Raw genomic sequence first — 72089 nt, 5'->3', positions numbered from 1 at the left:
ACGACAGGTCAAAGAGCCTCTGGCTAACAATCATTTAGTACTGAGCAAACATATACAAAACTATTATCGTTATTCCATATTTCGTCCATAACCTTAAGATTTTGACAAAAGTCAATTACACAGATATCCATAACCAACTAACTAGTCACAATAGTTTTCGCTTTCACGAATAGCAAAAATGTATTGTGGTTCATCAAAAACGGTTATTTAACAAAATAGAACATCAATTACACCTACTAAGTATAGTGAAACTACAATAAATTACTTTCTTGGTTTTCTTACCTGCCCCCTCTTTTTCTTCTTGTTGATCCCGCCCTTGACCTCATCGTCACTCACGACACCAAGTTGTTGTTTGTTCAATCTATATTGCCACAACTAGGATCCAATTCTTGTGCGATATGTATCGATGTCAAAATTCTTCTTGTCTATTTTTCCCCATGATGAAATACTCAGCAAAAGCAGTACTAAAAACACTGCAATCCCTGTAAGCATCAAATTTCCCATAAGCTACCGTAGGTACACATATTAAAATATTGTGATTAAAACTGAATTAAAAAAAGAACAAAAAGAACTTAATTACGCATAAAACTGATGTGGTAGATCAGGGACCAAATTGACCAACAGCGGTTCAGATAGTGCTCTATCTGCATATGCATCCTTTTTCAAATCAGTGTCGTTCCTCTTGCCATAGAGTCTGATACTTGTCAAGAATTGAGGTATCATGTATGCAAAAGGAAACAATGCTTTTATAACCATAGAATCATTCAAAGCACCACACTTAGAGTCATATACGTAGATAAACCAATCACTGAACGTAAGCACACCTAAGACTAATTGACCTGTCTTTTCTTACACGCTTGACATGAATTGGAATTAACACATGGTCAACTATGTCCCATTGTACATTTGCGTCACAATAAAAGCCTTGAATATTATACTGAGATATCGCATTAACTTCAGGAATAACAACAGCGTCATAGTTATTCTTACATACTTTTCATAGAATTCAATACTCTTGCCAACAAAACACGAGTCAGTTGTTGTGAACCGTACAACAACATTAGGATCATATTTAGCCTTTTTCCTCAAATAGTAAAATATGACATCAATGTGTTGAGACCGAAAAATAGAAGTAAAATAACAATCATTAGTGAATCAATACAATAGAAGTAACTATACATTGGTTATACTTGTTTAGAAACAACAGTCAACCAACAATTAAAGCAACTACAAGGAAAATTCGTAAACTGGCAACTATCAAAAAGAGCCATAAATCTAGTGCATCCTCAAGTAGTCCATTATCCTAATCATAAGTTCTAGGCTCATATACCCTCTCGAATAACAACATTTAAGTACCATTAATTCCACAATCCTAACTACCTTGATGATATTAATTAGATATTAATGAATTTCGTTTATAAATTCAATATCTTAAGCCCTCTTAAGGTCACACTCAACATATTCGTCATTACTCCGGGAAATAAATAGAAACATTGAAAATTGTAAGAAAATCACATACCTCGTCTGACAAAAGTTGTCCATTGTATGAATTCGTGTAGAACTAATCCCTCTTCGTCACATAAATTGATCTAATAATAAAAGGCATGGTCAGATTATTTTTTTCCTTTGGGATAAAGTTCTTAGTGCTTTTAAATCATGAAAATGAAAAATAATCAACACATATAGATCATTGTAAGAGAATAAATAAATACTAAAACAATGAAGCTACCTTTGTGATGAATCAATCTCATCATCAACAAACTCAGAAAATGCTCTACCCCCAAGTGAATAGGTTTCAAACTCATCAATGTTGTTCACAAAAGGATACTTCTCCTCAAAAATGCACTTGGGCTCTGACTTAGATGTGCTAGGTATATTAGAGACAAAATTTACAACAAATGCAGATGAAACACATTTCGCTGGAAACTTTTTTTGAGTCAATTCTTCGGGTGTCATGTCTTCTTCTTTTTTTGGCATGTTTCCTATGAATCACAATTTAGGAAATGTTTGACTTCGCCAAAACTTCATCAGTGAGTTCATTGTCATACAATTTGAATCATTTACAACATGTGTTTTCGCTTCCCCTAAGACAGAGAAAAACATATTACACGTTATATAAACAAAAGATAATTCTGTTGTCCAGAAGGTGAGGGAATACTGTACCAGAAACACCATCAGTAACTCCCTCATGTGCCTTGACACTTGACTTAGTTTGCTCAGCAGCCATATTTCCTTCAGGAACATCAGTGGCAAAGTCATTATCATTGAAATACTGATACCCGTTATGGTTATATCTATCATCATCATCATCAACAACACTTTGATTATAACAAAACAACAGAATAAAGTTTACATATTATTTTTTAAAATATAAATCTGTTAAAAACGTAAATCAAAAACAGGAACGCCATCCCCCTTTTCCTTTGTTGCCTTGGAATCAAACAAATTGAAGAGTTTTTCAAAGGAAGAAACCACGTAATTATTGAGTACCGTAACATTTTCAGAGTAAGCTAGAGAAAAAAAAGACAAAATCTAAACCAACAAAGCATATGTGTTAATACAACTCCTTTCTGAGGTCAAGCCTTAACATATTAATTTCTGCCTTCAAATCATCAGGGCTCGCAAAAGTATTGCATCTCAGACAAGGTTATTACTCCATATTTTGTGGATGAACTGGGGGGTGCAACGTCGAATGATCATTGTCAAATGTAGGCAACTCTTCTAATGGAACATCAACGTTGACATCTTCAGAAAATGCCGCAATGTTCAGCCTTGATTTTTCTTCACTGGTAGGGGTAATGTTATAGTACTTCAGCTACAACAATTAAAAAGAATGGCTATAATACGCAAATTAAACTAAGCAAAAATGTAACATAGACATGATTATACATGAATTATACAAAGAAAATGAGATCTGACTTTGATGTACACATGATTACATATGACATATACAAATTATACATGTCACTTAAATAACAACAAGCTAGCACATTCAAAAATACTTTTCTCAAACCACAATTATAAACATATATCAATAGCAACACAAGAACTTTACCTGGTAAATACTAGTCATGAGTTTCCCACTAGTCAGGTCCACAAATGTCGGACCTTTTTTGACTTTCCAGTTAAGGATGTGTTGCACACAATTTCCAACACGAGAAGCAAAATTTTTGTCAACTGTGGAGCAACACTCATAAAACCATACTTGGAATGCAAGTAGAAAACCTCCGAGCATGTACATCATCAACTTGACACTCAATTTATCCCTCATTGTTTTGAACATGTCTTCAAATGGTTTTGTGCCCCATGCATACCTCTGATATTGTCATATTGACCACTCTCAACTATATCATAATCCTTTTTAATATGCTATGCCTAGTAACATCAGAGAAGAGGAAATGGTGGACGAATACTAGTATGACCATTTTGAACGCATCCTCATTTGACTTCTAACCCTTTTGCTTGAAGCGATCAAGCAAACTCTCCCTCGTTACTGATTTTTCTCCATCTCCGAAAATATACTCTTTCAGTAACCTATTGACTTCTAGCTCATCATACACAGTGTTATCATCTTCATAACACTTCAACCCAGTAGCCAAGCAAATTCTCTGATGCCGGACTGCAAGGTATTACCATTGAGTTTAATCCATATCTCTTTTTCACTACCAGGGGAAATTTCCTGCAGTAACAAAGCATATATCAGTTGATTCTGATTTCTGAATTGAGGCAAGTCGAGGAAGTAGCCAAAAAAACTATCCCGAAACATTTGTTGCTGCGTTTCAGTCAAGTATTGCTTCAGAATGCTGACAATCTTTGTGTTTGTATGCTAACTAATCCTAGTGTGGAAATGTTCATTTGCTTCTGGATAGTACTTACCAACCTCAACATGAAAAAATAGTTAAAAATAAATGAAAGAAAGAATGATATACCAAATAGACATGTTAAACACTAGAAAATTTCAGTTTAGATATACATATTTTATACAAGTATAAAGTCCCCACTAGAAAAGAAGAAACTCATTCAAATAGCACCAAGTTCATATATACATATTTATATTAGTTTATACAAGTATAAGTCCCCACTATAATAGATGAAACTCATTCAAATAGCATCAAGATCTACATAGTTATATCGGCGACTATGAAGGCTAAAACCCGTGATGGAGCTTTGGACGTGCATTTCCATGCCACACGCCCTTGGATGAGGAAGATGGGGACTTCGGAGGCCATTAAAGGGCAAGACATAAGGGTGTTGATAATTTCTTAAAAGAGACATGGAGATGAAGGCCCATTGATTGAAGCCACATAAAGTGGCTAGAAGTGCAATTTGTGACTAGGCGTGCAAACTCGAGGCTAGGATTGCAATTCAAGTGAAGAAGGGCCCATGTGGGGTTATTTATGCAAAGATCACTTTTGGATCTTTGTTGTAATAGGGCTTAGTAGTTAATTGCCAAATGTGGCTAGTAGTTAATAATTGTGGCTATGCATGTAAAGACAAAACTATATAAGCTTGCCTTAGCCTATTTTCATTCCTTAGCTTGAGATTTGTGATGAAACTTTTTTGAGTGTAGTTTCTCCCTTATTGGGTGGATTCCCTTAACTCTTTGATTTGAGCCTCTCTTGGATAATCTTGGATTAGATTTCCATGTATGAGTTCAAGTTTCTCTTCTTCCTTGGAATGAATTCATCTTAGATTGTCGATTAATCTAGGTGTAGGTTTCCTTTCTTATGTTGATTAGTCATAATTGTAGTTGATTAATTCCGTTCTTTCTTCTAAATCTCATCTCCCTTTCTTATATTCTCATCTCTAAATTTCTACCTATCTTAATTTTTCGCGTTTCGTTGTTGATTCAGTGTATCCCAATCCAAATCTTATCAATAAATCCCCACTAGAACAGAGAACACTCATTCAAAATAGCACCAAGTTCATATACATATTTACACCAATTTATACAAGTATAAGCCCCCACTAGAGTAGAGAAAACACATTCAAATAACACAAAGTTTAGATATACGTAGTCATACTAGTTTATACAAAGCTAAATATGTGAACAAAGATAAAGCTAAAATAAAATCTGTGAATCAAAAGCTCATCACACAACAACAGGAATACCTTCTTTTTGGCTAGAGTGGAAACCTTCTTCTTTTTCTTTTTACTGTTTTCATTATCGTTTTTGGTCTTTCTATTGCCGGCCTTAACAAGTTTTACAGTTTGCTTTGCATGTGAGCGGGTTCTTCTAATGCTTTCCTGTTTAGGAGGAGCAACAGGAGTCTCACTATGATCATCGTCCTCATCAATATTTCCATGACGATTAGTGGAACACATTTTCGCGCACACCGACTGAAAGACGAATTAAACTAAGGGAAAGGGTTAATAATGGAGAAAAAAGATAACCAACTTTGAGAACTTGTACCAAATTTCTCAAACATCAGGTATGATACACACTAACACCAGGGAAACATATTTTAGTACAGATAAAAAATGAAGACGAGGATCATAAAGAAGGATGCACAAAAATCTCACTGAAACAGCCTGAAATAGACTAATTAATTAGTAAGGAACTAGAGTAATCCCACAAAGACACCATCACCATCTGAGATCAACACAAAAAAAAACAACTAAAACAGTGCATGCAAGTATGGTATTCTCCTATCAGCTTAGCAAAACAAAACCAACATACCTTAAATAACACCAAAATTAAACCTTAAACTAAACTAAAAATACTTTAAAATCAAAATCAGATGTCTTAACTCAAAATCGAATACAAAATCGCTACTATGAAGAACCTAATAAAAGGGAAGAAGAAGCTTATTCAATTCTCAAAAACGAAAATAATATGCTACTGTGAAGACACTTAGGGATGGCAATAGGGCGGGTTAGGGCAGGTTAGGGCGGGGCAAGCCTTGACCTGCTAAGATTTCTAACGTTTAGCTTTTTCTAAGGAAATTGCCCCGCCCGCCCGCCCCGCCCCGCTAAGCCCCGCCCGCCCCGCCCCGTTTATATTATCTTTCATTTTTCCTCTTTATTTTTCACTTACATTTACATATTTTTTTTTAAAAACAATTAGATGAATGATTAGTTCCTAAAATTGGATTTTTTTCTTTTGATCGTTCAAATTTCAAAATAGAACTAGAATTTACATATTTTACTATATTTAGCATGAGAATACACAAAACCATCTTTAGTATAATTAAATAAGCTTCTCAAGGAATGTCGAGTTAAAAAAAGATGATTTGTCTTAATTACTAAAGACAAACTTGTGATGTAAGTATAACAAGTAATCTTTTTGTAGATGTCTTTTTAGTGATTTCTTCTATGAATATTGATCGTAAGATTAGTTAATTACTATCACTTTTGTGATAAATTGGAAAGGTTTTGTACAAGCTTAAACAAATAGAATAACGGGTTTCTTGTTTTATAATAAAAATATTGGAGTCACATTTGAACAAATAAGAATTTAATAATGCTAAGAAATCTTACAAACTTCCAAGCAATCATGCTTATACTTTTAGTAGTAAAGAACGATGCTTCAAAATGTGGATTCAAACTAAGGAACAAGAATAAAAAGTCATTTTTTACCCAACCCACTTATAACCCATTTCTTGCCCTAAAAGCCCTATTAAAAAATTTTAAAAATTAAATTTTGCCCCCGCCCCGACCTCGCCCGCCCCGTTTATATGTTTCCCCGCCCTCGCCCTATTATGACTTTACGCCCCGCCCGCCCTATTATGACTTCGCCCCGCCCCGCCTGCCCTACCCTAATTGCCATCCCTAAAGACACTGATAAAAAAGAACAAGAAACTTACTTCAAACGGAAAATGGCGCACGAAACTAGAACAGTAACGTCGGAGAAAATTGAGAAGAAGAAAGAAAACTTACTTGAAAGGAGAGAAATTAAGAAATGGCGTGACGGAAGCAGTTAAAAGAAAAGATAAGCTAAAAGTTTCAAAGGGTACAAATATGGGTCATTTCAGGTAAGACTAAAATATGGGTCATTTTGGGTTAATATTTGGCCCAAAGAGTCAAAGAATGTTATTTTTCTTTTTCTTTTTTAATTTTTTTTTTTTAAAATCAAGTGAACCACAAATCAATAATAAGAAGGTAATGCGTCTTTTTTGTTTTAATAAGCGAAAAACATAAGTTATTCAGCCAAAGAAGAGTTCTTTCAAAGAAAAACAAACTAAAGGGAGGCCAGAGGATTATAAATGTTAGATGTGCAATGTCCACTCTAAATCAAACAAAAGATATTACACACTTTAAATGAAGTTCATAAGAATGCAAACATATGAAAGTATAGATCATCTCAAAGTTTCAAACATGAACATGATTATAAAATATAGCCATTTGTTTTTTTGTATAATATCTTGGTTCTTGTTGTCAAAATTTTTATAGATAACTATGAAGATTTAAGTAGTTTAATTCAAAACGCTCTAAAATATTATACAAAGCTCATGACCATATAAGAAAATAATAAACTTTATGTATTTACCTCTAATTTATAGATTATAGTAATAAATTAACATGATTTGATGCATTTATTCGTTTGAATAATTTGTTTCGTGGTTCCAGATATTGATTTAGATAGATAAAAAGAGGTTGCTTAAATGTTAAGCACCCTCCACCTTCAATTCGAAGATCATGGATTCGAGTCAGTAAGGAAGCAAAAAGGGAACCTGGGAAAAAAAAAATTGAATTAGATAGCAACTTGAATTATCCAATAAGACTTCAATTACTATTTTGGAGAAGCCTATCCAGTGCCCAGGGGCAGTGCTTCCTTGGGTGTTATGTTTAACAATTGAAAGGTGTTGATATACTACGTGTACATGTATTAAAGCAATACACTTGGAACATTACATTACATGCTATGCATGCACCAACTACTTCCACCGCTTTCTTTCTACAATAGGATAAAATATCACTCCTTTTTTCCGTCACTATTCATAGACTATAAAGACATCCTTAAAAACTGCTGGTATGAAACCTTAGTAAAGTCTAAATTTCTTGTTATATATAGTTGGGTCATTTCATCCATTATATTGTTTTGGCAATTGTTTTTATTTTCAGAAAGTAAGAAGAATTGTGGAAGTAATTAAGATGTATGCACCAGCACCACCAAATGTTCCGAGCATGGCTGGATCGGAGTGGACTCACACAGCTCAGCGACCTTATCATAGTAACGTTGGTTTTGGTTTTTTTGGTCGATACTTTTCTAACTTGTGCATTGCCCTCTCTTCTTGGTTAGTATTGCTATCAACTTCTTGTTATTATTATTATTATTGTACTGAGAAAATAAGATTTCTTAGCCTCGTACAATCTGAATTGAAAAAATGACTTTTTCAAATCTCCTATGTGTTTTTTCCAAATCCTTTATCTTTAAAAATAAAGATCTCTTGTAAAAAGGGATTATAAAACTAAACAAAAAGATTTGTAAAGGGCCAAATAATCATTTCTCCCGTATTGTATTCCCTCCTTCTCAATTTATATGGCACACTTTTCTTTTTAATTTGTCAAAAAAGAATATCACCTCTCTGTGTTTAGAAACAATTTAATTTTATGAGATAGATTTACAGCTACATAAATATCTAAGATTCGATTTGAATCACAAATTTCAAAATCTTCATTTATCTCTTAAACTCCATACCTAGTCAATGGCCCCACATAAATTTATTGGGACTGAGGGAGTAACACAGGTTCTATCATTTATTTTTTTTTATTTTTTTTTTCAGGATAGATAATTTGTCACGGTAGAAAAAGATAAATAAATAAACGACTATAAGGAACCATGAACTCTCTTTTGTTACTCCCTCTCTCCCATCAATTTATATTGTACTGCTTGCATCTTGAGAGTCAAACTTTTTTATTTTGATGAATTCAGACATACAATTCTTAGTTTTTTTTAAAAATAATTCATATATTTAGAAACTACATAAATGAAAAGTACTATAAGTCATAATTAACAATTTAAAATATCTAAAGGGCATAGAAATAAATCACGGTCTAGATTTTTGTTTAATCCTTGAAAACCGAACTGTATCAAATAATTTGGCACGGGGAGTAATAACTTTTAACCTCCACACGCCTGTCCATGAGTATAGTAATCTAAGTGATGCAAAGGTAAGAACTTCCGATCTCACTTTTGAACTTGTTAACTTTTTTATGCTATTTCAAAATATAGGGGGTTTTAAAATTCAATTATGCTCCTTAATTGTAATGGGTGTTTCATTATTCATTAAAATCATTTTTCTAGGTAATACCCTAGATTAAGTTCCTTGGTTGTATTTGGTGTTTGATTATCAATGAAATTAATACTTATTTCTCTAAACCCCCTCCCTCTCCTTGTCTAATTTTAAAATTAGGGATGTCACTGATACCATGCGTCTATTATTGATCATATATTTAGATGTATTATTCAATGATCAATTATTCAGACAATTATAATTAACCAAAAGGGCCCTTGAAGCATTTAATCTATGATTGATCATAAGATAAATAGTTTGATGATGTTGGTATCATATGGAACATACTACATTATACATGTTTTATCGTCTTACAAGACACAAATTTCAACTAATACTAACTTTTTCTGTTTTTATTTTTATTTTTTTATTGTGGCAGCTTCTACTTCCTATGCTGCTGTTGGGCCCTGGAAGATTGTATTGGCAGACCACGTTGGGAAAGAGGCCATAGTGATCCTCGTCTAGGCCCATCACCAGGCCCAATTTCAGGCCCATTTGGACCCAATCCACCAGATATTCCGGTTACACTTCCTGGCCCACCAGGTCAGCCCGCGCCAGCCGAGGCTCTAATTGGGTGATCTACAACAACAATATACCTAGTATATTCCATATGAGGTCTCAAGGATAGAGTATATGCAGGTTGTAATTCAACCTTTTACCGCCTAGCTGTTTACTCTAAGATGGACCAAAGTCAGATACTTGTAATAGGCGTTCAGCTATTTCGATAATGCAAGAAAAAAATGGGACATGTGAATGATAATATGTATTATTATAGCATATGTTGAATATTTGTATGTACTATAATGTGGTTCTATGTTTGTTGGATAATCTTACTTCGTACAAATTTCAATTCTTAACTAGCAGAAAATCGTATGTGTTGATTGAAACATGTTTTAACAGTATTTGTCGAATGTATTGGCTGTAACAAAGAGATATAAGAGTACTTGTTAAGTAAATTATTGTTCTTGATTAAGGAAAACACTTTTTGTTGTAATATATAGGTAAGTTCATTAAGAAGCATCATTGGGTGAAATATTTTAGGGCATATCGAGCATGGAAATTCAAAGAACATATATTAATTCTTGGTTAAAATGTACTATGGATTAAAGTGATGACATCTAGTGCATTCATTGGTTGGTGTTAGCATCTATTTTGGTTATATATATATATGTGTGTGTGTGTGTGTGTGTGTTAAAAACTGCTGTGCGACTTAATTTAATTATGTACGAGATACATCTTAACAGCTTTTCCAATTATGTACGAGACACGTCTTAACAGCTTTTCCAATTTTTGTTGCATGCATTATGACTATCATTATTTGATAAATGTCTTTTTTCTAATGTACTAGTTAGGGGCAACAAATGTTTGGTAAAATAAAGGCCGTGGATCAATGAGATAGCATAACAACTACGCTTAGAAATATCGTTGCATATTTTAATGGTGTAGATATCATTCTATAGTACTATTTCTTTGGCTTATCCGCGGAGTGATGGTGTTTTCAAACTTCACATAGATGCATGCACCACCCCTTTTCATCAATTTCTCTGATTCCGATGCAATCTTCTTCGACATGGATTTGACTCATTCATGACTCACCTCACTTGCATCTATATTTGGGTCCCTATTGGCTACAAATATCTAACTCTGACAGTCCATGTTGATGTACACGAGTTTCCACGTATTCTCTATATTGTAGTACTCCCTCCCGTCCAAAACTAAATTCCTTAAAAAAAAAACTAATCTATTACCAAAATTGAATGACTTCGTTTAGTGCATTTATAAATTTTTGGGATTATTTGGTCAATCACAAGTTTCAAATTTTTTAAATGTCTTATATTTGATAGAAGGTATAATTATTTTTTTCAGTTATAATATCATCCAACTTTGATTATTTTTCTCAGAATATACTAAATATACAAAAAATTTCTTCTTTTCTAGTTGGTATGTCATGTCATATCATTATTTTCTAGTTGGCATGCCATGTCAAATTCTTTTTTTTAGTTGGCATGCCATGTCATATCCTAATTAGCATGTCCGATCATATAAAATTTTAATTTTTTAATACTATTAAATTTATTTAACTCAATCCAAACCCATTTTACCCAACCAACCCATATCTTAACCCATTTAACCGATCAAACAAGTCCGTAACTTGTACTCCATCGTTCATATTCCAAATAAACTCTAGATTGAGGCACGGTTGACTGATTGATTCATCGAAAATAGTTTTAAATGGAACAAGGGTTTTGTATAAAGAAAAAAATTCTAAATGGAACAAAGGGGGACTGCAAAACTGAAAGAGTTTGGTGGATATAATTTTTATCAGTTGTTGATATTAAGAACTATCATATTACGACTCTTGTCCATTTTGCAAATTCCACGTGCTTTGTGTTTCTCTAGTTTTGTGTGTGAATTCTTATGCACTACTCAGGCATTGGTAATCCCGTTTTGAAACACCTATCCTCCGAAGGTAGAGGGATAGGAATATTGTTTAAATGGCAAGTAGGGTAGCGTAAAATGAAATTTATCCTCTTTTTTTTTCGCTTAGTTGGTATGCTACTTAAGAAAATTATATCATTCTTTTAAGAAAGTTACGGACCTGTTCAAGATATGGGTTGGTTTGGTAAATTGATTTTGGGTTGAGTTAAATGGATTGGATGAGTTAAATAAATAAATGTAAAACTTACACAAATGTCATTTCCCTAACAAGTTTAGCATAAGTTGATCATTTAAAATTTTAATTTTTTAATACTTGAAATATATTAAATATTATGAATTAAAAAACTATAATCAATAAAACCCATATATATGGTAATTTGAATTAATGGTTCCAACCAACCCTAAGCGAGGTTCCATTATAACATCTCTATAATCCCATTCAAAATTTTTTCCGGTTTTGTTGTCCGATTGTATTTCGCGTTTTTGAAATACGAAAATACAAAATTTGTGAGTAAAAATATTCCAAATAATACTCTTCATTTTGAGGTAAATCAAATTAAATCTGATTGATTCATCGAAAATATTATTCCATTCCAAACTCTTTTAGAAATACTTCCAAATATAATGAATACAATGAAATATGGTTGATTGTTTAAGAAATATAAAAAAAAGTTATAAATGGAATACAATGAAATGTATCGGACTGCAAAATTAGAAATAAGATATTTGGTGGAAATATATAGAAATAATTTGAAATTATCACCGAAAATTGTTACCGATATTAAGCGGAAAACTATCATATTACGACTCTTGTCCATTTTGCGAAATTCGAGAAAACGTAAACATAATTGTGTTTCTCTAGTTTTGTGTGTGAATAATCTTATGCACTACTCAGTTCAAATGATTGGTATCGTATCTTTTTGAAACACCAAACCTCGTTTCTTGGGAAAATGAGGGATAAATATTGAAAGTGGGTTTTAAATCGGATCTAAGTAGGGTAATGAAAATGACCCACAATTATCTCCAACTTAATCCAATCGGGGGTTTTAAGTTCAAATAATTCTGGGCGAGTATTGTTTTTCTTTCAAAGGGACAATTAACTCGTTCTGGTAAAATGGGGGAAGGATGGAAAAGGGCTACTTAAGACTAATGATATGGTGGATGATTATTTAGAGAGTTAAAGAAGAAGAAGAAGTTAAGAGACCATTGTTCAAGATATGGGTTGGTTTGGTAAATTGGTGAGTTGTGAGGAGAGAGGATTTTTTTTGAGTTGACAAATCTTAAATAAAGCAGAGAGATTGAGATGTATATGTATTTTAAATAATAAATAAATATTATTAAAAAAAATACAAAAATTAAATAAAATAAGATAGTTATTATTAAATAAGTCTTAGAGGTAGTTATGACAAGTAAATTTTACTAAATAAATATTATTAAAAAAATAGAATTTTATATGACATGGCGTAGGAAAGAAGCAGAAGACAACTAGGAAAGAAGGTTTTGGATTTTTGTGTGTTTAGATATTACGAGGAAAATAGTTAATGTTGAGTGATATTATAGTCCTAAAAGAAACAAAAGTGATATTTGTAGGGAATTCTCAATACATGGGTGACCTTTTAGGGAATTTACTCCCCATCCAAAATAATTGAGGTTTTAGCCTCAAAAAATTGTTTCAAAATAATTGAAGTTTCACAAAATAAAAAAAGCATTTAGTTTTCTTTCTCAAATTTATCCTTGACACATTTCCATAATAATTATGCTAACCTAAAAAGAAGAGTAAAATTATAACTAAGGGTATTTTGGTCAAAACCCCTCTTAATTTTTAGAAGTTAGTGAATTTCGTAATCCATGTGCCCAAGTTTAAAACCTCAATTATTTTGGATCGGAGGGAGTAGGATTTAAAAAATAAAAAAATAAGCAGATAAAGTGAACCTCTAATCCTTTGTTAACTTGGGTTGATAATAAATATCGCCCTAGTCCATCTTAATTGTCATGATTACTAGAAATATTAACTAATCCAAAATGTTAGTTGACATTTTAGAAAACAAAAATATATTAATGAAGTATTTTTTTTGATCCTAGTACTAATGTTTCTAAAAGGTAGTAAACATTACTTATTTAGCCTAGAGAACCTAAAAGAGAAGAGTACATATATATAATATTATGATTAGCTTAATCTCATTTTTATAAATATTTACTACTATTTAAAGATTTAACTAAGAGTATAATATAATAGTTAAAAAAAAACACTTCTTACTAAAAGTTTCTTGAAGAACCTGTAAATAAAAATACGGCAATTAAAATGGACCGGACAATTAATTATACGATAACAATAAATATATACTTTCATCCAGAAACAGATGGATATCTTTCGCCTTCCAGTTAAATGAATCAATCCCCTAATTCTTCTAGTCGCTTAATCACCACAGGATCCCCACTTCTTTTTATCTACACTCCATTGGCTTCAATATCAATCCCGCATGTACAGAATGTGGACACCCTGAGGAGTTCATTAATCACATCTTTTTTTAGTGTGGTATTAGCAAACAATTTTGGCACAATATTTCTCAACACAATACCACTAATACAGCTATCACAACGTTGTAGTATTTCCATTCTGATCAATAGCTGGAGCAAACTTAGACAACATGATTTTGGCCATTTGATCAGCTCCCTTTCTTATTCTGGGGTATTTGGCTAAATAGAAATAGCAACCTTATCCATAACAAGCATAATCAACCCTCCTTTAATCACCTCTACAGTCAAGCCATTGAATTCTCCTTAGCATGCACTCCCAACCTCATAGTCAGAACCAGAACTAGAATATACATCAAATGGGAACCACCCGAGCCAAATCATTATAATCTCAACAGTGATGACTCATGCTTTGGTAACCCTGGGAGGGGTGGAATTGGAGGAGTGATACGAGATTACCATGGACAATGGGTACTAATGGGTAATGGGGTACATGAAGGGCTTACCCACACTACAAATAATTTTGCTGAACTAACCAGTCCTATGCAGGGACTTCGATCGATTAGTTGTGGAACATAATTTAAATTCAATTGAGATCAGCACTGACTCGACAGAAGTAATAGCTATGATAAACCATGGACATCTACTTTATAACCATATTATCTCTAAATGCAGGTCATTAATCATGGCACTACGTCATCCGGTACTAAAGCATGAATATTGGGAGCAGAACAAGCTAAGGTGGCAGACCTGCCGGCAAAAGAAGGAGTAATAAGGCAACAACTTTTTGAGGAACCCAGACTCTACTCAACCCCCCACCCCCCTCCCGCCTCTCTCCGTTTTCGTTTATAATACTTATTTAGCTGATCTAATGGGCACTATTTTGACAGACTTGTACCTTTTTGTAATGATCCGTTAATGGGTTAACCCAAGACAAGTAACTGGCGTTGTTGCCTCAACTAGTATGTAATATGCGTATATACATTATATATGTAAGAAGCCTTTTTGTAATGATCCGTTAATGGGTTAACCCAAGACAAGTAACTGGCGTTGTTGCCTCAACTAGTATGTAATATGCGTATATACATTATATATGTAAGAAGTATCCGATTAACCAAAAAAAAAAAAAAATGGATCCCCGATGTATCTATATTACATAGTATTTGATATTACATGCATGATATGGGCAGAATAAATCATTGCAATTATTTTTGTCTTCTTATTTTTTTTAATCTTAGTTTTACTACCTTGTCTGTATTTTCTGTTTAAGACAAATAAATTGGTGCCCACAGAGGAATATCCACATGTCCTGATGGACTATGATATGAATAATGAATTTTAGTATATTGTCTCAAACTTGGAAAAATGCTAATAAAATGTCACCTTTCTGTGGTCTACTATCCAATATGTCAAACGGTCAATTGTTTCTGCATACGGTTAATATCCAGCTTTAGTTTTTGTGTCGGCCCTGTGGATAAAAATTATCTAGTTTAAGTCGATATGAACGGGGCTAGCTGTATTTTTTCGAATGTATGGATAAAAAGGTGTGTTTGGCATGGATGAAGTGCTTTTCGGAAAATAATTCTTTGTGAATTTATTTTTTGTGATTCCGTTGTCTTAAATTAATGGAATTATTACCTCCAATGAAACTGTTCTATACCAGATAGGATAAATGAAATATGTAACCCAATATCGCTGTGACTTCACTTACTTAATCAACACGTAAAGGTGGTTGTGACGTTTATTACTCTATAACACCACCAAAATATTATCTGCATATCCTATTTTCAACGTCAGTACTAAAACATGCAATGTTCTTTTGTATTGAGCAAACGTAAGAAAAAGAACAGTTCTTCAAGGTAAAATGTTTTTCACACGTAGAACATTTTACATGGACAATCTTAATTGATAGCACTATACCAACTCACAATCATGGACGGAACTAAATATTATATTCAAGCACTATAAGTGGATTGCTTACTTTCGGTCATTCAGACGCAATTCGCCAGTAGATTTTGGACACATTGTTGCAATCTAAAATTTAAAATACAATGGATGCTTGTGAATTATGTGAACAACATGGAATTAAGGTCATAGTCTCATGTTGGCCAGGTCATAAATTCAAATTATTCTGCTCAATAATAATGTAGTTTTTGTTAATCATTTTGGCGAGGGGGGGTTAGGTGCTTAATTATTACTCCCTCCGTTCACTTTTACTTGTCCACTTTTAACTTTGCACATCCCTTAAAAAATAAATGAAGTGCATAATTTATCAATCTACCCTTATTAATTAGTGCACATTTTTATTGGATTTGAAAAATAATTTGAAGTGAGCAATTAATACTATGGATAAAATGAAAAAAAGAAAAGAAATTGTCTTGTCCTTATATGCTAAAAGTGATAAATAAAAATAAAAATTTATTTTTAAAATATTAGACAAGTAAAAGTGGACGGAGGGAGTGCTTGAGTGCGATTAATCATGAAACATAGACGTCAATGACAAGCACGTAATTTAAGACGTGCCAACTTTAAATGCCAAGTTGTATTGGGCTGATTTGGCTTCTACGTGGAACCTACTTCTTGATTCAATCCTCAAATCCGTGCCTTAATTATAGGGTTTACTATATAATACTCCATCCGTCCATTTTTTATTTGTCTTCTATTAATTTGACACACCCATTAAGGAATCATCGTAAAATAGAACGACAATTTTAATATATCATCCCTATTATTATTAAGCCGTCCAATAATTGAAATCAATCGAATATCTTTTCAACGAAAATCATGCAACCATGCCAACAATTTCTTAATGTTCCAAACTTTTTTTTTCATAATTAGTTAATAATAAAGGTAAATTTCCATTTTAATCAATAAATGGTAAATTATCTTTTGATTTTCTAACCTATTACAAATCAAAAAGTGATATAAACTTATTATTTTTATTATATACAAGACATGTAAAAATGAACGGAGGGAGTAAGGGTTTATAGTAATTAAGCGTGTCTTTGCGGCTTATAAAAGATGGTAAATAATTAATATTTTCTTATGATTTAAGTTAACTATTTAATAATGTCAAAGAGATTATATTAAAAATAAATTTTCATTTTTAGTTGTCCACTTTAGCTTATCAAGATTTTTTTTTTTGCTTGTTTTACCCTTAACATTCAGTACTCATTTCTCAAATCATTTTCCAACTCCATTGAAACTATATATTATTAATATGAGTATTATGGTAAAATATTCAATTCATTTATTGTTTTTTAAATGGAGTGCAAAATCATTGTGGACAAGTAAAAGTGAACGGAGCTATGAGTATGTTACAATTGGTCTATTTTGTCAGAAAATAAAGCCTTTGATATTTGAAGTGTATATAATCTTACTCCAAGTCACTGAGGATATTCTAACTATTCCAAGCTAATAAGTGATTTAATTCTTTTTAACTACAACTTTTAGTTGGACTAGCTCTAATTTTCAGGAAAGAAAAAATAAGAAGCTAGTCTTAATGGGAAGACTTAGCACAAGAAAGCAAGATATAATTACTTGAAAGTTTATTTGACATCATTTAAATAGACATAGAATCTAAGACATTTATTTAATATCTGTAGTGAAATAGTATTACACTGGTGAACGTTAAAATGGTTTGAACTTCAACCCCCCAAAAAAAAAAACATTTGGTTATATGAATTTGAATTATTTAAAAAATTTATATATTATAAAAATTACAATATAAACGACAATAGTACAAGATAAATGAGTCACTATTAATTTGCTTGGTCACGAATTTATCAAAATTTAGTGGACCATAGATCATCTTTAATTCTCTAACAAAATAGACACCGACCAGGGCTAACATTATAGCCTCTTGTACTAGTTGATATGATAATCAAATTTAAGAAGTATTTTTTTCCATCAACTTTATTTATATTGGGTTCTCTTTTAAATCAAATCTTATACTAAAGTTTTGGTTGAATCAAATTTGTTTGTATTAATTTTTTTTCAAATATGTATAAATAATTAATTTAAGCTACACTTGCTACACGCCCTTACTTTTAAAACTGAATCGGGTTTTCGCATTTAAATTCTGACTAACTCCGCAAGTAAACTTTTGAATATAAATCACAATGTGGATTCAAGGAACTAGTGAGCCTATCAACCACCAAGACACATTCTTATGACTATAAGATGATTTTTTTTTTTGGTTGAAGTAACATGAATTAGGAGCAAATCCATTGCACTTTTTCTTTTTTCCCTTTTCGAAAGTTATCTTAAGCTAGAAATGTACTCATAAATAGTTGGGTAGATAAGATAAAAAGTCCGAAGAATTCTTTTCATATGATTGAAGCCCTCCATCTTAAGACAAAGGTATATAGTCCGAGGGACGTTGTTCAACTGATCCCTTTTGCTCTAAAATATAAAAGATAAATAGTATGAGAATATTATTTTATATATATAAATTTTAAACAATTTAATTGTTGAATCTTTTTAACATAAAATAATACTTTTGGTAGTACAAGCAAGGGAATTTTGTCTTCATAAGTTATCTTATCTAAGAATATACTTGTTTGAATCTCAGAAAAGTGTGACGTAAAACAAATATATATATATATATATATATATATATATATATAATTAATAATAAAAGATGAATTTGAAACGGTTAATTTGAAATCCAATCATATTGTTCCAGTGTTCTAGTAAAACAGAAAATCTAAATGATGTTAAACCAGATAACACTAATCTATTTTTTTCCATATAAGCGTATACCTTATCCACATTTTCTTGAGGTTGTACTGTTTAATGGGCTTTTCATATGGTCCAATCAAAACTAAACAGTCAGCAAATCTACTCAAATCTTTGTTTGAACAATATAAGGAAGCTGGCATGGAAGTGAGTCAGCAAAGCCACAGGATCATGACACGTGTTCTGACATCTCGTTTATGGTGTGAGATTTAAACATTAGTGAATGAAAGAAATGTAATAAAATAAAATAAATGGTCTAATTTTGTTGGCAATCCCTGGCCCTTTTGACGTGTCAGCATTGCACCTTTGATCTTTTCTTATCCACAGAAAAATATCCATCTTTCTCATGTTTCCAAGGTTTTCAGTACCACCCAATGTTTTCTTTCTCATGTTTTCAAGGTTTTCAGTACCACCCAATGTTTTCATCTGTTTTTCTTTTTCATTTTTAGGTGGTTCTCACACGTTTTATTTTTCAATTTCATATAGCTAACAATAATTATTATTCCAAAATTTAATATGTATTCCTTCTGCATGATGACTTTAGCTTGTTTTTTTCGTCGACAGTTTTACCTTGCTGAAAAAAAAAATTGTTTATAAAAATGGATAATTTTTTAAATATTTTTTGCAAGAAAACGAAGCTTAACCAGAAATTATTTTACATATCATCCAAACAAAAGGTAACAGAAAAAGAAGGAACTTATTGAAAATCCATTAGCTTCATCACTTCAGCAAATAACATATTGTCATTATTTCAGAAAGAAAAAAGTAGCCTCACGTTCTGAACATGGGGATGAATTTGTGTATATTGTTGCGTGATTTCAGTTAGTTCTTTGTTTTATATTGTTATTTAATATTTATGTCCATATATGGTGTGAAATAAAAAAATAAAAAAAAACACATCAATTGAATAAAATCATCACTAATGTAACCTAAAATACAAATTAAGTTCATCAAGCAATGCACTAGAACGACCGAGATTTTTTTTAAAAAAAATAAAAAATTATTTCCTAAACAAAAAAAAGCCGCCTAAAATATTAAAGAAAACTTAAAACAGTCTGCCTTTTAAAAAATATAAAAGTACTCATAAAAAAAGAACAAAAACGAGCCGCCTAAAATACTTAAGAGACAATTAAAGAAAACTTAAAATATGCGGCTGAATTTTCTTGAACTGTAGAGGCGACACGTGGCTAATTCATCTTGCACTATTTCTATTCCTTTCCTCTTTCTCTATAAAACTGGTCCCAACTACAATTCAATCTGCATTCCTCTTCTACAATTCTCTTCAAAATTCTTCAATTTTAACCTCTAAATCCTTCATTTTACCAAATTCCTTGAAACCCCTTTTGCCACTTATCAAAAGGTCTATTTTTCTAGTCAGATCATACGGTTTTTTGTCGTAAAGATTCAATTTTTTCTTGATTTTCTTGAAAATTATGGAGGTTTCAGTTATGGGAAGTTCTCAGGTAAATTTGGGTAGGAATGATTTGGGATGTAAAGAAGTTGGGTATTGTAGTTTTACCAAGAATTTGAATTCAAAGTCAAAATTATGTGTTGGCCAAAGTATAAAATGGCCTGTAAAATCTTTGAATGGGTTCAGTTTGAAAGCATCTGGTTGTTCACAAGCTAAACCATTGATATTAGAGAATGCTTCTGCTAACAGAAAATCTAAGCTGGTAAGCTAGCTAGCTCTTCTTGTTTTTGTCACTTGGTTATAATTTATTTATTTCATTTTGTATGGTGAATAAATTTGATCAGAATATAAGAGAATATGTTAATTGTCATGTTGTTTTTTGCTTCAAAATTTATGCTATGTAGCCATAAGCAGCCTTCCCCTTGCATATTGTTCCACTTTGAATAAATTACAACAAAACTTAAGTTGGAAGTAAATGATGTTTTTGATTGAAATCCTTAACAATATAGTTTTTTGGGATAATATTAATATGTTGTTGTGTCAGTGTGGTGTTTTTATCATTCTAATCAAGCAACTGGAGTTTACATTGTTTCCTTAGTCAATAAATATGGGTTTTCTGGTTAGAAATTCTCTTTGACTTTGGTTTGTGAATTTGTGAATACAACATATAATAATTCTAGGTAAATTTTTAGCCTTTGGTTTATGAATTTGTGAGTATTGAGTTGATTTCTTATGTACATCATACTTGCTGATGATTTTGTATGCCAATCCTTTCTCTTCTTGCCATGTGGTATTTCTTTTTGATAGTGAACTACGCATGATTCTATAGCAATGTTTTTAAAAGCCATCTCGTGGTCGCTTAAAAGGATAAAGTAACGTGAAGCGAAGAGTTATCTCTTTATGCACCTCAGAGAAGCGTGCGCTTCAAACAATGACAGGTAATACCAACAACAAGTGGTCGGTTTTTTAATTATCAACTTTGAGAAGTTGAATTAATACCAACATTAGTTTATTAGATGCTAAAATTGGTTATGTTAAATGAGTCCAATGGTTGTCACTGAGCATATCAACATCATACTTGCTGATAATTTTGTATGCCAATCCTTACTCTTCTTGCCATGTCGTATTTCTTTTTGACAGTATAGCCATGGTTTTAAAAGCCATCTTTTCGCGGCTTAAAATCATAAAGTAATGTGAAGCGAAGAGTTATCTCTTTATGCACTTCAGATAAGCATGCGCTTCAAACAATGACAGGTGACACAAACGACAAGTGGTCGGTTTTTTAATTATCAACTTTGAGAAGTTGGATTAATATCAACATTAGTTTATTGGATGCTAAAATTGGTTATGTTAATTGTGATTTGATTATCATAGTACTTAATTCATATACGATTGATAATTTTTATTTTCGAAAATATCACAACGCAGTTTTAGTGTGCGCTTCACTTCTCACTTTTCACTTCAAGCCCCATGGACCTTATCACTTTTTTGCAATTTTTTGCTTATAAAAGCGTTGTTCTATTGCTATATTGACATGTCTTGCTCTATTGGAAATGGTCTTTGCAGACTGATGGCGTGAAACTATTTGTTGGGTTGCCACTTGATGCTGTTTCAAGTACTAATACGGTAAACCATCCTAGAGCAATTGCAGCTGGATTAAAAGCGTTGAAGTTACTCGGTGTAGATGGCATAGAACTCCCAATCTGGTGGGGAGTAGTTGAGAAGGAAGCCATGGGGGAATATAACTGGACAGGCTACCTTGCACTTGCTGAAGTGATCCAGAATTTGGGTCTTAAGCTTCATGTGTCACTTTGCTTTCATGCATCAGGGGAACCGAAAATCCCACTCCCTGAATGGGTTTCTCAGATTGGTGAATCTGACCCTAGTATATTCTTTAAAGACCGATCAGGACAACACTACAAAGATTGTCTTTCATTCGCTGTTACTGATGTTCCTGTCCTTGACGGAAAGACTCCAGTTCAAGTTTACAAAGAGTTTTGTGAGAGCTTCAAGGCTGCATTTTCCCCGTTCATGGGCTCCACAATCACGGTATGAATTGTGCAGTTTAACTTTTAAGGTTTCAGGCATTACGGTTGCATTGGATTTAACTTATATACGCTGACTGGCAAGAACTTTTACACTATTAGTATATTTTAACATGTTGTGGTAAGTTATATGTTATATTTTCTGCATAAACTAGTCTAATGGTAGTTATCTTTCAATGTATAGAAGTTAAACTCATTAGTACATTATGTCATCTTTCAGGGCATTTCCTTTGGTCTAGGACCAGAAGGCGAGCTTCGCTATCCTTCTCATCACGATCTTTCCAAAATGAACAATCATCAGGGAGCTGGTGAATTCCAGTGTTGTGATAAATACATGTTGAATTCTCTCAAACAGTATGCTGAAAGCAATGGGAATCCTCTGTGGGGATTGGGTGGTCCGCACGATGCCCCTGGTTATGATCAACCACCCATGACAAGCAACTTCTTCAAGGAGAACGGAGGATCTTGGGAGACGACTTATGGTGATGTTTTCCTTTCTTGGTACTCGGAGCAACTTATTTCACATGGAAGCCGGCTTCTTTCTCTAGCCTCTGAAACTTTCCATGACGTTCCAATCTCCGTTTGTGGCAAAGTTCCCCTTGTGTACTCTTGGTATAGAACCCGATCCCACCCTAGCGAGCTGACAACCGGTTTCTATAACACAGTCAACAGAGATGGTTATGTAGAAATGGTTGAGATGTTCGCAAAGCATTCATGCCAAATTATCTTGCCTGGGATGGATCTCTCAGACAATCACCAGCCAAACGAATCTCTCTCGAGCCCAGAGTTGTTGCTTGCTCAAATTACATCATCTTGCAGAAAGCATGGAGTGGAAATCTTGGGCCAAAACTCAATGGTTGCAAATGCATCAAATGGTTTCGAACAAATAAAGAAGAATTTGTCAGGTGACAAAGGAATGAGCTTGTTTACATATCAAAGAATGGGTGCTGATTTCTTTTCTCCAGAACATTTCCCTTCATTCACTCAATTCGTTCGGAACCTTAATCAACCAGAACTGGATTCAGACGATCAACCGATGAAACAAGAAGAATGTGCTGAATCTCCTACAAGTAATCAACTCCAGACGCAAGCAGCTTAGATTCAGATTCTATGTACATATTAGACAGCATCTTAGAAACTATAACGCTAGTAGTAGTAGTACGCATTACATAGTGAAGATTTGATTGTAGCTGAAAGTTGCAATCATTCGGTTTGTCTGTTTTATATTTATGTTGGTATATTATGAGAAAGTTCCTTGGTTTGAATTTTGAAGAAAGCTTTCAAATCTTCTGGTATTTGGTTGTCTTGAAGAGCTAAGTGTACTGCAGGAAACAATTTGTCTCTTGCCACTGCCACTTGCAGACTAATCCTACACTATGCCACCAAACACACGTACTGTCTCTTGCCGTTGCCAATATTGTCTTCTCTCTTATGATGCTATTATAAAAGTTCATGAACTATAATGGTTTTCGTCGTTATTTTTGTGGTTAAAAGGGACTTTACCAGTTTCTGAAACTAAAAATGAAGAAACAATAAATTGCTTCACGCCCTTGAGTAGCTTGCGGTTCTTTTCTCTTTGTTGAACATTGGAAGTATGAAAGCAACAACTCCCCCCTCTATCTATTTTAAGTTGTATGAATCAATTTGTGCATATCTCGATAATTTTACTAGATGCTTATTAGCTTCTACCACTATTTATTTTGGTAATTTTACCTACCAAAACTTCAACTTTGTTTTCGCGCACTTCATACTTCAACTTTGTTTTCACGCACTTCATTAGTCATTAGACTATACAATTTTATAGTTGACACTTGATAGTTTTGATCGATAGGTGAACACCAGTTTGGACTTTTCCCAACTTTGAAGGTAGGAGCTTCTCACTTTTAATATAATACTAGTCTCTTTGCATGTGCGTTGCACGTGTATTTCATGTCATTTTTTAAATAAAATACTTATCCAAAAATGGTTATGAAATTGGAATATGCAAACATACTCGTAAATATTCAATTGTGTTATTAATTGGAAACTATACAAGAAAATAGCATTGTTGTATAACCTTAAGAACCTTTATGAATAAAGTCAAAATGCGTACTCTCTATCCAAATCAATCTATGTTCTATCGTAATATTATCAACAACGCTTTGGTACATCTTACGTACGAAATCTGATTGCTCCAGTTGGTGATGCTAGAAGCAACATTCTGTGAACTACTTTATCTTCTCTACATCCTTCCCATAACAATATCGGGTGCACGTTGACATAATTCTCCTCTCAAGATTGATTTCTTCTTTTTGTTTTTGTTTTTGTTTTTGTATTTATTTCCCCTTTTTTTTTTTTTTTTTTTTTTTTTTTGGTGAGATATTGAAGCTTCAGTGTTTCTATTTCAACAAGAAGCAGACCCACATGGTGAGGAGGGAGGACACATGCACTCGTTAATTTCGGAATTTTTTTTGTATATATATGTGCATATAGCTTGAAAAAGTTATATATATTTAATTGTGCACTCTTAAAAACGTAAGTGCACTTGGTGCACTGGTTGAAGCCGCTGCTTCCCACAGCATTGATGCTTGATCGAATCCCAATTAGTGCTTTCCATCAGATTACTTTGTTAATCATTTTTTTTGCAGTGGATATTGTGCCTTTAACATAAAAAAAAAAAAAATATATATATATATATAGTAAGCACCAAAAGTGTACCCGGGAATCGATCCAACAACCACTCTAGTTGTTACAAAAATGTTAACGCCTAAGTATTAGATTACAGCCCATATTCCCGGTCGAACATGACCATTATCTCTCAGTTGTCATTGATAGTTTAGCTAACGTCTATGTTAAGACAATGATGCCTCTGTGGTCTTCAAATCTTGAGTACGCTTCTGATTTCGAGAGGTATGTCATGCACAAAATGTTCATATTGGTATATATGCCTAAAAATAATATTTTAATAGATTGATAAGTGTTATGAGTTCAAATTGATAAATGTTAGGAGTTCAAATCTTATCTTTGGATATGAAAGAGATAAAATTCAAGAAAAAGATCTACATATTTCGTGTACTCTTTGAGATCACGCTGTTTCATTTCTTTTTCAGTAATTGAATATAACATCATTGGATGTGTAGAACTAAATTACATATTGAGTCCTCTTTTATCTACAGACTGAAAATTATTTAGTCAATTGGTCCAATTATGCATCGTGCTAGTAAAAAAAAATACTCAATTTTATATTTTTAATAAAATCTTTGAGCTTTATATGTTATCTGAGTGACTATAGTCCTTGACTATGGTCTTTCCTACGTATTAACCTTATCACAACAAGGAGCTCTCCCGAATTAACTAAGGAGTATTTTTTTTTTCCGAATTAACTAAATAAGGTTAGATAAAGACAACATAAATTCAACAAAGAAATAAATATAAGATGTGAAAATAAATAAAATGGGATATAAATAAAGAAGAAAGTGTAAAAGACTTGATACATTTATCAAAATGAAATTTAATGTTGCTTTGTCCTTATACTATCATGAAATGATCCTCTGATATAGTAAAATTATATTATCATCATTTGCAAGAAGTACGTTTTCAATAATGTAAGTTCATGAATGCAACAAACAAAAAATAGTGGAATGGGGGACTCACAGGGTTGTTGGTAGATATGTGTGAAACTGTGAATTTATCTTTCTCAAATATAGGTTCTTTTCTAAGAAGCATATAACAACAGAGTAATAAGTCACGTGGCAACATCTTTCATAGGACATCCATATTCTAAATCTATTTATATTATGAAAGGGAAAAGTAACTATTGAAGTTAGACATGTATTCTTTTGCTTCTATATGAAGGTTTAACTCTTCTCTTCCTATATTATTGCAAATGAAACGTTTATTTAGATAATATTTCAATAGATTGTAAATAGGATAAAATTTTATCAATTAATCTCATTACCTACGTTGATAGAGGAAGAACCCAAAAGGTCAAAAGTTTACTCTCTGCAAACTTTCCTTTTCTGCACCTAAATACCATAGTCATCAAACTTGATATTAAAAATAAGGTTAACATTATTAGTGAAAATTTCATCCTTAACTATTCTATTCCATTGAAGAAAGTCTTATATAAATTAAGACAAGACTTAATCTAAAGTACACCCGAAACTACGATCAATGAATCTAAACCAACATGCATAAAAGGACTAACTTCCCACAAGAAAACAGGAGAAAAGAAAAGTAAATAAACGAACGTTTAGAAGTTGGACTTAAATGTATGCAACACCCATTCCCACTTTGGTTTTAATTGGCTATTGGTCAAAATATGTCATTTGCAGTACACCGGATTTATGGCAGACAACCAACTAAAAGTTCTTTTAATTTAAAACTAAAGTAAGCCTTGTTGAAGTTAAAAGCCAATAAGGATCGTGGTGGGATGAATAAGTCTCTTCAACGAGCAGTGCCATTCGAAGTCACTTGTTAAGTGTTTCTCCCTTAAATGGACCTTATATGGTGCGAACACAGATTAATAGTGCTAAAATATCGATAGCGGGCACCGTATGGAAAACCAAAAAAAATATTGAAAGCCAACCAAGATTTAAATTAGGAGAACACAATTGTCGGTCCAAGCCAATAACATCGGAATTGCAAAAAGTTTATCGTTGTCAATTATGTGAACAAATAAAACCCCAAATATATGCTATGAAATAAATTAAAGGAATATACAAATAAAAGAATATATTGTCAAAGGAAATTCTGATTTATTAAAAGTTTCATAATAGGCAAGACACAGTACTCTACCAATATATAACGATATAAACAGTAAAGTATACGATTGGGTGGGAATTGACGTGAAAAGAAAAACTTACAATACGAAACTGCCAAGTAGGATACAACGTTTTTCTGTCAAATACTGTGTGCGTTCGAGGGTTGAGAGGATGGTTTACAACAAAGCAATTTTTGTGCAAAAGGGTTAATTTCAAAGGAACTCATTCCGTGTGGAAAAGAAAAAGGGACGCTACCCTTCGGTTTTGGGTGTTTGCATAGTGCTTTTTAAAAAATAAATAGGATAATTAGTTTTTTAACAAGAATATTTAGGTAATTTAACTTTTAATTTCAGGAGTTCATGCTTTTAATATAATATAGATATAGATATAGATGATAAAGAGAGGAGCAAAAATATTCATTGAATAAGTACACTTCTTGGCTGTGAGGCTAAGAAATTTGTTCTAACTCAAGTAATCAAAAATCTGAAGCATCAACCAATGTTTCGGTTCCTCATTAGTTTTGGTATGCAAGCTTTTTCCTATGTCCACAATTTGTAGTAAAGCCAATGATTACTTTCCCCTTGAATAGTTTGGTAGAACTCATAAGAGTGAAATAGACTCATATGACTTCCTCAAATCATCTTAATATGATTCAAACTGAGTTGCTTCCAAACTTTGTTATGTGTATCCAAAAAGGGACGATTAGATATCTTACAAGTTACAACCTTTATTTTTTTTCTTACATAAACGATAGACCTGCCCATATAAAGACATTTTTTTGCGCGGATTGCCCTTCTTTTGGGGTGGTCTTTAAATTTTCTTTTTTTCATATTGTGGTTTTAAGTTTTTCACTTGGAAAGGTGGGCGGATATACGGTGTTCGGGGTTCGAACCCTCGCTCAGGTATAAAATTAAAAAATAATTTCGCAAGGCAGGGCTGGGGCGTGTATGCCGGATCCGGCATACAATCCTTAAGGAAAAACTAAAGTTATGTCGGATCCGGCATAACTAAAAGTTTGCCCCATAAGGTAGAACTTTTCCTTAAGGCATAGTTTAGTTATGCCTTATGAGGCAGACTTTTAGTTAAGGCATAACCAAAAGTATGCCTCATAAGGCAAGGATTTTTCCTTAAGGCAGAGACTTTGCCTTATAAGGCAAAATTTTAGTTATGCCTTAAGGAAAAGTTCCGCCTTATGAGGTAGACTTTTAGTTATGTCTTTGGGGCACACTTTTAGTTAAGGCATAACTAAAAGTTTACCTTGAAAAGTAAATATATATATATATATGTGTGTGTGTGTGTGTGTGTATGCCTTAAGGCGAAGTTCGCGGAAAAAGATAACGAAATTTAAACTCTACCTTGTGATTTTTTTTAAAAAAATTTGACTGGAGAGGTTCGAATCCAAAACTTATAAATTTTAGCCGAAAGACAAAATTTAAAGACCAAAGACAAAATTTAAAGACCACCAATATAAGGGACAAAATATAAAGACCACCCCAAAAGAAGGGCAACCCTGCGAATTGCCCATATAAAGACGAGTTTGGGCCCAAGGTTTTAATAACACAACCCAACCAAGCAAGAAACTCAAAGGATATTCTCCTTCATTCTCAATTGGTGTGGTACACCTTTTTTAATGTGTTAAAAGAATATCAAATTTTAAATAATAATTTTAAAATTTTGATTTTATCTTTAATAAAAAGATTTTAGAACATACAGTACCACATAAACTGAAATTGAAGAAATAATATGATAATGATTCCCCTTTGCTTTGAAGATACAAAAAACCGTACATACAAGAAAGTAGGTTTAAGTGCCAGCCTCAATCAACCAAAATATATAGTATGACAAATGAGAAACCTTGAAAATATGGGAAGATCTTACATTTGGCAACGTATAGCGTGTCCACTTATCTATAAGCTTATTCAAATGTTAATGCTATAAATCATTATATCCTATATATAATGCAATGCGAAAATCAATTGTATCCTACTAATTTAGATTTAATGGATATCAATTCAAATTTCTGGATGATGTTTGATTTTAGATCCTCACAATCATATGATACAATTACTATTTGAGTTGGTAAATAGTTCTCATTTTGACTGAATGCTCTTAATAATTTTTACTAAAACATCTTTGACGTATAATACAAAGCACTATCATTGTGTAACTTCAATAAATGTAAATGTTATTTTTGAAAATTAAAATATTGATATCCAACTTATACCTATAATTAGTTGCAGTCAACACGGTTTGCTTCCTGCCATTCTTTTTGAAAAAAAAAAAAAAAAAAAAGGGGGGGGGGGGGGGGGGGGGGGGGATAATTTTCTTGTCATACTTTTTGAAGAATGAACCGTAAAGTAGGGAAAATAGGATGGAACAAGAGTAGAAGGCCACAGTGAGATTTGTATTCTACATCGGAGTGACTTAAAATAAAATTATTGACAAAAAATGTTTTTTATCGAAGGTGTCACGTTTGATTAATGGATCAAGAAATAGAAGTTGGTAAGATTTAAACATTATAAAATTGAAAAATAATCTGCACATGTAAAAAGAATTCTAGCAATAAGTAATGGGAAATTTACACTAAAGTGCCCATGCGACCTAAAAGAGTTACCCCAAAAATATTAAAAGTATTACACAACATACCTATTAAAGAAAAATATTTACAAAATTACCAAGTAGGTATGACATTATATTCATCTACAGTATACAATTCACATTTGTATATCACTATGGTATATAACAACATAATGTTAGTATACAGTTTACTGCAACCAGATACTTCAATTACATACTATAATTTGAATAATTAGAATTTGAGAAAAACCTATTAAATATCAAATTTTCATTTTCAATCCATCTCCAGAACCCTAATTCTAAGCAGAAATAACTAGAACATGCAAAATGATTCCCTTATACGCTAAATTCGTTTCCAATAAAAAGCAAGTTCAACAACTTAAACGCTGCTATATTCTTCACACAACAACAAATCTGAAGATTGAAAACTAAAAATTATCAGGAGTAGAAGGCCTGATAATTATTGTTTAAATTATCGGGAGATTGAAAACTAAAAATTATTGTTTAAATTAAAATTGAAGCGACCTTGAAATGAAGAGAATAAAAGGAATATATTTCTTGCGAAGTGAAGCTTTAGTTGAAGACTTGAAGGACGGAGCATGGTTAATGAGGTAAATGGGTATAAATTATAATCTATAACAAGTAAATAAATTTACCTGCCCAGGCATTTGTCTAGACTCCCAAAAGTAATATGTATAATTGAACTTACTCTAAATTTGTCTCTATGTCTAAGTTAGACTAAGTTAAAATTTACACGGAAAGAAAAAACAGTCTCTAAATTCGTCTCGGCTAAGCTAGAATTTACATAGTAAAAAGAAGGCTCTAAATTCATCTCTACGTGCAAGTTAGACTAAGTTAGAATTTACATGGAAAGAAAAAGTAAACTCTAAATCCGTCACTACTTTTAAGTTAGAATTTACATGGAAAAAAGCTCTAAATTCATCTCTACGTACGTGCAAGTTAGACTAAGTTAGAATTGACACAGAAAGAAAAAGTAAGCTCTAAATCCGTCACCACTTGTAAGTTAGAATTTACATGGAAAAAGGCTCTAAATTCATCTCTAAGTACAAGCTAGACTAAGTTAGAATTTACACATAAAGAAAAAGTAAGTTCTAAATCCGTCACTACTTGTAAGTTATAATTTACATGGGAAAAGGCTCTAAATTCACCTCTACGTGTAAGTTAGATTAAGCTAGAATTTACACGGAAAGAAAAAGTAAGCTCTAAATCCGTCACTACTAATTGTAAGTTAGAATTTACATGGAAAAAGGCTCTAAATTCACCTAGCTCTACGTGCAAGTTAGACTAAGTTAGAATTTACACGGAAAGAAAAAGTAAGCTCTAAATCCGTCACTACTTGTAAGTTAGATTTAAATGGACAAAGGCTCTAAATTCATCTCTACGTGCAAGTTAGACTAAGTTAGAATTGACACAGAAAGAAAAAGTAAGCTCTAAATTCGTCACTACTAATTGTAAGTTAGAATTTACATGGAAAAAGACTCTAAATTCATCTCTACGTGCATTTTAGACTAAGTTAAAATTCACACGGAAAGAAAAAATAAGCTCTAAATTTGTCACTAGTAATTGTAAGTTAGAATTTACATGGAAATTAAAAGGCTCTAAATTCATCTCTACGTGTAAGTTAGACTAAGTTAGAATTTACACGGAAAGAAAAAGTAAGTTACACTAAGTTAAAATTTACACGGAAAGAAAAAGTAAGCTCTAAATCCATCACTACTAATTGTAAGTTAGAATTTACATGGAAATTAAAAGGCTTTAAATTCATCTCTACGTGCAAGTTAGACTAATTTAGAATTTACCCGTAAAGAAAAAGTAAGCTCTAAATCCGTTACTACTTGTAAGTTAGAATTTACATGGAAAACGGCTCTAAATTCACCTCTACGTGCAAGTTAGACTAAGTTCGAATTTACCCGGAAAGAAAAAGTAAGCTCTAAATCTGTCACTACTTGTAAGTTAGAATTTATATGGAAAAAGGCTCTAAATTCACCTCTACGGGCAAGTTAGACTAAGTTAGAATTTAAACGGAAAGAAAAAGTAAGCTCTAAATCCGTCACTACTTGTAAGTTAGAATCTACATAGAAAAAGCCTCTAAATTCATCTCTACATGCAAGTTAAACTAAGTTGAAATTGACACGGAAAGAAAAAGTAAGCTCTAAATTCGTCACTACTAATTGTAAGTTAAAATTTACATGAAAAAAGGCTCTAAATTCATCTCTACGTGCAAGTTAGACTCAGGGCCGGCTCTAGCATAAAGCGGCTAAGGCATAGGCCTTAGGCCCCTCAATTGAGAAGGCCTCTTTTTTAGTAGCAATGAATTACTCTTTTTCAAAAAAATACTTTGAATGGAAAACTACCATAGTACAAAACTGCTATATAAACAAAATTGTTTTAATGACGATTTCAACAATTGAGTATCATTTTTGGAAATAGGATCCTATTAATAGTCTTTTGGATGCCAAAAAAGTACGATTTAAAGATCAAATATGAAGAAAAAATTTCAAGGAGTACAAAAAAAGCTACTCGATATAAATCCTAGATTAAAAAAAGCTACTCGATATAAATCCTAGATTATTTTACACATTATATGGTTGTCATATTATAAATTTGATACATTGTGACATGACTAATTCTTTATAAAAGTTATGTCATTTTTTGGAGTGATACTATGTATATATTCATGATTTTCTTCTTCTACTAAGCGGCATAGAGTTTTAAAAGAAAATATCTAATCTATCTCTTAAATCATCGTCATAAGCATGTCCAAAAGATCGTATTGAAAATATTATAACAATTAAATTAATTATATAGGCCTCAAAATATATGTGCAATTTTTTTCAAAAAAATATCTTTTGAGGCCTCTTTTCACAGTTTGGCTTTAGGCCACAAAGATCCTTGAGCCGTCCCTGGTTAAACTAAGTTAGAATTTACATAGAAAGAAGAAATAAGCTCTAAATCCGTCACTACTAATTGTAAGTTAGAATTTACATGGAAATAGGCTCTAAATTCATCTCTATGTGCACGTTAAACTAAGTTAGAATTTACACGGAAAGAAAAAGTAAGTTTTAAATAGGTAACTAGTTGTAAGGTAGAATTTACATGGAAAGAAAAAGGTAGGACTAATGCACGATTCCATGAGCTTTATATAATTTGATCTTGTGCAGGTTGGATTAGAAATTCATAGATTTTTAACTCTTTCGGCTTATAGATAGAATTAAAGGTGTATTATCTCTCCTCTCAAAACTTCTTATTTCGTCATGTCAACATACGTAATTTTGGTGTATATTTTCTGTGTTGTTAATGAATTGAGTCCGGAGCCAAAAGGGTATAAAAATACACAATATAAACTAAAAGGGGGCGGTCAAAAATTTACATACCAAAAGGGGTATAACGTGGGCTCAGAGGCGGATCTAGGATTTGAAGGCAGCGGGTGCCACAATTTTTTCAATGTACATCTTGTTAGGAACGTGCACTGAGATCGGGTCCATCTCTTTTTAGTTTATTCGAGTCAACTTAATAGGTTTTTTTTTTATTTGCAAATATGAAATTACATCTCAAAATCAAGAAACGAACATAATTAGCATCTTAAACAAGGAATTGCACCCATTAACAACGAATTAAAATCAACATTTTCAAAGGACTTGCATCTCTTATGTATATTAAAAAATAAATTTGCACAAGTAAAATAACATCTTCAATAAGAGAATTATACCAATCAAAATAAGAAAAAAAAAACTCTTCAATAGGTAAATACACCCCATAAGTAAATTGAAATTAGATAAACTACAAGTTCTCAAAAATAAATCATAAAACTACTAAATTTCCATCACAATTTAAGTAGCAAAGTGATTTAAATTAAATTTAACAATTATAGAATAGCATAAATTTTATAATACACTCCCTCCGTCCATTTTATTTGTCCATTAGACTAAAAATATATGTCCACTTTTACTTGTAAGTTATATAGTTTGAAAAATCAAGACATAATTTACCATTTTATACCTATTTTACCCTTATTATTAAGTATTCCAATTCATTTCTCATTTTATTTATTGCTTATTAAGAGTGTCCCAAGTCATATATAGACAAGTAAACATGGACGGAGGGAGTAATAAACAATAGAAATAATAATTAAAAAAAATGAATTTTGATCTCAATCCAAAATTCCATTGAGACCCAAGTTTTTCAATTTAAATACTCACAAATTTAGATTAAGAGAAATGCTTAATTTAAGGGATTTTGAAGTTTTTATTTTGTGTTCTCGCTAGATATAACAGATAAAATAATAAAAAAGAGGAAAGGCAATATAAATAATAAAGATAAATAGAAAATTAGGAGAGCCGAAAAGGGAATTCTTTGGTACAAAGGAAGTAAAAAGCACAAAGAAAAACGGGAGTCAAAAAATGTTTAAGATAGATTCAAACTTGTGTCTACCAAAGTGGCACCTTTGTCTAATTTAATCGGGGTGGCGGGATCAAATAATTAACCTAATTTAAGCAAATTACAACATAAGTATATAAAAATTATTAATTTAGGGGGTGCCATGCCACCCCACCCCTCAAAGGGTGGATACGTATGTACGTTATCAACATTTTTTTTTCAATTGTCGAATGTGGAACCGAAAAAAAAAAAAAAATTTTAGTAAAACGTGGAGGGATCCACGTTTTACAAATATATATTTGTAATCGCGGATCCCCTCCCCGACTCTCAGGTGTTGCCCTAAATAATATCATCTTCTCTTCCGCCTCTTCCTCCAAGAATTTTGATCTCCTTTTCCTTTTCCTTCTCCTCCATTTATTTTCTTTTAAAACCTTGCGGTTCTGATCTAATTTTTGGAGTAACTTGTTCATCCTTATCTTTTGTTGCTATCTAAATTAAGGTATTTTTTTCTAACTCATATAATTGTATATTTCTAGTAGATGTAGAATATTTGTTTGTCTTATATATCTTAATTGTTATTTTTTATTTGTGTTATTTTAATGCGTATAAGATATATGTTTGTCTTATTTGTGTTATTTTAATTTGAACTTAAGATATGATTGTTAGAAGCATTATTATATAAAAGGTCTGATTTGTTTAGTAGCACTTTTGAAGAAATTTGTTGTTATGTTATTGTTATTTTTGTGGATTGGTATATAAAATTTGGTCGATTTGGTGACACTCTTATCGATAATACATGTGTTTCCTTTTCAACGGTGAATACTTGTTTTCTCCAATTAAAAATTAGTGCGCTTAGATTAATGCCTCGGTAGCCCAAAAAATAAAGATACTTAAAATGTCATGATAATGCTTTATTATATGGGACCTAAGTCTAAGTGGGTGGATAATTATTTTATCTATACCTTATAGGCATTAATGTGGTCCACTATCAGTGGTTTCTAAATAAGGCGAATGGAAGTCGACTTTATCTAGCCAGTGCATATTTGTTTCCGCTAAAATTGGAATAATAATTTTTTTTAATAGTAAATTACTCCAAATAGCTTGGACTTTAATTTTTTTTTTTTTTTTATCTAAGGTATGGAGCTTCCACGGGTATGCGTACATCGGGGCCGAAGTGTATGATGTGTTAACACTCCGGGGAGAAGCATCGATCACGGGTTGTGGGATGGTGCCTTGACAGAACGCGAGGATGCCTATTTCACGCCGCGCGGATACCGAATTTTGGAAGCACGTGAAGCGTCATCCTTTGCATCCTCGCATCCTTGACTACTTTGGCACGTGTGGATTTAGGGGGAGTAGTGGAGGTAAGATGTGTATCATATGATTGGCGCTCATGCACTTATAGAGAGATAGCGTCCCGAGACGCACACATTTCATGCGTACGGGTAATCACATTACAAGATATTGAGATCATGTTTGGCATGGTTGTTGATGGTAATCCCTTGAATAATGTTAATGCTAGATTTATAGATATTGTTGGGTGGCAACAATTAATCCATGAGCTTATTGGTTGGGCACCCGGTCTGGATTGTTTTAATGGTGTTAGTAGGTTAGAACTAAATAAATTAATTGAATATGTTAGAGGCTTAGATGACATTACGGATCGGACCCCGAAATTTGTTGTGCAACACGATTAGGTTGTACTTGCTATGGCTTTGTGGCGGCACGATATTTCCGGATAAGTCCAGGTGACTTACTTAATTTAGACTATTTGCTTGACATGCGTGACCTTGGAGCAATGAGTACACAAGCTTGGAGAGCATCTGCATTGTCATATTTGTATATTTGTTTATGCCGCGCTTCGTTGAGGAAAGCCAAGGATGTGTGTGGATTCATTTCCTTATTGCAAGTACTACAGTTGCAAGTTTTACAAGCAAACGTACAGTGGAAATTTTTCACCGTTGGGTGATGAGGCATATTGGCCACCTTCTCCCTTCAGCTTTAATTGCAAACACCGAATACGAGCGAACTTCCAGGAACGCGGACTACAACTAGAAGGAGGAATGAAATGGATATAGCTCCCGCTCGTATGGCTAGAAAGTGTAGTACGTGCAAGCAAACGCCATAACAAGAATCGCCGCCCAACGGAAATCGGTAGTTATTGTTGCTTGTTGGTTTTTATGTTTTTTCTTAACTTGTACGATTGTTGTTTCCTTATGTAATCTTCCAAGAATATATAACAGTTTAATAGCTATCATGTAATTTAACATTTATTACTTAGTTAATGTGTGACGTTTATTTAACTTATATTTTATTTTTATTTCTGTTTGCATAAATAACACATATTTAATTATTATATGTGTTAAAATATTTATTGGAGTTATTCACTAAAATTAACTATATGCTTTAAAAATTAAAAAAATCAATAAATTGTTTTTATTAAAAACATAGCCGAATATGATTTAAATAGAGGTAACGTCAAACAAAACCCTAAACCGTGGGGGAAAAAATTAATGAAACGTAAAACGTGGAGGGATCCACGTTTTACAAAATATATATATATATTTTTTTTTTCGGTTCAACATTCTGACAATTGAAAAAAAAATGTTGGGGTATAACGTGGATCAGCCCACGTTATACCCCTTTTGGTATGTAAATTTTTGGCCGACTAATGAATTGGCCACTTATGGATAGTTATCAAAAAATACATAGAGAGAAATCTATCAAAAAACAACTGTTAAGAATTAACACCGTATACAAAAGTCTTATATAATCCACTAATCGAATACTCTCGAGTGTAGTAGTAACAAATACGTACCGACCTCTCTTGTAGAAGCTAGAAAAGTAGTCCAAATGTCTCAAAGATGTTGAGACAAATTTGGATTATAGACATGTAAAGGCGTAAAGCGCATGTAAAGGCGTAAAGCAAGTGATGTTACCATAACTAGAAAGCCGGGGAGACAGAAAGAAATAAAACTACATATTTACAGGACACACAAAATTTTGAAATTATAACATGAAACAAAGAGAAACTTAGCAGGCGTCTGGCCATGAAAACTAAATATTTTTCACTTACTTTATTTGAAATTTTGAAATTGGAGTTTGAAAACTAAATATTTTTCACTTACTTTATTTGAAATTTTGAAATTGGAGTTGAAGATGAAACTGTGTTTGGTTATAGTTTTTGCAAAGAATATTTAGTTGTTTGATATGCTAAAAGTGAAAAAAATAAAAACAGAATTTTAGGTGCCATCCAAATTCCAAATAGAACTTCAGTGTCCCTAGCAGCAAATTACTTGCTGACAAATTATGATAAATCATCGACGTTTTCAGCAGTTCCAAGCAGCAAATTACTTGATAAACACTGAAAGATAGTATAGAAGATACAGAAAGAGATAGAGAGGCAAGGAAGGGTATGAAATTCAAATGGCAACAACAGCTTTAAAGATTCTTCAAAATATGATTCAAGTAATTATGTACAAAGAAACACGAAATGTACAAAATATGTTTAGAGGATCATATTTTTGTCTAATCTTTAGCTGCAACATTCTTTGGTTCTTCAGTTTCTCTCTCCCATTTCTGGTGTGGTCCTTGAGACAACATACAAGAATCAATGATATCAACTTTGGCATCTTATTTGGCATTTGCACCATTCTGGTGCTTCGCATTCAATCGCTTTTCCACTGGAACTATTGCACTTCCAAGCAACCACGCCCCGCTGTTTAAAGCGCACCAAACAAATGCGAAGACGAAATTTAGAAGCCAGGAGAACATACTGAAGGTAATAACAACTTGGTACTACAACACATTATGTGAGACATGCCAAGATACTTGAATTTCAATTACAACAGCGTACCACGTGAGAACTTTTTATCTGTTCTAATCTTTGATTGTGTGTTATAAACCACCAAAATTCAACAAAACCAAACATCCTCTTCCCTTCATGTAAGTTGTAACAATGATTGCAAGCTTAAAGAGACGTTAAGCCACAATTACTATGAATTCCCCTTTGGTAATCAACTAATTACATGACCAGCTCGAAAAGCATTGAGGCGGCAAAAACTAGAGGGTCTTTGCCTTCAGGGATTCACTAATACAAAATACGGACACCGATTATCTTTGGATATTAAAACGAGGGGGAAAAGGAGTGTTAAAATCTCTCATCAAGGCAAAGCCTTCCCATGTAAAAAGGATACTCGAATCTAACTCTCAGACGACCAAAAACAAGATTTTAGATTAAAAGGTTCAATGCAAGTGACAAAGTTATAGAGTGAACTGATAAAAGTTTCCTCCTCGTTATCTTAATAATTGTGAAAGACTACGTAATAAACTTGTTTGTAAATTTGAACTTGTGCAAGGAAAGAGGTAAGACCCAAACCTGGAAGAGAAGTCATTCACAAGCAATTTTAGTGTCAAAGCTGCTAAGGCATATGGAGAATGCCTGGAATGCTGATAGTGGGTAGCGGTAATCCATTGTAAACATGTCCTTCCCTACTTTACCGAACTGCAAAATAACCTTCTCGTGTTCTGGTCCAGCCACCATACCATTCTCTGGAGAAGCCACCAACTGAAAGTTCTTCACGGAGGCGACAGTTACCCGACCATGAAAGTTCAAACACCAGCATTGGAGCTGCTCATGCCATCTGGGAGCCTTATTTTTCAGAACCAGTGAACCTTCTCTTTGAGTTTCTATAGGCCCGGATGAAGAGCGACTTGATTTGGATCGAAGACATCGACTTGGAAGAGAGGAACCCGAACCAGTATTGCCCATTAGAAAATCAGCCTGTGTGGGAGCTATACCTCCAGGTTTAATGGCAGAAGCTGGGATAGCATCCATCACACAATGCATTCTTCTTGGCCCCCTGCTAGTTACATAACATGATTCACCTATCATTAGTAACCATTACTAGAAGAGGAAAATTGAAATATTTAGTCCATAGTGCAAAGATATTTTGCAAGAAAATCAAAGCCTCACCTGGCTCCAAGTACATTCAACTCGTATGAAATATGAGCAACTTCATATGTTCCACCAGGCACTCTAGGATTCATTTGTTTTGAGCCCACAAGCCTGGTGGAACGGCTCTTCACCAGTTTGGCTCCAGCGTAAGGTAGAATAGAATCGTATACAGTAAACTTGGTTCCAAGGAAATTTGATCTAGCCAAAAGGAAAAACAATCCTTAAACACCGTCTAAGCTTTATCACTCACCCCATCAGCAGCAATAAGCAAGCCATACCTTAATTTGCCGATACAAGTGCCACCTCCCTTTGACATTTCATCTGCATCCAGTGATATAGTGTAGTCAGTGCAGGTGGGCCTCCTGTACTTCCGAGCAGCAAGAAGAAACTTGCCATCATCAGCTAAGGCTGCCACAATAAACAACAATGTCAGATGATTCAAAACTTGAGAATGAGTTCTAGCTGAATACAACATCATGCTTCCTTCCACACAACCCCTCGTTTGAAAGGATAAAACTTCAAAAAATTAAAGGCCCAGATTCTTAAACAATAAATGCTCACCTTGAGTCAAACTGAGGTATAGATGATATGTCTGTGTTGCCTGGTTTCGCTTTATAAAGCACTGAAGGAGTGTGTCCCGTGGACCAGGCTGCAAAAATAAGGAATACTACTAAGAATACATGAAACAAAGATAAAAGTAATAATGAACTTCATATTTTCCTCAAAATTCCACAGCAATTAGACAGTATAACTCATATCCAGTAAATACAGTGGTCCAAAAACTATCATAGTTGCAGAAAAATAAAACTTGGAAGAGTTGTTTAGAAAAATCATCAAGAAGATAGAATAGAGGCCACCAAAAACATGGAAAATGAACCAAAGAGTTGCCTAGTGCCTAAAATTTATCATTTCAATGGCTTCCTAAATCTTCAATCAAGCTCAACCTAAACCAAAGCCAATCTTGAACTTCAAAATCAAGCTATAGAACAAATAACAAATCTAATAGCCTGTTTGGCCAAGCTTATAAAATCAGCTTATTTTAAAAAGTACTTTTGAAGAAAAATCAATTTGTGTTTGGCCAATTAATTTAAAAAGCACTTCTGAGCAGTAATTAGTGTTTGGCTAGAAACTTTTAAAAAGTGCTTCTATGTGTATTTTTCTCAAAAATACTTTTCAAAAAAGTGATTTTGAGCATAAGCTATTTTTTCTAGCTTCTGAAAAACTGTTTTGTAACTCCCTAGAAGCACTTATTTCCTCCTAAAAGCTTGAGCAAACACCTCACTTTTTTTTTCAAAGCACTTATTGAAAAAATAAGTACTTTTGGTAAAAAATAAGCTTGGCCAAACAGGCTATTAAGTCTTGAAGAAATGAAACAAAACCACTTAAACAAGAAAACTCCAAATCAAATCAACACCATAACCAACAAAATTACTTCTAAAATGAGACTACCTCAAATCCAAATGCAAATCACTTGAAAAGTGGATTCTTTACCTGTTTGACAGAAATAGGGAAAGTTAACTTGCCAGAAACTTCAGGAGTCTTAACCAACTCCTTCATAATGTCTCTCCAGCTCCTACAAACTCCAGCACAAGACACTACATTCTTTCTCAAAGGCCATTTAGATTCAGTATCTTCAATCCTTACAAGTACCTCTCTCAATAACTCTGAAGGCAAATTAGCCCAATAGCTCTCTATAAACACTTCATCAATCTCAATTCCTTCAGTTTCCTCTGCCACAGCAACCACTGAGCTGTGGCGACACCTTGACTTTGACCCATAACCCCACTTCATCCCACAACCCAAAAAATACTTAAAAAAAAATATATACTCAAACAATGCTTACAAACTCAACAAAAACAGACCCAACTTACAGAATTTCATAAACCTCCCACAACACAAAAAAAAAAGAATTCTCAAACAATGCTTACAAACTCAACAAAAACAGATCCAGAACTTAGAAAAACCTCAAATCTACAATCCAAAATGCAGCTTAAATCCAGATCTGAAACCCAAGATTCACCAAACACCAAAAAGATTGAATCTTTAACATTTATGCATGTCTATAATCAGTACCCATCAAAACAAAAAAAAAACTGATATGTGAATTAAAAACCAAAAACTGAGCTAAGACAGCAAGAAAACCAGATGGGGTTTTGAAACTGAGCTGAAAAATTAAGGATTTGATTATTCAACAAACACCAAAAAGATTAAATCTTTAACATTCATCCACAACAAACACTGATATGTGAATTAAAAACCAAGAATTGAGCTAAAACAAGAAGAAAACCAGATGGGGTTGGTTTTGAATAGCGCTGAAAAATAGAGAAGTTGATTATTCAGTATTGGTGAATGTTGAAGTGATAAGCATAAATAAAAGTGAAAGTGAAGATAAAGATTCTTAAGTTGGAAGGTGAAAATATGTTAGGATTTAAGGAGAGAAAAGAGAGATGTGTATCGAAAATGTTTTGTGGAAAAACAAGAAAGAAAGGATAAATAGGTGGGAGAGTGGATACATAGGTAGAGTAAATCATTGAGTCAATGGGTCCCACCCTTCGTTCCCTTTCTAGAGTATTTTTTTTAGTAAGCGTTAAGCACAATATTTGGTAGAAATTTAAATAAGAAAAAAAAACAATTTTTAATAAGTTTCATAATCTAATTTTTCTAGTAACTTAATTGGATTTAGCAACTATTATTATATTTTTGTTACTATTAATATGATATTAAATTAAATGTTCCATAAATAGTACTCGTACTCTCACATAAAAAAGAACTCAAACAGTCTGATTAATTAAGGACTCGTTTGGATATATAAAATTTTTGCTTCTTTTAACTTGTTTTTTCAAAAAATAATTTAGATGGTCAATTTCTTTGTACTCCAACTTGAAATAAAATTTTGGAGTTTGGAAATTGATTCTAGTCATTTTTAAATAAATGAAGTATTTCCTTACAAAACTTTAATATTTCGTTAAGTGTAATACATGTCTAAACAATTTAACATTTTAACATACAATTACTAAACGTTAAAGTACTCTAAAACATATAACAATTGAAAAGCTATCTAAACAACTTATTCGCTCCATTGATTTTTTGTGTGTGGTATATTGATAATCTAGTAAATAGAATAAATTAAATGTTGAAAATTAGTTTTATCATTCGTTGCCTTTTAAGATCTGCAGGGATTTAGTAATTAATTGGTTGTTCGAACTCATCATCTTGTTGGTGAATCTCCACATCAGAATCCCTTTTCCTATTTCCCCTTCCCCTCCCCCTCCCCCCATGTAATAAAAACATTTTAAAAAAAAAAAAAAAAAAAGTTGCCTTTTAAGATCTGATGATAAGATGTAAACTACAGTGGAAACTTCCTAATTGTTAATTACAGGAGGTTATCTAAATGGTAGCCTAAAGATATAACTAATGCAACTAGAACCAAGTTGGTTCAAATAGAATTCATTAATTATGAGAAATAGAGTATAGATAACGCTAACTATTAATGCCCCAACTATAAGAAGAAGAAAAAAAGTCTTGGTATAATTATGAATCATAAATAATATGGATAGGATATTGACTTGAACTGGTATTATTATGGCGTATATGACATTCTTAGATTTCAGATTAAAATCATACCAACTCATTTTTTTAATAAACATGAATTAGTTCACTGAAAATTACACGGTACCTTATCTTATAAATGCAACCAACTCTTATTATCTATGTTTTAGTTTCTTAACCGTCGGTGGTATATATAGGTCCAGTCTCACCAAATGTTCTTTTGACACTTTGCTAAATTTCCTTTGAGAATCAGATCGTAATTTTTTTCTTTTTTCTTTTGCATACAGATCCTAAAAATAAAAAATTTATTTCAAGAACAAAAGATCATATCTAAAATCATATAGAAAGTTAGTTGAGTGGATCCTCATATTCTGGATTCCACCCCTTTTTTGTGCACATGATAATATCTGTTCTTTTTCGTTCGTTAATCAACCATCAAAACTAGTGTGATATGTACTTTACATTATCCTTTTTAATATTCACTTAAAACTATATTAAATTATTTATCTCTCCAATTTGTATGATTTTTCGAAGTGTAAATATTTGTTCCATATTTTTTTGCTCAACACTTTAGTACGTCCACTTTTCCTCCCTTACGTGATCAAGAGCACCTGAAAAAATACATGTCATTATCCTAGCCTTTTCCATCCAAATCGGTAACCGGAACCGGAATCGGTAGAACCGGTTTACCGCCGGTTTCGGTCAACCATTTAATATATACCGGTCCGGTTTCGTTTTTTTTTTTTATCGAACCGACCAAGTTAAACCGGTTTAATTAAAAATAAAAATAAAAAAATGTAGCCGTTGGAACATGACATTTTGGACCGTTGGCCAACGGTCCATTTGCAAAAATGGTCGTTGCCAAACTGTTCCAAACCCCCATTTTGGCCCCCCCAACCCCCCAAACTTTTTTTTTAACACTTTAACCCATCCCCCACCCCTATATAAACCCCTCTCCATTTCCATTTTAATCCACACCAATTCACTCTTCTCTTTCTCTCAATCTCTCAATTAGAGTTACTTTGCAACAATTAGCCACTTTAAATTTCTCTCAATTAAATATTATAAAGTCTTATTCTAGTTTCAATTATTAATTTTGCAATTATAATATTGTTGGTGGAGTTGGTGATTTTGCAACAATCCGAAGTAGCTTTGGTGTATTTGCAATTCTAGCCGCCTTCACTTTGTTGGAAATTAGTCCGGCAATTTAGTACCTGTGTTCCAACTCTATCTTTATTTTTCGCTATTTAATTTACGCAATTTAATTTGTTGCAATTTATTTTCTTGTGATTTATTTGAGTGTGATTTAAATTAATTCTATTTAATAATGGCGAAGAGATTTAGACATGGCACCGGTAGTAGTGGTATTGTTAAGGGTGGGTTTGATGAGGAAACATTTGTGAACGAAACATCTAATTTAGGTATTGTTGTTGGTGGAAATAATCCACTTTTAGATCATGAGGCAATGCAACAACATTATACTGACACTTTTAATGAAATTGATGATGATGATGATGAAACACAAGCTCCCGAAAATCCCATAGGAGATACAGGTCCTGCACAATCACATACACAAGACAAACTGCCTAGAACTCATAAGCCAACCGCTAAAATTTGGAATTTTATGACTAAGGATAAGGAAAGCCAAACAGCTAAATGTACCATATGTCGACAAGAATTTGCTTTTAGGCAAGGAACTAGTAAGAATGGTGGAACGGGTACACTAAATAAGCATATGAGACTTAAACATATGGATGTTTGGGGAGAGCAAACGGGTTCAAATATGGGGGAATTCAAATGACGATAGACCCACTAACCGGTAAAAATTTTAAGTATGACAAGAAAAAAGAGAGTGTAAAAATAGCTAAAATGGTAGCTTATGATTGTTTACCATTTTCCTTTCCTTCGGGTTTGGGGTTTGTTACTTACATTCAACGTTGTTATAATCCGCTATTTGAGGGTATTCCTAGAAGTACTTGTAGAGCGGATGTTATAGATTTGTATAAAAAAAATATAGATTTTATTTGCGCCATGTATTTAATTCTTTAAATTGTAATGTTTCTCTTACCACCGATTTGGGTCTTAGTCTTAACAAGTTAGATTTTTTTGCTATTACATGTCATTGGGTTGATGATAATTGGGTTATGCAAAAAAGAATTATAGCTTTTTTATATGATGAATGGAAAGGTCGTCACGATGGAAAAATTTTAGCGGATTCAATGTCTACTGTTATGAGATTTTTTAATATTTATAGAAAAACATTTTGTATTGCTTTAGATAATTCTTCTAATAATACAAAGGCAGTTGGTCTTTTAAAAAGGGAATTAAACCCTCCGCTAAAAAATATTTTTCATGTGAGATGTAGTTGTCACATTTTAAACTTAATTGTTAAAGAAGATCTTGAGTGTTTTGAAGATTCTATTCAAAAAGTTAAAAATGCGGTTGCGTTTCTCTTTTGTAATGCTAATAGGGGAAGACTGAGAGATTTTAAGAATTCTTGTGTGGAAAATAGCCTTAGACCTAGAAAAATTGAAGTAGAAATTGAGACTAGGTAGAACTGCACTTACATTATGCTACAATAAGCATATGAGTATAGGCCATACAACAAGTTCACAACAAATATAATATTAATAATGATGATTGGTCAAATATTACGGATTGGGAAGATGTTAAGGAATGTGTTGAACTCTTACAAGATTTTTATAATGCAACTCTTGCTTTTTCTAGACAATTCTATCCCACGGTAAATCAAATTTTAGCCTACTTCATAAAATAGCTAGAGTTTTACAAGAGTATAAAAATAAATCCGGTTATCAAGCGGCTATTTTTAATATGACAACAAAATTTAAGAAGTATTTTTTTCCCATCCCAACTTTATTTATATTGGGTTCTCTTTTAAATCCTTGTTTAAAAATGTTTTATACTAGAGCATTGGTTAATCAAATTTATACCTTTTTAGAAATTGAAGAGGATGTTGAACCATCTTTAATTGATGCCGAGCTCGCGATTGATGTCGAGTTTAGAAAAGTTTTTAGTCATTATTCTAATTTGGAAGAAAATGTTACACCCATTGCTCCACACCCTACTACTTCTCGAAGTAGCAAAAAGGGCTTGTCGGATTTGTCGCATTTAAGAGTTTTACATTCACATCCAACTCCTTCTCGTAATGCAAACTTTGATGAATATCACTTTTATTTGATGCAGCCAAATGTGGATATAAACCAACTAGATGATTTGGACGTCTTAGCATGGTGGAAGAAATACAAGAGGAGTCATCCGATACTTTCAAGAATGGCTCGAGATATCCTTACGGTTCAAATATCAACCGTGGCTTCGGAGAATGCATTTAGCCAAGGAAGACAACAAATTGGAGACCATAGACACTCATTATCCGATTTTAGCTTGCAAGTACTAGTGTGCATTCGCGATTGGATTAGATCGAAGCGACACAACCAAAACTTAGAAGCGGTGGAAGGTGAAGAGGAAGAGATTGAAGATTTGATAGCAAGTAAAGCGGACCAAATGGAAGACCTTTGAAGATATCTTCATGACTGAATATGATGCGGGGGAAATTAACCAAATGATTGACAATTGGTGATTTTATTATTCTACTATTTCTTTGCAACTCATGTATTATTTGCAAGTTAAAAAAAATTACAACTTGCAAATAAATGTTATCCATAAATGAATAAAATATATGGCTCTCATCGAGCTTTCTTCTATTTACTTGTGTTCATATTTTTACTTATATTAAGTTAGGAATATACCTAAAATATACTAAGAATATACTTATAATATACATCTACTTAAATTAAAAACTAGAAAGTTATATACTTGAAAAATAACTAAAATATACTAAGAATATACTTATAATATAAATAAACTTAATTTATAAAATACAAATTTATAAACTTAGAAAAAACTTAAGCTATAAATAACTTAAGTTATACTTATAACTTATATATATATATATATATATATATATATACTTATAATCTCTCATAATCTCTCTCTCTCTCTCTCTCTCTCTATATATATATATATATATATATATATATATATATATATAACCTAAGTATATTGATATATATAAGTATATTCTTAGTATAGTTTAGGTATATGTTGTATAACTTAAGCGTATATATATATATATATATATATATATATATATACGTATATGCTGTATTGATGTTAGTCAGTAAAATAAACTTTACTTATAAATTTATATAACATATGTAAATATACCTACAATATACTAATAAATATTATAATATGTATATACTATACAAAAAAAAAAAAGAGGTTTTGGACAGTTTCGAACCGGACCGGTCCGGTTTGCATTTTAAAACCGGTAAACCGAAACTGTTGGCCGGTTCCGATTTTTAAACCGGAAATCGGCCGGTTTATTAAACAGTTACCGGTCCAGTCCGGTTGAAACCGGTTGACGGGCTTAATCTTACCATCTATGCTCACAAATAAGCAAATATATATCATCCTTCCCAAAATGTTTGATAAAAATAAAATAAAAAAGGCAGCTCACGAAGTATCGTGTTTTACACGGGGTTGGGGAAAGGAACACATGTCAAGGATATAATACACGCAACCTGTCCCAACACAACATATCGCATCGGATAACGGAATAATTTTCACTAAATTAATATTAAAAAATAAACATACAAGAATCCCTGCAAGGAAAGCACTACTTATATATATATATATATATATATATATATATATATATATATATATATAATAACGTATATAATGTAATTTTTTTCACAAAAAACCACCATATGGATAAACCCCTCGACCCGGCTCCGCCATTGAGTATCAGCAGTTGATTTCATTATCCGAACTTGTACGTTATAGGTCAAACATTAATAATTTATACTATTGTTCCAATGCAAATCCATAAATATAATAAATTGGTAGTAATATTAGCTTCTCTTTTACGTAATTTATGAGAAAATAGCAAGTTTTCTCATTGAACATTAATAATCAAGATATAATTTTTCGAAGACTCGACAACTAGAATAGGACTGAGATACTTCTCTATAGTAATAATTTACGGCACTTTCGTCCTACTTTTTTATGATTAAAATAATTATTAGGAGCTTCATTTTAATTCAGCTGGCAATATTGACATCGTGGATCATGGGATGGAAGAAGCAATTTTCTACTATTATATTGGATATCTAAATTCTCCTAAAACTAAAATCTTTTTTCAAATGACATTTGTGAAGTGATATGTTACCTTTTATTGTGACTTGGACTTCCAATTATATCTTCTTTTAATTTGCATAATATATAGTTAAGACTTCCATTAATTCACATATCGAGAAAAGCTTACTATTTCCTCCCTCTTGTATTTTTACTTAAAAGTGTGAACAACTTTTCTTCCACGTCACAAAAATCTAAATAAAGAAAATATCATACTAGCTACTACTACATCTTTTCCATTTTTGGCAAAAACGACAACAATTTTTCTTAAGAGCGGGGAAGATTGGAGGGAGAAATCAAGAATATAACATATTGTTGCAATTTTTTTTTTTTTAAAGAAATAGAACTCGATAAGATTTCTACTTGAATATACAATTAGTGAATAAATTAAAAATTAATGTAGAATATGAGGCCTTTAGCTATGTGAACATGTGATCCGACACAAAAAAAAAAAAAAAAAAAAGATCAAATACGCATGAGGTTAATAATTTAAAAAACTATTTGGTAAGAATTTAAATATATTAAAGTGGTCAGAAGTCTAACCCTAAGGGCCAAATTATTAGCTGTATTTGTCCTCCTTTAAGGACTAGTTGTCTATAATTAAATATACTTATTAAATTGGTCAAAACAGTGAATGAGGTTGCTGAGCTACTCGTTTTGAATAATCCATAGAAATAATGTCACACGCGTTTATTCCAAAAATTCACATTAAATTTTCTCTTTTACAAAATTGATTTTCGTTTCTACGAATTCACGATTGTTCTGCTCTGATTTGTCAAAGGAGTAACATAAAACTCTTTCGATAGTATTTGGAAACTAAATCCCAATTGCTTAACATAGAACATATCACACCTTTACAAATAATTATCATTTAATAGACTAGATAAATAAAGCCAAGTATGGACGTAATTTTGTAGAATACAAAAATAATGTTTACACAACTTGCTTAACTGGTTATAATTTGAAATGTAATGTCACGATCTCAGTAGCTCCCAAATATTGATGTCCAGCTAAACCTTTCATAGTATTTCTTTTCATTCCCTATTTCTGGAAATCAATATGTTTCATCATTTACTATGTGTGTGGCCGAAGTCAAACGGGCACATCGAGCAAGCTGTTGTCTACTCCATATTAGTTATGTCAAAACAAATACAGTGCTACAAAACTTAGTTTCTTGTTTTCCTCATCCTTTTATTTTCTACATCTTCTTCTTTCTATCGCCGAAGATATAGACGGTCCCTTAAATTTATCAAATCTATTTATATTGGCATTTAATTAAAGTAGTGCCTATTGAATATCTAAAGTGAAGAAAATTGATCACCAAACGATGTGAATGGAGGCTGCTTTCATGTCATTCTTAACTTAAAAGTCGAGTTGCGATTTTGGCTCAACAGATATGAAAAAATCCTTAATAAGGCAATTAATTACTTAGAAATGGTTGTTATTGTTGTTACAATCCGGATATGATTGGATTTTAATGTTTGTAGATGCGGCAATCGGGTGAGAAAAAAAAAGTAAAGCAAAATATGTCGAATACAAAAAATATTTTCTTGTTTTCGTCATCTTTTCTTTTCCTAGTTTTTTATTTTTTATTTTTATTTTTATAATTGATAATTGATTAATGAGAAAAGGCAGCTAGTTGGCTGAGGATGATGGAATGGGCCCACAACAGTTACAGGGTGTGGGCCCATGAAAGGGAATTGAATTCGCAGCGCACGGAGGAAGATGTCTTTTGGTCCATGGGCCGTATGTTGCAGAATGGCTGGCCCACTTATCTTCTCCAACCGTCAAAGATCGCACAAAATAAGAAGCGAAAATTACGCTCTATCTCTATTTTTGAAAATATTCACGTCACGCGGCTCATATTTTGTGTTTAAACACCAGTTTTTCAACATATTTATTTATAAACAACTTTTATATATTATTATACACTTTATACAAGATTGATACATTATGTATATTGCTTTTCCCTAAATATAATATTGTATATTGGCCTAATGTGGTGTAAATATTTTCAAAAGTTGTATATTTTTTATAAAATATCCCATAATTGTTATTTGCAGCTTTGCTTTCTCCTTGTAGTGTTCTTCTCTAGTCAATAGTCTGGATTTAGTGTGTCAATAACAAACAAAAGGAAGTAGGCCGATTTTTGGTGCAAAAAGTGAGACACGTGAATATATGGTCTCTACGTCAAATTAGGAAGTTTATGGGTTTAGGCATAAAATTTTAAAAAATAAGCAAGATTTTTAAATTTTGGAGTCTTAAGTAGAAGATATATACCATAGTGAAATATCATTTAAATCTTGTGGTATGTGGAGTGTTTGTATTACATACTTATTAAAGAGTTACCAATTATATTAATCTGCATTTTTTTTTAAATAGACTAAAAAACAAAAGATACGTAAATTGAAACACATGGAGTACTAAATCGAATATTTCCTTGTAGTATTAGATGCTGACACAACAAATAAAAGCTTTCAAAATTCTTTTAACAAGATGCGTGTGCATGTATTTATCTTTTAATATTGTGGTGTATTAGCACCAATCGCATTGCATCGATCTGTATTTACAAATAATTCCTTATATTCTTCCATCATGTTTTAGCTAATTAGAGGTTTCTTCTCATAGTTCTTATTTTGTTAAGTTGTAAAATTAAAACTCTAAATATCTTCTGTGGTTCACTCAGTAAACAAAAACAATATTATTTGCTATAAAAAACTTTTAATATACGTGTACAACACTATCTTTTGCAATAAAAATCTCAAATCATATCAGTTTCTTTGTTTACTCTATCTCCCAATTACTTCGTTGAAGTAAAAAAAATTAATTCCCCTACCGACCCATTTCTTCAAGAAATATTTTTTCTTTTGGATTACGTTTCTCATACATTGATTTGTTTTAGCAAACATGGAGTTGGAGGAAATCTTTAGAAGGTCCACCAAAGATTAACGGATTTCGAACAAAACTTGGTTGATACTACCAATTAATATGAAACTGCTAGCAACCTAAATGCATAACTTCTAATTTCTCACTTGACACAATCAAAATTATATGATTATATAGACACTACATCGATATATGGACAAATACACCATATGATGATGTAATTCTTTTAAGCATCCTTTGCGCGCAACTACACTAGAAATATCAGTTTTGTCCAAAGAATTTAACAATTTATATACTTTCAAAAAAATTATTTTTACTTTATTTACACCACATAATTTTCTGATTTAGGGGGTTGAATTGAACTGTCTTTAATTTAAACTATTTGTCTAGTCTCTCAAGTCTCATTAAGCAAGCATTGACTCACAACTTTACTTGCTAGGTTGCATTTGTATCCGAATGATGTCTTCTCGTTAGATTTTTGTCGTGAATCCTTTAGGTTGTTTGGTACACGATATAAGGTGGGATATCCCAGCATTAACTTTGGAATTAATTTTGTACCATGTTTGGTAGAAGGTATAAAATTATACCAGCATAAATTTATACCTTCTACCAAATAAAGTATAAGAGGAAGCCCGTAATTAAAGATGGGATATCCCACCTTATCCCATTAACCTGTTAGATGAGATAAATTAATCCTAAAATTATAATCTTGAAATTATAATACTAGGATAATTTTGTCCGCGTATCAAACGACCACAACTAGAGTGCTAAACTAAAGAAAGGATAAAAGAGAGAACAAAAGGACCTAGTGATGTAGACACGTCGATCTCATAGCTCTAATATTATTATTTTTGTCTTCCCACTAGTGCCTGGTAGAAGCGGATGCAGCGTTGTAGCCATGCATTTATTTGAATTTAGTATTTTCGACAAAAATATAAATTTATATGTAAAAATTGACTATAATTACAACAAATTAATGGTAGGTCTGAACCCATGCGAAGAATCTTAAATATTAAATCGATAGAGCTTAAATCTTAAACCTAATGGCCGATGAATCTTAAATATTAAATCGATAGAGCTTAAATCTTAAACCTAATGGCCGATTCCACTTTTAAATCTGATTAATCTGAAATTGCTCCGAAAAATCTCATTTTACAATGAAACACTCCTTACCAAAAACAATTTCATCGTAGGACTCAACCCAAAACTTAGGTTACATATACCAAGAAAAGATTATGTAATGTTGATTGCCATTTTAAGGTAATTGCCTGACCCCATGAACTTGATTATTTTAAAGAAAATACGTTTTAACATTCCCTATGCACTTCCATCAAATTACGGACTTGCATGATAATATGTTGAGAGCGGCAACTAGAAGCCTAAATTCCTTGAATTCAGAGAACATATGCAAACAAAACAGAACCATTATATGTCGATTATCATTGTCTTATTATGAATACTCCAAAAGGTTAAAAAAATGAAAGATGGATAAAAACGTGAGGAAAGTGAAGTAAGTGCACTTCAACTGAATAAAGGAAAACATTTTTTTAATAAAAAACAAAGGGATGGAGCTTTCCACCTGGATCTACAATCTCCATAAAAGTAAACAAGGGTCGTGTGAAGTGTAAAGAGAAAAAGCTAGATATTCTCCAAACAAAGATTCCTGGAATTTTCACTTTTCAAGTGGGTGGTGATATCATAACTATGTCATTAGCACAAGATTCGGCACCCTTTTCTTCCCTTTCATTTTCATGTGAAGTATTTAATTTTTTTTTCTTTTTTCTTGGCCAAACCCATCAAACTTATAGTTGGCACGACGTGTCTCGGATATTTCCTATTCCTTTACCAAACTTTCATTTGGAAAAATCCACTTTAAAGAATAACTAAACATTAATATAAACACTAGAAGTTCATGTATATATCAGTATATATGCAACAACTTTTTAATCGATGAGATAATAAGATAAATGCTACAGTTTCTTCTCTACTCAACCACTTTCCTTTTTTGTTCTACTCATGAACAAAAAACTTAATATTTCATTGCTAAAACACAAAGCTCTTAAGCAAATAAGTTCGTGAGCCTCTAAGGGAATTTCAAATTATTATTTTATAGATTTATATCGGATGAATGCCATTCAAAATATGTAATATTGAATGATAGGTTAATTTAATGGATGGTCATTCAATTTAGTTTTGTTACAAATCTGAATGACCCTTTTTTTGTTTCAAATAATTACTTAGTCATTTTGGTGCAATCATAAAGTAAATTTATACATGAAAATTACTACACGTCGCCTCTAACTTTTTAAAAGAAATTATATTTCTGTCCTTTTTCTTATTTTCTCGTAGTTAGATAGGAATAGGAGTCTCAATTGGATTGTAAATTGTACAGGGCAATTCGTTTGGGGTGGTCTTTAAATTTTGCCCCTCATATTTGAAATCTTTAAAAGAAAGCCTTGATTAAAATCCATAGTTTCGAGTTCGAACCACATATATATATATTTACACACAAAAAATTCGCCTTCTCAAGTTTAAATGTAAAATGAAACAAGAATAATTTGAAGGAATTACCAATGCCGGATGATACTTATGCCTGTTTCAGACTAGTTAGATAAGTATGCAGTTGTTGCATAACTTTGATAATTCATTCAAAAGTTTATGCGGATCCCATAAAAGTTTGCCCATTAAAAGTATGCCCTATCAAAAAATGCATTTTATCTGATGTGGCTTTTACAGAGTTTGGGAAGGCATCTTTTGTTAATACTAAGTAAAAGTATATAGAAATTATACAGTCCAACAAGGCTGAAAAGCTAGTGAAAGGGCTATTGCAGAAAAAAGTTTGCCCATTAAAAAAGTATCATCCCCAGATAACTTTGTGAAGGAATTATCAAAGTTATGCCGGACCCGCATACTTATGCCAAGTCGCCCACAAGCTTCGAGGATGCCGGTCCGCAAAATGTGTAATTCCTTAACAAAAGTATGCCGGTCCGATACACGCGACCCAAACCTTGTCTTGCGATTTTTTTTTTTAATTTATGCTTCGGCGGGGTTCGAACTCGAACCTCATTATTTATTCCCGAAAGTGGCAAGTGCCGAAATGCGAAGGGCAAAAATTAAAGGCAACAATATGAGGGCTTATAATTTAAAAACCACAATATGAATGCGAAAATTTAAAAAAACCACCCCAAAAGAAGGGCACTCCGCGCAAAAAAATGAATTGTACACCGCAAAATCCTTTGGACTGGACTGTCCCTTGTTGACTTTTTCTTCTTCTTTTTCGAATACGAAAGTAGGTTTACTGGTGAGGTCCTGACCAATATTGGTTGTTGATTTTGTAGGCTTGATGAATAATGATATTTAAAATTTAGTAAAATGAACAAATAAATGTTGTACTAGATCTAGTTATGGGTTCTTACTTATCCTTAGGTCTCTACTTGTTTGGTAGTTTTCAATCCCATTCAACTTTTTCTATTCCTGCATGTGAGATATAAAAATTGTCAAATGGGTATTGCTTACACCATTAGGCCATTACCATAAAAATCTTTGAGTCTTCAAGTAGATATTTTGAGTATTATCTACTTAAATATCAGTCTATGGGCAAGTAGGGCAGGGGAGGCAATAGAAAATATCTACGCCTAGGCCATAACAGCCAGTACAGAATCGTAGCGTCTTTTTCTTGAAGAATTGAACATCTTCATGGGTACTTCCTCCAATTTAATTTTCTTTGACATTATGAAGTTATGCTTAATCAATTCTCGGAGCTAACTTGGACTAAATAATTCATCTTCTAAAATTAAATTGTCGATATTCCTCTATATTGTAATGTAGTTCTCCTTATAACAAATAGTAATAAAGATGCACTTTTAAGATGTCAATCAAAGTTCAGTTGATTTGACCGTGTCAAAATAGACGCCACCATCCTAGAAGGCAAAGATTGGTCTAGAAGCCGTTGAGGCAAATACTGTTTTTAGGAGTGTTATGAATAGATTGTAGTACAAACTCCAGTGACGTAATTCTAAATAAACGGATTTCTTTTTAGTATCTCATTTTTCTGTTTGCCGTCTTTTTCACCATGTCTACAAACGCAATTCCAGGAAATGACCTTTAGGGGAAATGAAACACGTCTGTATATCTATCATTATCATAATAATTTGAGACTCCGAATAGCATTATAAACAGAGAGAATAATTCTATCTTCCACTAGAACAAATCATTTGTTTTTGCATAGCAGCACAAAGCCACTTACCACCAAACATCCGATATTAGCAATATAAAAGATGAGTATCCATGGCAGCTGGATTCCAAATTGACCCACTGATAGGCTGCCACTTATTGACTACTAAGGAACTTAAAGACCCAAACTTGTCAATTGTATCAACCAAAAAAATCCCAATAGCGAGTTGGTATTTCCTTTTTTCAAATTATGGCAGATTGAACATCTAAATAAAGCCAAAACAAAAATGAAATCTCTAGGAAATATAAGACTGTCATGATACTTCACAGGATTTTCCAAGACTATGGACACTAACAAAAGTGAATATCATTAGTAATTGGCGTTCTTTGTACAAAATGATTATCCCAAAGGATATCTGAAATATCTTGATGAGTCACTAGGGTCTGCATCTCAAGGGTGTTTTTGTATGAAAGATTATGTACAGTTGGCAATTAGTTTTCTGAGTCAGAGAAAGAAACCTTCATGTACCAAAATCTAAATCAAAGGAAAATCTAGCATACCCTCTTCCGTGATGGAGCTGACTCTCGAATCTCGTGGAGAAGCTTAGGATGGACTAGTCCCAATGTATCCTACCTTACAAAGTGAAGAGGAAAGGAGGTTTCGCTTTCCTCTACAAAAAAAGTTCCTTCAGTAATTCTGTACAGCTGCACTATTTCCCTCAGTCTGCTGCATAGGTTGTAGCTGCTTGCCTACAAAAACATGGTATTTGTTAGTGACGCCAAAAAATAGAGAGGCCTTAGCTTACTCTAATCATTTCAGATAGCCACGATAAATTGCAACTCCTAACACAACGTTGTCCGTACTAGAGAGTACAATTCCAGGGGGAATTCAAGAGCAATTTAACACCACAGAGTAAATTCTCTATAACTTCGTTATCTAACCAAGCAACCTAGTTATGACAAGGCAGAAATATTCCTCTTCAACTGCAACACCACTTTTTGCTTTCTTACGCAATTTGAGAGGTATATTGTGGATGGAATAGAAAATCTATTATCCCTCTGAGACCTAATTATTGAAAACAGACCTGGATATGATATAGCACCCATGCAAAGACATGGACAGACATATACCTGAGTGGCCTGCAAATGAATAACAATTCGAATTATAGTTGCTTCCACTATTGGCAATGGAGGTGTGTGTTAGGACATTATTCACAGTAAACTGGGATGCGATGTTCATAGGTGGTGGACATCCCCCCGATTCAACCATTTGAAGTAAATTTGGCTTTTCGACCAACGGAAAGGAAGGATCATGTGCCTGTCCCACAAACCAACATTAGCATTAGCCACCAGAAAAATGACCAAGATCGATAAAAATCAACTATGCCTCAATCCCCATCTAGTTGGGGTTGGCTATATGAATACCAATATCAATAAATCAACTACAACATAATCCCAAACTACTTGGACTCAGCTACATGAATTGCTACGAATACAAAGATCAGTAATATCTCAAAAAAGATATCCTTTATTGTTCAGACAAGCACCAGAAGTAAAGGTTTGAGGCATTCCACTCACAGATATATGCACCAAAAAGGAAGACCTTACACATGAGAGTTCATAAAACCACTGCAAAATATAGCAAATTAAACCCCCATTCGCTATAGCATTCTTGTGATTAAACTTTCAAATTTAACCATACTGAGAAAGAAAGGAAACAGAAGCCTCATTCAACTACTCACCAAAGAACTGATGACAACACTTCTCAAAGGGTAAGAGGTTATCCTCACCAATGCGATTCAATCAGTATTTTGACTTGAGGACTAATTATCTCGGCTCTGAAAAAGAATATCTGCAACTGTGTTTCGAATATGTCCCAATTCAACACAACTTCTACACCAGAAAAGGGAAGAAAAAGAGACATTGCACCCATAAGACGAGTAATAACGACAACCTCAAACATCCTCCAAAGCCAAGCTATAGGAAATAGAATTGAATTGAGGTTTTTAGTCTAGGGGATAGAACAAGGACCAGGTAAAACTGGATAAGAAGCTGTAGAAATGTTTTACATCCTGGAACTGACAAAGATAGAAATTGTTATCAGGATAAAACAATCATCACCGCGATTAAAAGAACCCGGAAAAGCTATTAGCAGAAGACTAAAATTTAATCATTTTCGACAGGCTCAATGAAGCGTTCCCCAGTGTTTTAAAAGGCGTGGCCGTGAAGTGAGGCGTTTTGTCTAATACGGGGCGAGGCGTAAAACCCATGGATATTTAATATTTAATATTGTACAAATTAATAAAATTAATATATAAAAATGTAAAAAATACATTAAGATTTTAGAAAAATGTATACATATAATAAACATGCGAATATCTACACGAAAATTATAAATGAATTTTTACTCTTACTTGGAAAAGTGAAAGACATAAAGATGCATTACACCTATAACATCACTATGATAAAACATACTTAAAGACTTAAGAATGATACTCTAGATGAGGATGGAAGAAATGCTTTAAGACGTTTACTTACCGCCAATCCTCGGCATAATCCCTGTGTCGACTACTGTGAGGTAATTCTGTTGCTAGTGGTCTCTTTCTCTTTTTTGTGGGTCGGGGTGGGGGATAATTATGTTTGCTTTGATGTTTGACATTTGGATGGACCATGTGGCGTAAGACTTGGCAAACCAAACATCTCAAACTGTTTATCCATTTAGTCTTGACATTTATTGTGCTTATTTCCTTTTCAAACCTGCTTTGAAATGCTTTAATTGAGCCGAGGGTCTATCCGAAACAGCCTCTCTACCTTCACAAGGTAGACGGTTAAGGTCTGCGTACACATCACCCTCCCCAGACCCCACTTGTGGGATTACATTGGGTATTATGTTGTTGTTATTGACTATAAGACAAAGTTATTATTTGAAAACCTAAACCAGAAAAAAAAATCACAAATACTCATTACAATATAAATAGAATATGTTTTTTCGGAATAGAGACTTCAGAAGAATATCTAAACTAATTGACACTAGAAGAAATTCTAAATTCAAAACTAACTTGAAAGAAATAAATTATAGAGAACAAAGAAAAAACTTGACGAAAATAAAGTATAAAGAAGGAAGCTGCAAGCGTGGAAGCAGCAGAGCAAGTATTGGAGGTCAAAGCTCTTTGTAGTTTGCGCTTGCAGATAAAGGGCCAACGAGATTAGTTACCCAGTAAACAACAAAAAGAAAGAATTGTGAAATTAGGACAACCAATCAGAAGAGACCTTTGACTTTTGAATTTTTTATTTTTTTATTTTTGGTTTGAGAATTTCCTATGAGTTATTTTTTGAGCATTTAAGTATTAAAAAGAGAATTTATTAAGCAATTTTGGCTCCAATTTAGAAAAGTTCTCTGAGCTTACGCTCCAAATGAACACCCAAAACGTTGGGACTTACGCCTAAGCGAACGCCCGGAATGTTGGGACTTGTGCCTCACCCCGGAAAGGCGGAAACGCCTTTTAAAACATTGGCGTTCCCACCCTAATTGATGAAGAAAGATACGAGGATGAATTTATTACTTGGGGAAACCTGCAAGAACATGCTGCAAAAGATAACACTGCCTTCTAATATAATTATAAATCCCAATTTTCGGTAACTACACATTTACAGCCATTTTGGTAATAATAATCCATGATTTTCATCCTCTCTCTTTTTTTTTTTTTTTTTTGGATTAAGCATTCGATAGTTTTCCTCCTTGTCAGTGCATCTCCAGGAAATAATTAGCAATCTGACATCTAAAGATCAAGAGGTGGCATAGTCTGCACTTATTGAAGGAGGACATGCAATAAGTAACAATCTATTACATGCTAAATTAAGATAAATTCATCTGGCTCTACCATCTCTAAATGGAGATCACGGTTCTTAAAGGCGAGAAGCACAAAAAGGAACTACGGTTTGCTGGACAAAGCCAAGGAGATGCAGTGGCTGAATGGCTTTGATGTGGAGGAAGGACCACTGTCAACGTTTCTCATTTGCTTTATGCAGATGACACCCTGATTTTCTGTGAGGCAGACAGAAATCAGGTGCACACATCAATAGGAACTTAAAAGGGAGTTTTAGCACTGAAGAAGATAAGACGCACTAGAATATGATTCATTCATATTATGTCAGCATTACAGGATTTTCAATAGGAAGTAAACTTTAGTAACAACTACTATGCCTTAATCCCTAACAAGTTGGGGTTGGCTACATGAATTCTCACGAACCATATCGCTCCATTTGACCTCATCTCAAATCCAATAAAAATAACAATTACTAGAAGTTCTCTATATTTTCTACTAAAAGACTCTGACAGGAATAAACGACTCCTAGAAAAACAGGAAGTAAACTAAGTAACTTACCACATTTTCCAACTAGTACTACAAACAATTTTGATGCATAAATTTAATGAATGATAATTGTCCAACATAGAAATTAGCCCTAACTGCCAGAGGATGAAGCAAATATAACTATCTCTTCCGAGAGAAAAAGAAAAAGTCAATTATTATCTCAAGGGAAAAGAATTCAAGAAACTGTGACAATACAATCAATGAGGATATATAAGGTGTGACCAAATAAAACACAAAGCAGAATCTGGCAAACCTTCTCCTGCTGGTAATTACTTTGCATATCGGAGTTGTTCCTATTGCACAACATCTCCGCTGGCATCACATTAGTTTTTAATACCTTTTGACAGGCAAACTCGCAGCCACTGTCATTACATGATGCCTCATGATACAGATAGCTGAGAGCTGATCTGAGACGAAGTTGTCTTTGAGAATAGTACATCTTAGTTGCAAGGGGATATGGAATATCTGGAGGTCAACAGCACACAAGCAGTACCATGTAAACATTAGCTTTAGAAGTTAAGAAAAAGACAATGTAGAAAATTACTCAAAGAATAAATCACCATGAGCATAAAAAAGGTGACCTTGGAAATTCTTTTGACTACAAAAGTTTAGGACTTTGTCTTTCTAAAATGAAAAATCAGGGTAGCTATGAGCAACTGAAGGAAAGATGCGACTACTACCTTCAGCCTTTGAACAAATCATTTGGACTTGAGTTGGAATTTTAACTGCAACAGCATGACTACCAGTATTGTCACTGCCAGCAGTTGACCTTTCTTGAGGCTCTTCACCTGAAACTTCACAATGGAAGCTATAGATCAGCCACTTTTAACAATGAGAAGCAAAGCCCAAAACAAACGCCCTCTATTTTCTCCTGAAAGAGGATTAAAAATTTCAGAGAAATGGTTTTAAATAGCCAGATTATTCTTCCCATGTGCTAGCTAACTATGTTGACACCCTTCAAGAGGTAATATCTAGTTTTTGCACCTTCATCCAAAGAATAAGGCACACAAAGAAATGAACTCCAAATATACCACAGGAAGTACTCCTGTACCACTCAAAAAGTTCGAGGATGCAAATTTTGAATCAAACGTTTCCACACAATATGCACAAAGTAAAGCCTGACAAGATATGTTCTGGTACAATAAAGAACGGTGAGTGTTGAAAAGAAGTCGATTTTTTTTTCCCTTTGCTAAAACCAAAAAAAGGAAGTACGAATATTTTCATAACTACACAGGAAGTAACTTTATGAAGAAATATAAATCTGGCCTTACAGGGAATAGCTTCTCTGGAATTTGCAGACCAACTCTTAGTAACACCATTTGCAGCACCAAAATCAGCTAATAGCTGCCGATTTCCCGCAATTATCCTACAAGATGAAGAAAAATGCCATTAATTAATGAAATCAAGAAAAACGATCTTCATTTTCCCAAGACAGTTCAAAGAAATTAACCACTTAATTGGACCTTTATATGATTTTTACGGTGCATGTATGTCTTTATTATATAAAAACTAATCAACTGGTAATTTAAACCGACCAAAACTATCCTATAAAACAAGCATATATCTCAATCTTCAAAGTGAAATAGTAATACTGCATTCTCTTCACGTATGAGCTATCATCAATAGGTTTGATGGGTTTACCCATCAACAGATGGCACATAATATACCCATCAACAGATAGCACATAATATACTCCAATGTAACAACTGCTTGATTCCAAATGTTTGTAATAACTAAAAATTACAAGGCAGTTGGAATTATGCATTCTGAGAGAGGGAGGAAAAATGCATGACATTTACATCAAGCGATAAGTGCATACATCTTAGAACGTTCTTCCTGGCGCAAGATTGCACCTTCTGAGCAATCTTGAGGTCCAGGATTAACCATGGAACTATTTCTCACGGTGGCCACATTTAAGGGTGATGAAATTCCTGCAGTTGTAAAAAAATAAACCAGGCAACCAGCATAAGAACCATATGAAGATGTAGCTTTTGCAAAATTACTAAATATCAAGCTCCTTTGACTGCACGGAAACGCAGTAAGGCAATATAGAGCGACAAGCGGGTAACTTCTTTATCATTTTCATTTGGTGAGGCACCCCTTAGAAGCCCCCAGAACTAAAGTTTCATAACCCTCATGTTACTCGGACTCTTCACTTTCGGTGCCGCACCCGTGTCGACACGACATGGGTGTGGGTGTCGGATCCGTACCCGATCTGGTCAACTGATTTTGGATACTTTGACCAAAATCGACGTAGAAATTCTGGACAGATTCAATGATTTCTTTAATCAAAACTAAAGCTAAGGTGAAATTGAAGAAAATGGAATACCTTGTATATAAAAATTTCTATGTCACTCTGTTTCCTTTTATCTCCTTCGGGGATTCTCCTCTTGATCAATAGTTTTTCCTCAAGTTTTCCACATAATATTCCATAATTTAGGTTTTATAACTCTATTTTTAGATATTTGAATTTTCTTAGCTGAATCCCCACACCCGTATCCATAACTGGATCCGTATCCCCGAATCTTAAAATTTAGATCATGAAGGATCCGACATCTAGATCCGCACCCGTATCGGACACCCGCACCCGAGTCCGAGTAACTTACCTACATCGAAGCATTAAAAGGGGAACCTTTTGTCCAAGCATTGAATTAAAAAACAAACAAAAAAAAAAAACCAATCCCTCTGTTTCATGGTGTTTGACTAGACACGGAATTTAAGAAAGACTTTTGGCACATACCAAAAGTACCCTTAAAACTTGTGAAAGGATGTCATGACATTTCTGTAGGATATAAGAGCATGTCACTGACGGTAAAATGAGAAGTTAAAAGTTAAAGAGTTTCCATTAGAAAGGTGTCATTTCTTTTTGGAAAAAATTGAAAAGGAAATAGTGTTATATAAAATAGAATAAGGGAGTATAAACTTGTCAATGAAACTTTGCATTTAATTCATTAAACAATGTCAGGAACGTAATAACAATACAAAGGAAATGTCTAGTTGAATGTAAAACAAATGGGTTGAACAGTTAAGCTAAATCCTATGAATTGTCAGTATTTTAAGGAAAAAGACTACAAGAATCATAAGGAAAACAAGGAATATGAGCACAAAAGAGGATGATACTTTTATAATCAGGAAATGAAACAGTTGAATGATGCTCCTCCGAACAGCATGATGATGCAGCAAAACCATTATCTAACAATTCAAGTTTTGCTTTCTTTCTGACTGTTATAGGTTTGTCTATAGGAAATTAAAGATGGCAAATCATAATTAAGCAATAAGAGAAGTTATACACCATAACACCAACTTAAAGTATGTCAACAGATCTCAGCTTATAGAGAACTGCAGCGATGACCTCATAAACTTTTCTTCAAGAGCATAAGACAACAAAAACAATGTTCATATAGGGAAAGGATACTAGAGTTTGCAGTTAGTGACTTTTTTCTCTCTTTCCTCGGACGTTTCTTGTGCACTGTACCATCATTGACCTCCAAAACAGTTTCTTCTGCAGAGTCTAATGACTTACAAAGCTCTGAAAAGATAAAATTGTACATGTTAAACAAGATGGACTAGAGAAGGCAAAATAAAGAGTAGTTTTAAGGCTGGTCATCACTTTCCAGACTAAACTCAGGTATGGTGATTATATCTTTTTGAACTTTGGAAAAGTTAATATGTATTGTGCAAAGACTCAACCTGTTCGGAAAATTTAAGGGTCTTTCAGCATACACCAACCACCCAAATAACAGGGTTGATTAGTCGATGAGGAAATAGGAACATACTGTTTATACGTCAAAAAATTTAAGGAGAAGCATTGGAGAGAAACTTCTGATTCATCAAGTTTCTGTCACAGGCCAACAGTGAGGAAGAAAACACAATATGAACTAATGCTACAACTACTACTACATCTCAATCCCGAGTTAGTTAGGGTCGGCATATAAATTATCTTTTTTGAAACTGAGGTCGGCATATAAATTATCACTATCAATTTTGCTCTATTTGGACCGGTTTTTACACTATTCAATAATTTGGGTTATGTCTCAAACACCAGAGGTTTCTACATTTTCTACTAACGAACTAGGGCAGAACAATATGACATTTGTTCTCGGAACATAGGCAATTAGCATGTCAAGATGGTCTTAGTCAAGCTTGAAAGCTCAAATAGAAAATCAACACATCAGAAAGAGATTTAAAATAAAAATAACTGAACATGTATAATGTTAAAACGAGAAAAAAATTGAGATGGTAAGGAGAGATGGACACAGGCCACCTTGTGCAACTAGTTAAAAAGGGATAGGACAATAAGTATCGCCTGTCTCTTAACAGAGACTTAGTTATATATAAAAGCAGAAGAATAAATTGACTCTCAGTAGCACTTAGACAAATTATGGTCCCACATATCATCGTGATCACACACCCCCCCCCCCCCACCCGCTTCTCTTTTTTCAGAATAGGTCTCTGCTAGAATGTTTTCAGATGATGAGACATACTTTTTTGTCGTCGTAGACAGTTACTACAATTCATTTAGGAAACGGAAGTTCCCTTCAAGACAAAATAAGGTAGAAGTCTCCAAGGGGGTTTATAATGTTCTGGGTATTCCACTCATAGCCTTAAGGTTTTGACTTAGATGCTCAGATTCTTTCATATAGTATCGCAGCAGGAAAAAGTCCTAGATTTAACTCTCACCACCGCCCATTAACAAAAAAGGATTTCCACATTTTTAACCCAAGAAATAAATAAAGAAAGAAAATAATCAAACACGTACTGAAAGAGTGTTAAGACATAATTAAATAAATAAAAGTATCATCTCTGACAATTTGAAGCTTTTAGATGAGGTGGTTAGAGAACTCAATACAATTAGTCAAAACACTTGTCCTAAATTGGCAAAGGGTCTCCAAAGGCTCCAGGACTCACACTCTTAACCTGTTGAACCACTTTTTCTTCGGAAAAAAATCAATCCGAGTGTAATCACTAGAACCTGGATACGCATGCAGGAGAGTACAACAACAACAACAACATACCCAGTGTAACCCACAAGTGGGGCCTGGGGAGGGTAGAGTGTATGCAGACCTTACCCCTACCTTTGGGAGGTAGAGAGACTGTTTCCGAAAGACCCTCGGCTCCAGAGAAAAGTATTAAGGAGAGTATTAAGAATAAACTTGAGTGAGGGTCTCCAAAAGGGTGTGTGATATTCTGGGGCTGCTCCATTCATAGCTCTAAGGTTTTGGGTTGGATGCTCCGTTTCTTTCACATGATGTTAGAGTAAGCAAACGTGTTAGGTTCAAGTCGGACCACTATCAATTTGAAACAAGTACTTCAACAGGCTTAACCCCAAGAAAAAGTACCAGGCTCACATGTGTTAAAACATAATTAACTAGAAAAGTATCCTCTCTCTTAGCTTTAACTAGAAAAGTATCCTCTCTCTTACATTTTAACCTCTGCTTCTTCTTCTTTTTTTTGATAAGGACATTTTAAGCTTTGCTCTTAGAAAAGATGGACAAAAAACTTCACATATCTCATATATGAAATGTCTCCAAAATTAATTTCACGACTTGATATGTATCTGGAACTATATAAAAAGTAGTCAGTTAGAGATTATAAAGCAATTGCAGACATACAAGAAAACCAGAACATGATTTATAAAAGAAATGAAGAATCCCCAAAAATATCCAGTACATAATTAGTGTTGCACTAAGAATGGCATTATGGAGTTACTCTAAAAGATACACATTTCTGCTGTCTTAAGGAAGAAATGCTTGAGGCAGATAATGATTTTGGGACTAGTTATCCAATAGTTTATCATGTGTTAAGTTATTTCCAAGTATGATAAGTCCATGGAAATGTAAACAGAAGGAAGAAGTGTCTATTTAAGTGCCGAAATAAAACTATGCATAGCAACTGATATATAACTACGACACTAGAACACGAGATGTTTTAAGTTATTAAAAAGGGGAAAAACCTGCATGGGCGACGTATTGGCTGGCCTTTATTGGCTTCTTACAAGCATTGCAACATACCTTAAGAACAAATATTCAAGAATCAATTTTTCCGCAAAACTATGAATGCAGTGCATTGTGAATTATCATCACGCAAGTAATCATGTAAGTCCTTTTGAGTTTATCATTACCTGATTATACGTTAAATATTGTTTTTATCAGTGTTAAATCTTCTAAAGGAGAAAGTTCCTAATAGATGACCAACCATATGTCCTTCACCAGGTGAGAGTAAATTGTTTGCTGCTAAACTTGAGGAATATGGTAGGAAGGAGACCAAAATTAAAGAAAATACTGCCACAATGAGACAAAGTAACAAACGGAAGGGTTTTGAGAGAGTTAATTGGCACTCCCTCCGTTGACCATTCCGATAAGACTGGCTTACTTTCACTATGCCGCAAAAAAGAAACTTGTCCTATTTGTTGAAATGAAAACTTGTTCCTCCAATAAGTCAAAGTTATATTATTATAAACTATTTCAACTCTATATTAATTTCAAATTTGACACACATCATTTTAACTAACTACTTCATTTTTTATACTTACCAACTAGTATTTTAAATAATTAAACATCAAAACCAACGAAATACTATTTTTGGGATGGCCAACACGATATACTACTTAAATGTCTAATTCCTAAAGTTTGCGCTAGTCAAAGTCGGCCTATCATTATGCTTATGGGAGAGGCGTACTAAAAAGAGCTAACATAATGTTGAAAATTAGATTGGTAATCAAAATGGCATAAAATTGAAATATTAGCGTTTGGAGAATCAAACATATTCTCATCCAGTTACAATGTCTAGATACAACTTTTTACTAGCATGGTCATTAAGGATCCCTTTGCACAACATGTGATGCTCTAAAAAACAAAGATGCTTTCAGCAAACAAAACAATGTGGACCCCGCCTGTCATGGTGGAACGAAAGAGTATCATAAACTGTTGTCACATTCTGGTCCAAACCCCAAACCCACTTTTTCATGATGTTTGCTTTTTCTGGGAAAAATGACCTTTTTCAACCTATATATATATATAATATGCGTGTGTATGCGCGTGCAGGTATTTATATTGTAAACACCTTTCAATAGCGAAAGAAAAGGAAAAAATTAGTTGGTTCTAATGAATTAATCTCATCTATAGGAAAGCCTAAAACATGTTTTATCACTTTACTATCTTTTCCCAAAAGAGAAACCAACACTAACATCCTACACTCTAATTGTTCTCCAACAACAACAAAAAAAAAAAAACAATTTTGGTTTCTAAAACCAAAACAAAAACCAAAAGTCTCAAATTTCAGCTCCAACTAAGTCTAGCAATAAAAGTCCCCACGCCTTTGCTAATAGGGCTATTGGTTAAGGAACAATAATTTAACTTTTCTAATCCATTATGATGATTGAAGGCGCTAAAATGGAATAAGGTAGACATAAAATCATATTGTTGGGAATATTTAGAAAAGGCGTCATCCCCTTTCAAGGAGAAAAACAAAAGCAAAATTGTTAGAAAAGACTTCCTAAGAAGGCAGACTAATTAAAGTCAGAACACAAGATGGAAGCAAAGGATCTATATAAACGATACCACAAGTGGAAAAATAGCTTAGTCATTGTTATACTTATACAAAGTCTATTACTTCCCAAAGTCTTTTTAATCTGGTTAGAGACTTCAATATTAGTGTAGGGATAAATATGAAATTTCGAGAACCCTAATTTGTCGTAAGACAAAACTTTTTAGTATTGTGGACTTGAATAAGAACCGGCTGCTGAGGATTCATATAGTCAACACGAACTATTTTGGGATTGAGGCCTAATTTATTGAATGATAAAAAGAATTTTGTCTCCCTAATAGAGTTACAGCTATAACTTCATATTAACATATATAGCTCCACCTCCTCTAAATTTAAAGGTCTAATTTTTTATAATGGCAGCAGCCAAAAAAATATCTTCAATTTATTCGCACTTCATAGTTATGAAATACCATCTCCCATTTCTAAACTCAAAAATTTATAATACCTAATATCTTGAGTGTGAACTCAATCAAGACATCAAAGTCTAAAGGAACTCACTAGTTCGACTAATTCTCAACAAAGCATGCACAGTTGTGTGTGTGTGTTTTTTTTTTTTTTTTTTTTTGTTCTTTCCTTTTACAAGTAAAAACACGTAGTATAAGGTCAACCTTAATTCCTCTGATCTTTTATTCCATATAAGATGAATAATTATCATAGTAGATGCTGAAGGATGTGTTTTATGCAGCAGTTTCTTCCCAGACACATTCAGACGAAAGTCATAGCTGAGTTCTAAGTTGCAGTACAACTACTTGTAACCCAATTCTGCCTTAAATTCTTCTTTTTGATAAGTAATTTTTTCCTTAAAACTTATGATAGTCCATGCACAGCCCTGCATATAAAGCTTATTTAGCTGTATACGAGGTTAATGAAAACATGTATGGCACTGCATTTATATCGTTATCATTCTATTTTTCATGTTTTCTGAATATTGACATAGACAGAAGAAAGCCAATACTCTTTTACAAACACAAATGTGAAGCAATTATTGTAAGAAAACTTGACTAGCAATAAAACTTTTGCGCAGGTATCAACAAGTAGAACGATCTTAATCAAAGATTTAACAGGTGCACTTTTTGGACCTTACCAAATGCAAAGGATCTGTAAGTGGCCTCAAACCAAACACGTGCATATCTGCAAGAAGAGCATGTCAAGGTAATTGAACAATAAGAGCAAATATAGATGCATTAAATGGTAAACTGATTGATACACCTGAAACCTCGATGCTTTCTACACTGAGATTTCTTAAACTAGTATTTACCTAAGTGTAAAATTGAGAATCTAGATGAAAAATTAGATCTTTATCCAGAAAGCATGCAAATCAAGCTACTATCAACATGAACTTTTTCTCATCTTCCCTGTCAAGCATCTGGACCTGAGGTGCAAAATTTAGTTAACATAAATACCTTCTTCATCAATCAAATTTGCTTCATCTGCCTCTCTCAATTCTCTTTGAATGTACTGAGCAGCTAATTTATGGCGGCCTGCTTCCTCTGTGAAGGAAAGAACGCAGTGAGAAACAAAGGTAAAATATGTCAATGAACAAAAGTAAAAAAATAGTGGGAAAAGAAAATAGAAGGATATAAGACAATGAGGAGTACACCAGACCAGGTCAAGATTTATTGCTAACATGATAGGGCACAATTAGATGGACATAAACACATAAACTGTCTGAATTGAGTTCTATTATTCACCTGAAGCTGTTTGTTGGATATTTCCAGCTACAAGAAGCCTTGTCAAGGCTTCCATTCTTCCACTTCCAAGAGGACATACCATCAAGTTCTTGAAAATCTACAATTCGAAAAGATAAATTTCCAGTAAATTTGAAGAATGTTATACTAGAAAACTAAAGTGCTTAAAAGCTATTTTGGCTTAAAAGCACCTAAAATAAGCCAATCCAAACAGGCTCTATGTTTGATTAAGTTATGTACTACGTGAACAACCTATAATTCTTGACGTAATGGAAGGACAAAAAAATACGACATGCAGAATAAAGAGCACAGTAAGACTTCAAATAGGAGTTTTACACCTCATTGCTGCTGCAAGCACTCTTAGGCCCCTTAGACTTCCAAGTCTCCTACTTTTCTTATTTGAATAAGTAAATAATTAAAGTGAATAACAAGTCTTTTTCATCATCATTAGTTGCATTGTACACACATATATAAGTAAAGAAAATTATGGCATCAAAAGATCTGAACTTGAGGACACTTAATAGCTGAAAGATCTTAAACTCATATTGCATTCATGGGTATCAGGCTAAAGCTCTTGTCTTGACTTAACATGAACAAAAGATTGGACCTCCATTAGCATAGATAACTAAGCAGCCTAACATCTTCCACTCTATAAATAACGCAAGCCTTCAAAGTTCTCATCATGAAAATGTAAAACACAAAGGAAATGGTTAACAAAGAGAAGGCATCAAGTGTGGAAGGTCATAATAACAAGCAAACTTCTGATTACGAACTTTGTCGAAATTTTCCTTAGAATGTAAAGGTAATATCATCAATCTGTAGACATGTTAGGGTATTGGACCATTTATAAAGGAGATGTAAATTCTTTGTCAAATTCATTAAGAACACGTCATAGGATATCTGTTTATGAGTAAAAAAAAACTTAGATGAGAGTAACGACCGTAAAAATTAAAGTATACGTGGTAAAATTGAGGAAGTTTTCCAAGATCCAATCATCAATCACTTCGTCAGTCCCAAATTAGTTGGAGTTGGTTATACAAACTATATACATTCCCCTCTGTCGAGTATTCGAAGGATTCATCATTGTTATTCCATGTTAGGATGGTTGTCAACTATGGGAACCTATCCCAAGTAATACTCTGCAAAAGTTAATTTCAGGCAAAACTAGAACTTAAATTATCAAAATTTATCCAATAAAATGCCACAAGTATCCACGATGAAATGTTTCACTTATCCAACAACAAAAAAGTGGAAAAGGTCCCTTTTTCATAAAGGAACTCAAAATGCATGTCCTGATATGTAGCACTATGTTAATGAAAAAGCAAATAAAAATCAATGAGTGCTCAGAAGATTGGTATGTCAATTACATTGATCATGAATTGCGCGTTGAATTATACGGCACAATGCCACTACAAAAATCACACATAAATTGGCAAGTGAAAACATTTGGACAAACAGTGGAAGAGTTCAGTTTTTACCTAACATCTTCAACCACTTTTACTAAATTTCCTAAATAGATAAACCTCAAAATATCAAATTATATACATATTTACCCAAGTGTATGTATATATATATATATATATATAGCGATATAAATATATGGGAAAATTACGCTCTATGTCTATTTTTGAAAATATGTAGCCCATACTTTGTGTACAAACACCCGATTGAACTCATATTCGTGTATAAACACAACACCATTATACAAGGTTGATAGATTATGTATAATGCTTCCCGCCCGGTACAATGCTGTATAATTGGGTACGTGGCGTAAATATTATAATAAAAGCAGTATAATTATGAAAATTATGAAATTGACAAAACAATTGATGAGTTAGGCTTCAACAAAAAAGGCGTATAAATGAAATTGGAATGTGTAAAAAGCAAAATTAAGTTGAGAAATGGATAAAAAGATAGGGACATTACCGGTGATCAGTTAGAGAGATGATTATTAGGGAAATGTAGATGAAATTTAAGTTGGAAAAATGGGAATGATTGAAACCCTAGAATTCCGTTGAAGAAGTGGGCATTGTTTTGTTGAAAGAAGCAGAATTCTGTCCGGGAGGTGGCAAAACAAGGAAGCCAAAGCACCGGCTTTTTAAGGCAAGTATGGTGGGTAATTAATTACCCACGCACGCTGTGGATTAATTTGGGTTAATGACCATCTTCGCTATGAGGGTATGCTCAAACTAGTCCTTAACTATGCTAATTTCCCCCCCTTCTTCTTTTTTATAAAATGTGAGTTTTAGCTAATTTTCTCTTCTTTTTTTCATAGTTCCCCGTCAAATCTAAGAGATAAGGTTCGATGAATATTTTGTCGGAGACTAAAAGTGTTAACTTTTGGCCAACTTAAAAGGACCAAAACTATTGAGTGCATACTTAAGGGACCATTTATGTCATTTTTCTCCCTTAAATTAAGTAATGCTTTTGTGAGTTTCATATTTATATTATACATTATTTTTGTTACCACTAAAATATAACTTATGAGGATTAAAAACTCCACACTTGACACATGGCAAAGTATTTGTAAACACTTACTTAGAGACTTATGAGGATTCAATCATCGATGTAGCTTTTATACTAACTAAAACCCAGTAAAGTATTATTGTTTTATAAACATTATACTTAAATTATGGATTATTTTTATTGCCGCATGAATAATTGTATTTGAAGAATAAACTGCTTCCCTTAAAGGACAGCTACCAAAGGGTTTATGATGACTTTCTGAATAACGCGTAGGGTGAAAAGGGATGGCATATTGAAATTTTTAACGGATAATTAAGTCTTTATAGGTATTGCTTGAGTCGGGTATGGATTATGGTGTGCATCGTTCGGATAGGGTGTAATTGTCGAGTATGCTTAGAGAGAGAAGTCTGTGGAATTTGACTAGTGTTATGACAAGTGTTGTGGAGCTTTGAGATTGGTAAGCACTGAGGTACATATTTCAGATGACTGATGTGATAAGATGCATGGGGAGGAGATTCACGATGTAGATGTGTGGTTTCATAGCATCCTTGAATAAATAGGATAGAGTTGATTAATAAGAGGAAATCTCTACAGTTGAAAGTCGAAGTGATGATATTTTCGAGGTGAGACTATGTTTGTGGCAATAGACTATGTCGAAGTGTTGCTAGCTAGATGGCATGGTTGAGTATTTGAAGTATGAATGGCTTAGGAGTATCTGTGTGATGGCTTAGGAGTATCTGTGTGTGGTAATGAACATGGATTGCAAGATTGATACTTTTGGAATTGCTAAAGGCGTAAGGAGATATTACAATCAGAGATGTTATGGTTGTGAATAGTGGAGTACGGGGTAGTTGGCCATGCGTCTAAATAGTCAAAATGGTGAACGAGTTAAGCGAAAGCACAAAAGAAGAATCTAATGTATTCAGATTCCATGAACTTTTATCATATTTTCATGATAGGTGTGAATTAAGAAGCATGAAGATTTAAGTCATAAGGTATAGTCCCTCGTTACTAAGTTGATGAGTTGGGTGAAGTTTCAGCTTTTGAGGTCGAGAATGACAACACGAGGTTGAGTATTCATGAGCAAATGGTTAGAATGGGTCACCACAGACTTATGGAAGGCTTATTATTTATTTTGTAAAGATTTGAAATCAGTTTGGGTGACTATT

General features: G+C 33.1%; 5 protein-coding genes across 10 annotated transcripts; 2 read left to right on the top strand and 3 right to left on the bottom strand.

Moving 5' to 3' along the window:
- Nucleotides 1-310: 310 nt before the first annotated feature.
- On the bottom strand, nucleotides 311-2307 carry LOC132034320 (uncharacterized). The gene is made up of 3 exons (XM_059424631.1): nucleotides 2164-2307; nucleotides 581-681; nucleotides 311-482 (listed from the first exon to the last, which is right to left on the bottom strand). The coding sequence occupies exons 1-3, from the start codon at nucleotides 2305-2307 to the stop codon at nucleotides 410-412; spliced, it is 318 nt and encodes a 105-aa protein (XP_059280614.1). The 3' UTR covers nucleotides 311-409.
- Nucleotides 2308-7891: 5584 nt separating this feature from the next.
- On the top strand, nucleotides 7892-10064 carry LOC132034319 (uncharacterized). Its single transcript, XM_059424630.1, has 2 exons — nucleotides 7892-8237; nucleotides 9616-10064. The coding sequence occupies exons 1-2, from the start codon at nucleotides 8095-8097 to the stop codon at nucleotides 9812-9814; spliced, it is 342 nt and encodes a 113-aa protein (XP_059280613.1). The 5' UTR covers nucleotides 7892-8094; the 3' UTR covers nucleotides 9815-10064.
- Nucleotides 10065-20142: 10078 nt separating this feature from the next.
- On the top strand, nucleotides 20143-23611 carry LOC132034318 (inactive beta-amylase 9). Its single transcript, XM_059424629.1, has 3 exons — nucleotides 20143-20563; nucleotides 21868-22350; nucleotides 22567-23611. The coding sequence occupies exons 1-3, from the start codon at nucleotides 20324-20326 to the stop codon at nucleotides 23443-23445; spliced, it is 1602 nt and encodes a 533-aa protein (XP_059280612.1). The 5' UTR covers nucleotides 20143-20323; the 3' UTR covers nucleotides 23446-23611.
- A 13848-nt stretch (nucleotides 23612-37459) lies between these two features.
- Nucleotides 37460-41472, bottom strand: LOC132034317 (tubby-like F-box protein 3). Of its 2 annotated transcripts, none has more exons than XM_059424626.1 (6): nucleotides 40512-41472; nucleotides 39582-39669; nucleotides 39299-39428; nucleotides 39039-39218; nucleotides 38442-38928; nucleotides 37460-37781 (listed from the first exon to the last, which is right to left on the bottom strand). In XM_059424626.1, the coding sequence occupies exons 1-5, from the start codon at nucleotides 40809-40811 to the stop codon at nucleotides 38454-38456; spliced, it is 1173 nt and encodes a 390-aa protein (XP_059280609.1). In that variant the 5' UTR covers nucleotides 40812-41472; the 3' UTR covers nucleotides 37460-37781; nucleotides 38442-38453. The 2 variants fall into 2 exon arrangements, with proteins under 2 accessions (XP_059280609.1, XP_059280610.1); XM_059424627.1 differs by having other exon boundaries at nucleotides 38442-38925; nucleotides 40512-41471.
- Nucleotides 41473-55476: 14004 nt separating this feature from the next.
- Nucleotides 55477-70525, bottom strand: LOC132034316 (uncharacterized). 5 transcript variants are annotated; one of them, XM_059424622.1, is made up of 13 exons: nucleotides 70381-70525; nucleotides 68458-68554; nucleotides 68170-68256; nucleotides 67851-67897; nucleotides 65175-65232; nucleotides 62637-62750; nucleotides 62342-62458; nucleotides 61041-61152; nucleotides 60493-60587; nucleotides 59902-60015; nucleotides 59475-59686; nucleotides 55980-56166; nucleotides 55477-55598 (listed from the first exon to the last, which is right to left on the bottom strand). In XM_059424622.1, the coding sequence occupies exons 2-13, from the start codon at nucleotides 68537-68539 to the stop codon at nucleotides 55537-55539; spliced, it is 1287 nt and encodes a 428-aa protein (XP_059280605.1). In that variant the 5' UTR covers nucleotides 68540-68554; nucleotides 70381-70525; the 3' UTR covers nucleotides 55477-55536. The 5 variants fall into 5 exon arrangements, 4 of the variants coding, with proteins under 4 accessions (XP_059280605.1, XP_059280607.1, XP_059280606.1 ...); XM_059424624.1 differs by having other exon boundaries at nucleotides 59559-59686; XM_059424623.1 differs by having other exon boundaries at nucleotides 59902-60009.
- Between the last annotated feature and the right edge of the window lie 1564 nt (nucleotides 70526-72089).

The sequence above is a fragment of the Lycium ferocissimum genome, chromosome 10, assembly GCF_029784015.1.
Source record: "Lycium ferocissimum isolate CSIRO_LF1 chromosome 10, AGI_CSIRO_Lferr_CH_V1, whole genome shotgun sequence".
NCBI classification, from domain to species: Eukaryota; Viridiplantae; Streptophyta; class Magnoliopsida; order Solanales; family Solanaceae; genus Lycium; species Lycium ferocissimum.
Note: the sequence above shows the minus strand (reverse complement) of the source record. Positions and strands in the feature narration are given on the sequence as shown.

Coding starts and splice junctions, on each gene's coding strand:
- LOC132034320 (XM_059424631.1), bottom strand. CDS start 2,307: ATGATGATGATAGATATAACCATAACGGGTATCAGTATTTCAATGATA. Junction 682..2,163: donor AGTTACTGATGGTGTTTCTG/GTACAGTATTCC, acceptor CTCTATGGCAAG/AGGAACGACACTGATTTGAA. Junction 483..580: donor CTACCACATCAGTTTTATGC/GTAATTAAGTTC, acceptor TGATGCTTACAG/GGATTGCAGTGTTTTTAGTA.
- LOC132034319 (XM_059424630.1), top strand. CDS start 8,095: ATGTATGCACCAGCACCACCAAATGTTCCGAGCATGGCTGGATCGGAG. Junction 8,238..9,615: donor TGCATTGCCCTCTCTTCTTG/GTTAGTATTGCT, acceptor TTATTGTGGCAG/CTTCTACTTCCTATGCTGCT.
- LOC132034318 (XM_059424629.1), top strand. CDS start 20,324: ATGGAGGTTTCAGTTATGGGAAGTTCTCAGGTAAATTTGGGTAGGAAT. Junction 20,564..21,867: donor CTAACAGAAAATCTAAGCTG/GTAAGCTAGCTA, acceptor TGGTCTTTGCAG/ACTGATGGCGTGAAACTATT. Junction 22,351..22,566: donor TCATGGGCTCCACAATCACG/GTATGAATTGTG, acceptor GTCATCTTTCAG/GGCATTTCCTTTGGTCTAGG.
- LOC132034317 (XM_059424626.1), bottom strand. CDS start 40,811: ATGAAGTGGGGTTATGGGTCAAAGTCAAGGTGTCGCCACAGCTCAGTG. Junction 39,670..40,511: donor TCCCTATTTCTGTCAAACAG/GTAAAGAATCCA, acceptor TTATTTTTGCAG/CCTGGTCCACGGGACACACT. Junction 39,429..39,581: donor ATACCTCAGTTTGACTCAAG/GTGAGCATTTAT, acceptor TTATTGTGGCAG/CCTTAGCTGATGATGGCAAG.
- LOC132034316 (XM_059424622.1), bottom strand. CDS start 68,539: ATGGTATGTCCTCTTGGAAGTGGAAGAATGGAAGCCTTGACAAGGCTT. Junction 68,257..68,457: donor TATCCAACAAACAGCTTCAG/GTGAATAATAGA, acceptor TTTCCTTCACAG/AGGAAGCAGGCCGCCATAAA. Junction 56,167..59,474: donor GTAATTACCAGCAGGAGAAG/GTTTGCCAGATT, acceptor TTTGTGGGACAG/GCACATGATCCTTCCTTTCC.